We start from the raw sequence: 72,089 nt of genomic DNA on the forward strand, positions 1-72,089 counted from the left end.
AATAAATAAATAAATACAATGTCTGTGCAGTTTTGAGCAGATTATTAGGAAATTTTAAATATTGCATTATATACTGACATAAAGTACAAATTGTTGCTAAAAGACCGTTTCCCAGATCTCTGTAAAGGAGGGGTTCAATGTATTTGGCGAATATGCTTTAGAGAAAAGTTAGATGAGAAGACTAAATAAACTCTCATATTGTATGTGTCTGTTAAAATTAGGGCTCTCAGAAAAAAAACTATTTTGAATTAAGATCAAATTAAGATTTTCAACAGTATTGACACCAAGGATTCTATCTTTGTCTCCTCCAGCTGACACAAACTCATAGATTGAAAGCTGGTGTGGTCGTATGGTACTGTATCCCATCTCCTTCAAGGTTCAAAAATGTGCATTTCTAGATGTATTGAGTTGCTGCCATGTGATTGGCTTATTAGATATTTGGGTAGCACTTTCTATCACAGCACAGTAATAAAGTGGTAATAGTAGATTAACAAGGCAGAAACACAATGTGATAATGTGGTATATTCTAAATTGTTACCATGCAATTACCAAAGTAGTAACCAAGTAATATCATGGTAACAACAGTGGTTACAGTTGAATTTATGTAATTGGATAATGAGGGCTAAAAAACTTGGGGTTATAATGTGGAAATACAGCTTGGTAATAAAGTGGTAATAGTAGGGTAACAAGGCTGAAACAATATTGTAATAATGTGGTAATTTCTAAGTTATTACCACTCAATTAATTGTGGTAGTTTCTGTGTAATAAGCAGGAAAGAGACCAGAAAATGCAAAACTGCCTGTTTCTATTTAATAACATATTAATAACCTAGCAAACTGTAAATGTGTGTGATTATTACCCGGAAACACAGGCATTCCCAATAAAGTGGCCGGTGAATGTAAATTCAGCACTGAACTAGTACCTATATGCATTTATTTCTTATTTTTCCAGTAAAAAATATCATCCAGAAGAACACTTCTGCAATGCTGTTGGCTGGACTGTAGTAAAGGTAGTTTCTTTTTGGTTGTTTGGTTTTTTCTCTTTCTTTTTAAGGAACATTTCCTTTCAATGATAAAGTCATCGATGGATAAAAATAAATGACCAAATCTTTTAATCAAATAAGCATTTTGCATTTACATTCTTATACTATCACAATCGAGATATATATATATATGCATTTGTTTTATAGTATTTAATAATAAGTAATATTTTAATGATTTGCATTAAAAATTGGGAATAGCTGAGTTGAACAACTCAGACATTGGTTTTTGGGTTTGTTCTCAATGTTACCATAAAGTTGATTTCTGTCCTGATATATAATAGTAGTGTTCTTTCATATTTCACAAGAGCAGTGTAATGCAAATCCCTACCGTGCTTGCATTCGAAACAATATATTCGGTACCCTTGAGGGTGGCTACCGACTGCAGCGGTCTCCTAGGAGCTGGTACGCATCTTCCACCACTACTGCTTAATTAGTTGAGTGTGTGCCTGGAGACCAGTTCTGCACTTGACCTTTCTGAAGGTAAGGCAAGCAGCACATGTTCAACAGACCAGAGGAAATGAGGTGAGGGGAAAGGTTTTTACATTGGTTAGTGGTGTGTGCATGTACATATAGCAGTTGTGCGTGTGTGGCTATGTTACTCCTCTTTCTCCCAAGAATGTGTAGAGCTCTTAATGGGAAGAATTTCATTAGTGCGGCACAAAAATTTGTCAGTCGCATCAACCATGGAGAAATTGCAGAGACATTTGAAACGTCCTCAGAAAATCCTAACATGCATCTGCAGTGGAAATAAATCAGTTTTGTACATCCTTTAATTTAGAGGAAAAGCTTGAAGTACTTGAAGATGCACAGTGATAGAACATATTCTAGGAAATACCTTGGGGAATGATGACATATTCAAACGGCGCATCGATGCAGGTAGAGGTTACCGCGTATGCCATTTTAGTATTTAATGAGATTTCATCTAGAGGGGTTTCTGGCTGCCAAGTTTCAAATCATCTAAAAGAAAGTCTGCTCTTCTCATTGTCCATCGAGAAAAGGGACATCCTCATTATCCTCCATGGCTTTGGCTCATTAAAGGGGACAAGGAGATGTATCCATATAAATACCGTCACACTATACCCCAAATGAAAAAAAAAAAAACTTTTTTGGAGAAATTATACATTCCACCAAGAAACAAGGTGGAGATCAGTTTCCATTGCATGTGGAAATGTCAAGAAATTGAATATAAAACAAGGCACACTAGAGAGAACAAGTCTACAAATATTCTAACATATTTTTAATCATTTTATTGTTTTTTATTTATTTATTTTTAGACAGGGTATATGAGCTAGAGAATATAAATAGTTGTTTTTCTTTAGATGTCTTACCTAAAATACAGTGGCACACACGCACAGACGATTGTGAAGTGTGTGAGAAGTTTCAAGGTTGAAATACAAGCTCAATAGGCTTTTATAATGGCAGTTTCAAAAGCACTCTGCAGCTTTAGAGTCCACAAGAGGTGACTGTAAAAGACATATTTGAATTCTGCTTCATTATTTATTTTTATTTAATAAAAAGGAAAATAAATGGACTCCATGGTAATGGATTTCAGTGTGTACTGCCAGACATTTCTGATGAGTAGCAGAGGTGTATTTTACCTGGGAGTCTTTCAAAGTTCATGACATTTACAAGAGCTTCTTTGGTATTTACTTTGAAGGTTAGAAAGGTTAGTCAGACAGCTTGTGAACCTTTGTTTCTTCATAATGAGGAGTTAATACAATATATACATCAATGAACTGTGTGCTTTGATCGCCGCAGCTGCATCTGTGACATTGCAGGTAGAGGTTGTATTAAAAAAAAAGCAACAAGCAACAACAACAAAAATATAAATGTGGAAAAGCTATTTGGCCCAGTGGAATATGTTGCATTTGGTTAAGGAAGCATGAATATTTCCAAAAAAGTTTATTATCTTTTAATAGAAGTCACACGGGGAAAAAAAGTCATATTTAGAACTGATAACACATGAGAGTATTCATTGGGTATCATATGGTGGCAATGATGTGGGAGCTTTTCCTCAGCGTCATGTCATCAAGCTCTAAGCATTCTTGGGGAAAAGTTATAATTAACTGAGCAGAGATAAAGTTGAGCTTGTTGCTAAACTGGTGTGTCTGCTGATGGCTCACTAAGTAGCAGGCAGCTGAAGACAGCATTGGCAGGTTAATCAAAAATTAATGGGGAATATCACAAATGACAGTTTAAATACTGCCGTTGGCCGACGGACATGTACTGGTGGAGCACAGTCGGAATGCAAGTGAATATCTAATTTACTTAATATGGAAGGTCACATTGTCACATTTGCGCATTAGTCTAAGTATGACTAGATAGAACTCCTGAATTTAAAGCCCTGTAGCAGGAGATTAAACAATGAAAGTGAAACACCTATAGAAGAATTTACTGCTTTTCATGCGCTAAATATGCAAGAACTAGTTTGAAAATTAGTACAGCAATTTGGTTCAGCCAGGATGTTTTCCTTGGATATATATACACACACACACATTATATATATATATATATATATATATATATAAATCACATATAAAAATCTATAAAATAAAATAATGTTATTATTTAATTATGGTGCAGTATAATATTATAAAAGAGAACTACATTTTCAAGATGAAGCTATCCCGTGTCATTACTGTGAAACATCACTGAAAATGACATTGTGATTCTAGGCGTTTTCATTTGAAGTTGCTATTAAGTTTAGCTGATGTCATGAACAGTGTGTGTAATTTTTATTTGCAAAGTTCTAGATTCAGATATTTTCTGAATACATGCAGGTGTGTGATAACACAATGCCCCAATTTCAATACCCCAATCCTGCCCCTAGGAGTGGACATCCCACCAAATTTAGCCCATGATCAGAGTGTGCAGTGCTTAGAGAAACTGCAAAAAACCAAGAGCTATCTCAGACTCTCCAGTCAGACTCTTTAAGCTCATCAGTACTTTTGAAGATTGACTTTTTGCTTTCATTAATTTTCTCCTTTTTTTCTGAACATTTTGGAGTCATCAGTGGAAATCATTAATGACAACTCTGATTTGCTTCAGGGTGAAATTTGTGTGGTTAATGTGGCCCCTGCATGGTATGTACCACCGGCAGATAGAGGAAGTGGCTGACCCAGCAATGGTGAGTCAAAGCTGGAAAGAAAGACAGCACAGAGGCACTAATCATGTCAGCACAGGAACAAGCTCTGAGCACAAATTCAGTAGAGGCTGGGGTCTGTCACACCAGGCAAGACCCCAGGTGCAGGCTGTGTAAAGATGCCTCTGAGACAATCCAGCACATAAGAGCAGGGTGCAAGGTGCTAGCAGCAGGGCATACATGGAATGCCATAACTAAGTGGCCGGCATAGTGTACAGAAACATCTGCGCCGGAGACGCCTCCTAGGGTGGTTGATAATGACCGATCTAAGATCCTGTGGGACTTCCAGATACAGACGAACAAAATGGTGGTGGCTAACCAACCAGACGAAGACGGCCGTAGTGATAGATGCAGCGATACTGAATGACAGCAATATCTGGAAGAAGGAACACAAAAAGCTGGAGAAGTACCAAGGGCTCAGAGAAGAGCTTGAGAAGATGTGGAGGGTGAAGGTATCAGTGGTCCCAGTGGTATTCAGAGCGCTCAGTATGGTGACTTCCATGCTAGGCGAGTGGCTCTAGCAGATCCCAGGAACAACATCGGAGATCCCAGTGCAGAAGAGCGCAGTCCTGGGAACAGCTAAAATACTGCCCAGGACCATCAAGCTCCCAGGCCTCTGGTAGAGGACCCGAGCTTGAACGATAGACCGCCTGCAGGAGTGAGAGGGGAATTTTCTTTTTCATCTCGATAGATAAGATGGTTTTGTATAAGTGATCTTGTATGATTAGTGCTTTCTAACTGGGACAAATAGCAAATCTTTATTTGTCTTTATTATGTCTCAATTATAAGATTATTCACACCAAGAATTTAAAAAAGATAAAACCTTGAATGTAGCCTTTTATTTTGATGATCACAACAAAAATTTAAACACAGCAAGAGCTGAATGAGTTCAGCAAATTGTAACCTTTATCAGTATTACAGAATCCATTTTAATAAAGATGATGATTTTTTATTCACATTTTATTTATTTAATTCACACAGTTTCTTAATTTTCCTTGTGAGCTTTTGTCAACAGTAAGGCAATAAAATGCAATGCAGAATAACTGACAGGCTGGTTTTATTATCAGTTTGGCGGTTTGCTGCAACATCATGTTGAGTGCTTTTTGACAGTAAAGACAGTGGTTCATTTCCAGCAGAAATACTGAATAAATAAGCAATGTTGTTAATGAATATTCAAGCAATGTAATCTTTTTATATCTGGTGTGACTAAATGACTAAGCCTTCTAATTCATTAAGAAGGTGTTGGCTACTTCTTAATGAATTAGTTAATGGAGAACTATTTGCATGTTAATGAGTTCCTAATGCCTTGTATGACAAGAAAACTGTGTATTAAGTGTTTTCTTAAAGAAACTTTTGTCCCCAGAATGATCGGGAATGTTGTGAAATCATTTATATATTTAAGCTTTGAAGTCAGAGTTCTATATCATTTCTTTTAGATCTTTTCTTTAATCTACATATCTCAATAAACTTTTCTTTTAAACATTTTGTTAAAGATACATTTCTCCAGTGGTACAGACATTTTAATAAACAACACTCTCTCAATAAGGTACATTCAATCCCACTTGAAGTCTTGTCCTACAGTTTCATAGAATTTGATGTTAAATGGTCTATAAAACTCCTGCAGCTGTTCTATGACCTCCTCCTCAATCTGTACATGAGTCCTGCCCTTGGATTTACCGAGGCATCGTGGCTGGCTGCTGCTCTCTGGTTTCTTCAGGCAGGGGAAACCTTTGGTTCGATTAAAGTAGAAGTGTTTGTCCGTAATAATTCGTTTCAGTCCCAAAAAGTCCTGAACACGTCCCATTTCCCCTGCTGGATCTGTTATCAGTCGCTCACCGCTCACAAAGTGCATTTGCGACAAGCGAAAGTATTGCAGCCAGTTCTCCAGATGCACAATATACATCCCAATCCGAATGGCATTCCAGGAAGTATCAACAAGACCTAAGCTTCTGTTCTTAAAGGCCAGCTCTTCAAACGTGGGAATGTCAGGCTTCTTGGAAAGCGTCTGTGTGTAGTCAGAAATGGCTCTTGTGACTGGGTTACGAACCACAACGATCAGCTTGGTCTCATGGGACATGCTGGAAATGCGTCTGGGAGCCTCTCTGGTAACAAAGTAGCTGGGAGTCTTCTCTAATGTGATCTGGCTGTCTAGTGTACGTGGCATTAGTCCCCTGGGAGGAAAGACAAAAAATAAAATACAAATGAATGAGTCACCAGGAGTTGTTATTTTCATGTCCAGGAATATTTCCACATGCTTTTATGTTTTATGACTGAAAAAACAAAAAAACAAACAAAACACACACACACACACATCTATCTTAGGTGGAAGTTTACTGCCTGTCAGTTGGATCACAGATCTAAAAAAAAAAAATGGGTGCTCAAATATTTTTAGGATTCACAGCAAGCAGTAATACCACAATGAAGAAAATTCAAAATCTTTAGTTAAGCATATTGCTGTTAATAACAAACAAAACCAAAAGCATAAATTATGCATAATGGCAAATTAAAATTTATACTTAGTGAGTCTGTAATTTTTTTATAGTTATAAAATTATTCCTCAAAAAAAAACCAACTATTATTCACTATTGACAAATATGTCTTTTTTGGTCTTGCATTGAAAATATTAATTAATAATATAAGGAAAGAAGAAACAAGAAAAAAAGCATTCGTTAAATGTCAATGTCAAATCTTTCTGACTTTTGTGTAACAGCAAGAGAAAAATACAAAATATTTAAGAGCTAACAAAGAAAGTTGTCCGTCTTTTGTACTGCATTGTTAAAACAAACACCCAAATAAACACGGTGTGGATGTATTTGTTAGGCATTCGATGCTGACAGGACAGCTTGTACAACCAAAACATGCATCATAATTATCATCATCATGCTGCCAAGATAATGGCTTTGCAAACCACAGGCAAATGATTTTATTCGTCCTATTTGTCACAAGAGTTTCCCTTCGCAGCGTAATATGTCATTCTGCTTTGGCACTTTGGTTCAATAAAAGTTGATTAATAACCATCTGGTGTTGGCTGTTGAGACAATGGATCCCCTGTTCATGATTCAGAGATCATCCATACTTCTCTATAGTTATGTCTTTGCTCTACATATTCAAGTGACTGCTGTAGCTTTGGCAAAATAACTCACCAATTTGATAGGAACAGCTCCGAGACAGTTCTTTTAAAATAGCCTTTTATGTTTATTATTACAGATGACAGAGTACCTCAAAACATATACAAGTGTCAACCATTAATATTTTGTGTCTGCAATATGTTTGATGTTTGGCAGTTGGGACAAAAGCTGGGTTGACGACATGTTTAAAAGAATGCTTAAATGTCATTCTCTTAAATGTCTGTACTGTACATGTCAGTGAAGGGTCTCAGTCATCCAGGTCATCGTAGTCTAAGGAGCTCGGAAAGAAAAGCGTCTGGACTTCTTCAAGTTTCTTGAAGACATTTCACCTGTCATCTGGGAAGCTTCTTCATTTCTAAGAGCAATTGGTGGAGAGTTCAAGATGAAAGAGTGTCCACTGTGAACAACCCTCTTTAAACAGAGGGGATGGCTTACAACACCAACTGTCTGCTATCTATTTGGACATAAAGTATCGGAATTTCAGGAGCGGGACTACGCCTCCAAACACGTTCCTTCTGGTTTGGAGGTCCTGGTCCTTCTGGTTCTTATCTATATATGTTCGCCCAGTTCTTCAAGCTGTTCATTCTCGTTTATGTGCCCCACCCTCCTTCCCCTTTTCAATTCTTTAATCACTTGTATTTAGTACATGGAGATCTGCTAGGCCTAGGAACCACCAGCAGTCCTCTTCGAGGCCTTCCCCAAACCGCAGCTCAATTCACGTCCAAGCCATTCAACTTTATCTACTAAAACGCTGTCAAACCTAAAATGAGGGCGTGGGCCCAGCTAGTGAAAATCCAGCTTTGAGATCCCTTCCCAGACGCCTTAACGCTCACTCACACCTTGGGTCATTTGTTCTCAGTAATTCACATGATAGGGTGGGGCAAGGTCTCAGAATGGGCTCACCCGAAACCTTGGCTGATTGAGACCAACACCCGTTTTTACACCTTGGCTGTGATTAGGCAGAGGAACAACAGGGAGTCCAAGACCCTCTTAGGGACACTCCCAATAGGGAAATCTCAAAACAACATACACCCAGATATAGTGTATGCTGTAGTAGACTGCAATGCACTGGGACTCCTAAACCTCCAGGAGCTGCTCGTCCATGGAAACCCACGCTGTGAAGTTTCTGGCATGCATTTTTTATCACAGATGTTAATGCAAGAGGAGGTTTCAAACTCTGCAGTTGCTGGGCCAACAGAGTACTAACTCACTATATGCCTCAGCATTCTGTGACCCTGCTATGTAACTTTACAGGGAGTGCAGAATTATTAGGCAAGTTGTATTTTTGAGGAATAATTTTATTATTGAACAACAACCATGTTCTCAATGAACCCAAAAAACTCATTAATATCAAAGCTGAATGTTTTTGGAAGTAGTTTTTAGTTTTAGCTATTTTAGGGGGATATCTGTGTGTGCAGGTGACTATTACTGTGCATAATTATTAGGCAACTTAACAAAAAACAAATATATACCCATTTCAATTATTTATTTTTACCAGTGAAACCAATATAACATCTCCACATTCACAAATATACATTTCTGACATTCAAAAACAAAACAAAAACAAGTCAGCGACCAATATAGCCACCTTTCTTTGCAAGGACACTCAAAAGCCTGCCATCCATGGATTCTGTCAGTGTTTTGATCTGTTCACCATCAACATTGCGTGCAGCAGCAACCACAGCCTCCCAGACACTGTTCAGAGAGGTGTACTGTTTTCCCTCCTTGTAAATCTCACATTTGATGATGGACCACAGGTTCTCAATGGGGTTCAGATCAGGTGAACAAGGAGGCCATGTCATTAGTTTTTCTTCTTTTATACCCTTTCTTGCCAGCCACGCTGTGCAGTACTTGGACGCGTGTGATGGAGCATTGTCCTGCATGAAAATCATGTTTTTCTTGAAGGATGCAGACTTCTTCCTGTACCACTGCTTGAAGAAGGTGTCTTCCAGAAACTGGCAGTAGGACTGGGAGTTGAGCTTGACTCCATCCTCAACCCAAAAAGGCCCCACAAGCTCATCTTTGATGATACCAGCCCAAACCAGTACTCCACCTCCACCTTGCTGGCGTCTGAGTGGGACTGGAGCTCTCTGCCCTTTACCAATCCAGCCACGGGCCCATCCATCTGGCCCATCAAGACTCACTCTCATTTCATCAGTCCATAAAACCTTAGAAAAATCAGTCTTGAGATATTTCTTGGCCCAGTCTTGACGTTTCAGCTTGTGTGTCTTGTTCAGTGGTGGTCGTCTTTCAGCCTTTCTTACCTTGGCCATGTCTCTGAGTATTGCACACCTTGTGCTTTTGGGCACTCCAGTGATGTTGCAGCTCTGAAATATGGCCAAACTGGTGGCAAGTGGCATCTTGGCAGCTGCACGCTTGACTTTTCTCAGTTCATGGGCAGTTATTTTGCGCCTTGGTTTTTCCACACGCTTCTTGCGACCCTGTTGACTATTTTGAATGAAACCCTTGATTGTTCGATGATCACGCTTCAGAAGCTTTGCAATTTTAAGACTGCTGCATCCCTCTGCAAGATATCTCACTATTTTTGACTTTTCTGAGCCTGTCAAGTCCTTCTTTTGACCCATTTTGCCAAAGGAAAGGAAGTTGCCTAATAATTATGCACACCTGATATAGGGTGTTGATGTCATTAGACCACACCCCTTCTCATTACAGAGATGCACATCACCTAATATGCTTAATTGGTAGTAGGCTTTCGAGCCTATACAGCTTGGAGTAAGACAACATGCATGAAGAGGATGATGTGGACAAAATACTCATTTGCCTAATAATTCTGCACTCCCTGTATGTTGTCTCTTACTTTGTTGCTGAGTTACTGTGCTTCCTTAACACTTCCAGTTTGCAATAATACTACTTACAGCTGATTGTGGAACAGCTAGGATGGAGAAAATTTCATGGACTGATGATGACATCCTGTTCCAGTACCAGGCTTAAATTCAGTGAGCTCTTTAGATTGATCTATTCTTCCACAGGGCAGACTGCATGGTTACTGGCTTGATTTTTGTACTCTTGCTGCAATAGGACTGAAAACAACTGAATTCAAAGATTAGGGATTCTGGCCCAGTACGTTTTTATCCACATAGTTTTTCTAAAGTCAGGGTTGACACAAAGTTCAGACTGAAACAATGCTGAAACATCAGTAAAATGTTTAAAGATTGTAATGTGTCAAACCCCAACTCCATTGTGTAGCACTAATTAAAACAAATGACAGGTAGTGAGAGATGTTCAAAAAACACTGACATTAACTTCAGATGTTGCTGTGTCAGAAATATAGAGACCATTTTTGATGAGCCTTGAATTGCATGAGTACTTAGAACACTCACATAACATACTGATATGCTTCATGACTGGATCATCTGCATCTGTGGAAAAAATACCATCTATGGTATTGTGGTTAGTAATCAGCCACATTTAGTGCCCATATGACCTCAGTAATTAGGTTCTGGACATGGCATAAATAAAGGTTAAATTTTTGATACTGGTCTGCAAGTCCAGCACAGTGCTGGGGGACTTTAAACCATGTTACATAGCTACATTCTCAGCATGTGAATTGGTTTCTGGATATCAGATACATTACTACACAGTTCTGATGATAAATATCAAACTTTCTTTATTATTACCGGAGGAAGGCTTCGATTAAAACCTAACCTTTCTGAAAGCCTTTTCTTTCAAGGTAGGGGTAGCCATAGGTTACCTCTACAGTCTTGGAATTATTGATCCATTTAGTTTTATTTATGAATCCTTAGTTGTTGGCTCGGGTGCCTCGGGGCCACCAGGGAACTATTAATCTTTTATAAGAACAGCACCTTTTCAAGCAAACAGCTTTGCTACACACTGAAAAAATAAATAAATAAAAATAAAAAAAGGAGGTGCAGAATCTAAAGAGATCTTGAGTTGTCTTCTCGAACAAGTGTTTTTGTTATCTGACTTGTCAATTCCTTACATTTTTACCACCCTCAGAGATGAAGATATTGTAGTTGAGAAATAAATTCAATATGCACTGGTTAAAAACTGCAATTTAATACTACACAAAACTGAACATTAGCACATACAGAGAACGGGCGCATAGTGTTTACTGTGCAAGCATATACAAGTCTTTTCTGTAGAGAACATGTTAACACCTTTGCAGCGCAGCAAGAAGAGGCTGGGACTGTGACATTTATGAAAACTATAAGAATGTCAAATTAAGAAGATCTTTCACAGGGATTTCTAACTCCCACTGGTAGTGAGCCTGGCTTTTAAGCTTGTTTATTCCCAGTGAGGCACAGGACTAGACATGGAAATTGTATTGACAAGATCTCCTTATAAGAACATGAACAAAAAAAAACATGAATCTCAAATAAATTTCTATAAATAAATTTCTATTTTTAAGTTAAGGGAGGAAAGGATGTGTTATAAGCCGCTGATCAAGTGTGGCTTGGAGTAATTGTCCTGTCTCCATCCTGATGGTATTCTACAAAGCACAATTAAATCATGTTATGTTGAACTTAAAGTTTTCAGTGTCACAAAGTTGGCTCCCTTTGTCCCTGATGCCAAACACATGAAACCATCTGAAAATGTCACGTTATCTTTTATTCACAGTTTGCTTTGAGTTCTAAAGATTTTCTTCTGAAGGAATACATTTATACACACAATTTTGTAAACTGTCTTAATAACACTACTTGTAATATTAGCAAATGAAACCCAAGTTGCAGTATTTTCTTTTAATAATGTGCTGCACCAGTGTCTTTTACACTGGTGGAATGGCAGCTAAAAGCACACAGAAAATTGATCAGTTATTTTTGTAGGCTATTTATCACATTCAGTCAGTAACATTAATTTCACATTGATCTGGTAACAAACTAGTGATATTTCCCCATTTTCTTTATTAGTCAGGACGGTGTCAGAACTCAATGGTCTAAAAATCTTGCTGTTTTAAAATTATCAGAAAAAAACAAGAAAAACTCTGATATGTTCTAAATGTTTTAGAGACAGGTGTGGGTTATGTGTGTGTGTGTGTGTGTGTGTGCTACAGCCTGTTTGCGTGCCTGCTTACACCTTCAACACATTCATTGTTATGTGTTCACGGTGAAAAAGAAACTGTGGCTGCAGAACCAAAGCATAGCTACCTGCTGCCAAGGAGAGAGTGTAAATTAAGATTTTTTAAAAGTGCTAAATCATTTAAAGTTTTAAACTTAACACTGATCTCTGACTCACTGTCACTAATATGTACGGAGGAGGTCAGGAGAGCAGTGCATGTCTCCAGCCATGTGTAAAACATCAGAGGCTCTGTCATGGTTTGGGGCTAAATTTCATCCAGTGGTGCTGTGACTCTTGTAGAAATTGATAGAATTATAAACACAAAAAAACCATGCAGTACTTCCTGGATATCGTCTGATTGCCAACTGCTTAATTTTTCAGCAAGGTAATAATCCCAAATACACTGTCAGTGGAATAAAAGCATACCTGGATACACACAATGGAACAATAAAAGGCAGCCAACATCCAAAAAAGAGCTTTGAATGTGTTTCAAGAAGCCTGGAGAACTATTCCTGGAGACTACATAAAAAAATTACAAGAAAGCTCGCCTAAGAGAGCTCAGGCTGTGTTGAAGAATAAAATTGGACAGAGCAAATATTGACTGTTAAGCTTGTTAGAATTATATAAACTCTGTTTTCACCTTATATGCTTTATGTCATTCTACTTTGCAGATGTTTCAGTTTTTTCTCATATTTTTTCATATTTTTCAGACTTTAACAGTGTTGGAAATAAGCCATAGAGCTATACTTATCTACTTACAGCTTGTAGACCAGGTTGACTAAATCCACAAAGAGCACAGAGTACTGGAGTAGCAGTATAGGCTAGCTGATCACTGTCTGCACACAAAGAAAAATCTCCTGGAGCTCACAAAACAAATTATCATGTGTCTTATAAGTCATTCGTTTTTCATATCTGCACTGTTACACCCAATCTTAGGTGCTCGATCCCACTTTAACCTCTCGTGATGCTCAAAAGAGTGAAATGGTATGTCACATTTTATGCGAACCTGAAGCAGGAAGACCAGGTAAAGAGAGAAACATGCTAACCACTTTTATACTGTCATTACCTCTAAATGGAGTTTGAGGTTTTTGTCAAGAACGCCCAACTACATTAAACCTGCTTTGTAGTACACCGCTATGCTTTTTGTCTCTAATAGGAGTAATCCACCAACCAGATTAAACCACATGGTCTACTAGCATTTTTCATTTGTGACCTGCTTCTCCTGTTCTGGTCTTTTGTTCAAGACAAAAGGTTTTTACTTGAAAAAAGCACGTAGCTTTTTAAATAAACATGTTCACAGAGAAAACACTGCAGTCAGCCCCATGTTAAAATCCCATTAACATTGAAAATTATTAACATTTGAAAGGTGCTAATGCATGCAGCATACATTTACAATCAAATACATCTAAAACACATCTGAAGGTGGTCTGACTCACGGTGGCAGGAAGGTGTAAGTGTAATCAGTGTAGGTTTAATAGATTCATCAGATATCACATCCAACATTATGAAAGAATTAAAGTAATGGATTATTTCCTTCCAGTATTAGAAAATAATAACCAGTGAGCACAAAATAGCAATGCATGATTTCTTTACGTTACATACACTTGAACAAAATGCATTTTCTGCAAATGCAATCATTAGAAAACTTTGAAATAATGAATACATGTTTACGATTTTAGGCTTTAGTCCAGAAAGATTTATAAACTCTAGATGAGTGGTAATAATTAAATAAATTTATCCCATCAATGTGTGCTGGGAGGTGTTCAGCTGGTTTAGTTAATCTCAGACATGGATGCTTTCTACCTCAGCTTTTGTGTACATGTTTTATGAGCCCAAAACCAGGAAAATGAGACGAAGCCATTTAAAATATATCTTCAGGGAACATCTAGAAATCTATTTCAGGATTGAAAAGGGCTGAGTTCCCAGCCTGTACAGGATATCTCCACCAACTTTTCTCAGGCCTGAGTGGAAAGCATTACACCAGCAGTGAGTGTGATTCCTACTAAAGCTATTCAGGCTTTTACAGTAATTGTCATTAATGGATGAATAAATCTTATATGAGTTAATTATCATTTTCTGAGTGAAGTTCTTGAATGAAGCACAATTTGTTACCAATTATGAAACAAATTATGTTTTTTCTTCATTATCTGTTTACACAGGATTAGCAAGACAAAAAAAAATTATTTTTATATTTATCTTCTGCTTTGCATCCTCTGACTCTCACGTTCTTTTTATGATTCTTTAAATAATTACCTGATGTTTCAGCATATTGTTTAACTAGCTATAACTTCAGCCAGGGAGCAAAAAGTACAATCAAATAATCAAACAATGATGGTCCTCTTTTATATATTAAAATCATAACCATTTAACAGGGACGCTTTTATATTAGTGGGATATTTGGAGAGATGTTAATCATGAACACTGGAGCAAATGTTTATGTCCAAGTTGATTTTTCTGGTTATCACACAATTCGGTCGGGTATGGCTGATTTTTAGCTGAAACAGAAATATTTTATTTTAATAAATCATACACCTTTGCTTACTTAAACACACAGCAGTAGCAGCGTCATTTGTGTGTCTCTTCATTACCGAGATAGCAGGAATCAAGCCCGAAGGAGAATATGCGATACCTGAGGCAGGTGTCTGAACCCACCATCAAAAATTGTGCTTTTCAGCGTTTTTTTTTTTCTTTCCTCACCATACCAAGAAACTATCAGCACTGCAGACGGCATCTGAAATAAAAAGATAAAACTGAGGGTTTCTGCAGCAGCAGGTACGCAAAAGCTGCTCACGAACTCTGGGGATAATAATTATTTGTAACTGCAAAATATATAGATTTTAATTCCCCTAGACTTGCTTAGGGGGCAGTCACTGTTTCTGAAAGTTTGAAGCAAAATGCTTCGAACTAAAATACACTCCCATTTGAACACTTTGCTTTTTGGACCTGCGAACACAAACACATGCACAAAAACCCAGACACACACCTTGATTAACTGACATTTGAGTGAAGTGCCTTGATTGATTACCACCTTCTCACTCAGAATAAGTAGTAAATTCTTTGGGGGTAATTTGCAATCTACTTCACAATTCTTGGTCAAACTTTAAGTCAGGATGCATTACAGTCTTGGCTCTGACATTTTAATCACTCCAAGAAAATGAACTCATGGGTGGAAGATCTGCTCAATACAGTAAATGAGGCCGGCTCCTGGAGAACATGGATGAAAGCTAATTTGTTCTGGATGCTTCAGCACTGCATTTGAATCTGCAATTGCACTTTTTTTTAGTTAATATTTAAATTCAACAGCTGATTTAATGTATTAATGTCACAGTAATACGTTTTTACTTCTTACCAACACACTAATAATTTTAAACACACTGACTTAAATGATAGAAGTGGTGACATTTAGAATTTGTACTGGAGATAGTCTTAGAATAACTGCTCTGACCATTTTGATAATAATTACAATGTCAGTATGAGCGTCATATAAAACATTTTTGAAAACATTATAGATAAGTGCTGTGGTAGAATATTAATGAGAAAAGGAAGAAAAAACACAGAAATGAACATCCTTTTGCATTTCTTATCTACAGCTTTGTTGGGGTCAACTGCAGAAAGCACGACAGTCACTGCCTCTCATTAATGAAGTGTAGTATGCTGAAAGCTAGTCTAAATATTAAAGTGAACCTGAAAAGGCTTGCTGGCTAGTTTGCGCAATGATTTTCTCTGTTGGCAATGTGGAAGCAGGAGGTCTGGGCTCCATGCTGAGTTCCCCCTGGATGCTGCTATATCATTACAAAATTAATAACCTACAAATATGAATATCTTTATTTGAAGTACCAAGGATTCCCTATTAAACCCGGGTACAGCATTTGCCTTTTATTATCTGTTTGCAAATAACACACGCACACACACACACACACACACCTACACACACACACACACACACACACACACACACACACACACATATGTGTATAGGACGGAGAATGAAATAAATAAAATATCTCTTTTATCCTTTCATTTTGCCACCCATCACAAGAACAGCAACTGTCTGTGGTCAACTGCAGTAGGCCGGAGGTGCAGTATATGTAAGCACTGCCCTGTGCAATATGCAGCATTGTTGTTAAAGTTAATTCGTATTATGTTACGGTTATTAACATATCTATTAAAAATTTTATTACCCTCATCCTTATGACTATACTGTGCACTGACAACATAAAGATTTAAATTAGGTTATCCCAGACTGCTTTCTATCAATACAGCATAATTCAACACCAAACGATTACTGCACAAAAATACAAACATAACCTCTCTGAAGTCTTTAATTGGAAGTTTAATTTTTCTACACTACTTGGATTTTGTCCCAGTATTGTAAGTTTTGTATTTTTGTAGTGCTTTCAATTTGGTTTCATTATTATTCATAATTTCTGATTATTTTCGTAATTTCTATATTATTTTATTATATTATTTTGATTAGATTTCCTGTTGGTCCCCTTTCTCATCTAGTATTTTCAATTTCATTATTGTTATTTTAGAAATATGTTTATATTCTAACATATTAATATTATAATAATATTTTATATAATATAATAATATTATTAAATTGTTATTAAAATATTTTATTTCCTAGTTCAGTTTCACTGTGATTCTATGTTCTTTTTTCCCAACTGTGAGCCTTTAGTTCTTGTTGTAGTTGAGTCCCAGTTACTGTTACATGGAGTTTGTTATTTGTGTTTAGTTTCCTCAGTATTCCTTCCTTCCTTCCATTAGTTTTTTCCTGTGTGATTGTCTTGATTGTCTACGCCTGTGTTTAGTTTGCCACAGCTGCCGCCACTTCCCCGATTTCCCTTGCGTGTAAACAGGCCTGCCTTTCCTCAGGCTTTGTCACAATATCTGTTGTTATTTCTGTGTGCCACCTGAGGGGTATATATTAAAGATGATTTCATTCTGTTAGCAGCTTTGACAAAATCTAAGATCCCAGTGAGAGATAATGGGTATCACAACAGTAGTTATCAGCTTTCTCACTTAAACTGAGTTTTCTGTTTCAGGCTCTGAGCACGCTCACACAGAATAGGGGGTTTTCCACATGTTATATGACTCTGGTCTCTATGAGTGCCACCTACTTCAATCAAAGATATTATCACATGATGATAAAATGGTAATAAAATTCTTTAGAGAACATATAAAAAATAACAGTAAAATGCAGCAGTGTTGACAGGAAATTAATGCCGGAGGAAATCATTAATCTTGGGCTTTAAAACACAGTGCAATTTAAAAGAAAGAAAAACAAACAAACATGTTAATACTAGATAACTATTTTAATCCTGACTGTTTTCTCTGTGCTGCTGTTTCTTTCTAAAGTTATGCCTGCACATTCGAGCTCTGAAACTATAAACTAGATACTCTTAAACATTAAAGGTGATTGAGTGTGCTCAGCTCTGACTTTGTCCAATAGCATAATAAAGTTGTGGAAACTGCTTCACTTTTTTTGACAGATCAAAGTACAATGAATGGTACTGACTGAATAGGAGTTCTTGGTGTGTTTTGTGTTCTAGCAGCTGCAATTCCAGCAGGGCAAAAGAGACTTATCACAAGAATTAGAACCGTTACACATTTCCTGCATTGTTAGCTAAATATGTACAAATCCCACTGATAATGTAACACACAGTTTTTGCTGCTGTAACTTTACAGGTAGGCTTCATCCCCTGATGTTGATAGTTCAGCTTAGCAAATTGAACATAAACAATAAATTCCTACAGTAAAGAATCTATATTTTGCTTTAAACATACAGTAAATTAAAGAATTAATGAAAACATGGCACATCTACCCACATGTAGTTTTAAACTGAAACCCTGAACACACAACCTGCTCTCGACCAGTCATTTAGCCAGGAAATAGAGAACACATATGAGACAGAAAAGTCAGACTAGCAAGCTATATTCAAGCATTCAGTCTTCCATCTTAGTACCTTCCTCTGCCAAGTCATGTTTCTTTTTTTGTATTGTTGCACATTTTTGTACTTTCACCAATACTATCACCAATAATACCTATTCAGTTAGTAAAAATTAATTCCACTTTTGTCTCCATTTTATCATCATCATCATCATGTAACGTCTCTGATTGGAGCAGGTAACATTAGGGATCATTTTGTGCAGAGTATGAGTCATGTAAAGAAAAACACCCCTTTGATTTCAAACTGTTAATGAGGCAGCAGGCCTTTATGTGTGACCCTGCATGTGTGCTACACTGTTAATAGGCTACAAAGTGCTGTGTCACTTCCAGCACAGAAAGACTGAGGCAAAGAAAGAACTGATCTTCTCCAGATGTGCTTTGTTGAACAACTTAAACTTCCAAAGAGCAATGCAGGTTCATCAGGGATGCAGACCATCAGAACAAGTAAAGGTCAGCTTTGAATCATCTCCTTGTGAACAATCAATGAACTCAGAATGTATTACTGTCATTTTACTGTGGCTTGGACTTAAAAAAACACTACTGCATATTGCCAGTTCAACATAAGTTCTCTGTTCATTCTCTCAGTGAAAATATAAGTGCATCTGTAACTTGTGCATTTCTCATATATACCATAGACAGTATACCAGATGGGAAATTCAGAAAAATGAAGCTGATGCAGAAGTTTCTTTAGTTCATCTCCTACTTAATTAAGATGGCAATAGTTGTGCTGTACCTGCTCAGTCCATATTGCTCTTCTGCTAATGGAGTTGACTTGGATTGTAAACTTTGTAAAATTGGATTGTTGACTTGATTGATTGGACCTTCTTTCCTGGCTACAAACACACCCCTTTGAAGTGGGTAGAAGGAGCACTACAGCCACAAAAATTGCAACAATCAGTTGGGCATGACAACCTGGGAAATTGTTGCAATTTTGTCTTGGATGCAGTTTCAGTAAAATACAGTTACTTTTGAACCGGTTTGGTTTGGTTGAACTATTCTGTATTCTACAGTTGACCTTACCTATTATGAAAAAGAAAAATCTTGACCCTAATGGTCTCACTAAGTACAGGCCCGATCTCCAAACTCCCTTTTATTTCCAAAATATTGGAAAAGGTAGTTCTAAAACAACTTCAGGCCTTTTTAGATGCAAATGGTATTAATGAAAAGTTTCAGTCTGGGTTTAAACCTCGCCACAACACAGAGACAGCCTTACTTAGAGTTTTTAATGATCTTCTTTTAACTGTTGACTCTGGCTATTCCGTGGTTTTAGTTTTACTTGACTTGACTGCTGCTTTTGACACGGTTAACCACAACATTCTTCTGTCAAGATTGGAAAATGTTGGTCTCAAAGGTACGGTTTTATCTTGGTTTAAATCCTACCTCTCAGAGAGGTCGTTCTCTGTTGCTATGGGGCAACACTCCTCGGCTTCTGCCCCTATTTATTGTGGTGTGCCTCAAGGGTCCGTGCTCGGTCCTGCTCTTTTCTCTTTGTACATGTTGCCGTTGGGATTAATTTTTAGAAAATACAACATCTCCTTTCACTGTTATGCCGATGATATCCAGATTTATTCACCTTTGAAATCCGATGTGTCTGCTTCTTTGCAACCTCTGTTCAACTGTTTGCATGAAGTTAAAATTTGGTTGTCACATAATTTTCTTACATTGAACGAGAATAAGACTGAAATCATAGTCTTTGGTAGTCACACTCCGCCAGACCAGTTAGCTGATGCCCTCGGCCCTCTCGCTAGCCATCTCTCGCTCACTGTAAGAAACCTCGGAGTGTTCCTGGATGGCTCTTTTAAACTTGAGAAACAGGTCTCCACTGTGGTAAAAAACAGCTTTTACCAGTTGCGTCAGATATCCAAAGCAAAGTCGTTCCTTCCTTTAAAGGACCTTGAAAAGCTTATCCACGCATTCATTACATCCAGATTGGACTACTGTAACTCCCTCTACTCGGGCCTCCAACACTCTTCTCTTTACCGGCTTCAGTTAATTCAAAATGCAGCTGCGCGTCTTTTAACAGGTACGAGAATCTATGAACACATAACTCCAATTTTAGCCAAATTACATTGGCTCCCTGTTAAATATCGCATAGATTTTAAAATTCTTTTGTTCACTTTTAAAATTCTGAATAATTTAGCGCCCAGCTATCTTTCTGAACTACTCCACTTATACAATCCCAACAGAGCACTTAGATCGTCCAATCACAGGCTCCTAGCACAACCTAGGTCTCGAATGAAGTCGAGAGGTGACCGGGCCTTTGCATCCGTGGCACCAAGACTCTGGAATAACCTCCCTGTTCATATTCGTACTGCCGAGTCTATCCAGTCTTTTAAATCACGTCTTAAAACTTATCTTTTTACTTTGGCTTTTGATTCTGACTAGTTGGCTGGTCTAGCTTGTTGTGTTGTTACCTATTGTTTGTTGTCCTCTTTTATTGTTTGTTTTTAATTGTCTCATGCTTTTACTGACTGTGAAGCACTATGGTCAACACTGTTGTTTTAATATGTGCTATATAAATAAATTTTGATTTGATTTGATTAAAGATTTTTTTCCTCTTTAAACTCATACCAAACTGTTGTTCCTGACTGCCAGCTCCATTTTCAATCCTTTCAATCCCACTGAATATGGAGATCTTTCTCCAACATATCCACTATCCCTGCTCTGCACATTTCAAAACCATCTCACTCTTGCCTCTCTAACTCTCTCTCCAAAATACTAAACCCAAGCTATCCCTCTGAAACTCATTTGTATTCCAATCTCGTCGCTCCCAGTGAAAACCTTCACATCTTCAACTCTCCCAGCTCCAGCTCTGCCTCTTGTCCTTTTGTCACTGACACCATCTCCAAACCACACATCACTTGTAAACCTTCCCTTTCACTCTCACTGCTATTCTTCTGTAACAAATCACCCTGACACTCGTCTTCATCCAATCCACCTTGCCTATATCCTCCTCTTCACCTCTCTTGTACACTGTTCATTGCTTTGGATGGTTGACTCAAGGTATTTAAACTCATCTGCCTTCACTGCCTCTACTCATTACAAATTCACTGTTACAGCTCACTCCCTCATGTATTGCATTCACACACATATTCTGTCATGCTTCTACTGACTTTCATTCCTCTTCTCTCCAGAGCATGCCTCCACCTCTCCGGGTTCTCTTCTACCTGCTATCTCCTTATTCTCACTACAGATGACAATATCATCTGTGAACATCATAGTTTGAGAACTTCTGTCCGACCTCATCTGTCAACCTGTTCATCAATATTCCAAATAAAAGGTTCAGAGCTTATCCCTGATATAATCCCATCCTCACCTTAAACCCATCTGTCACTCCTACCACACACTTCACCACTGTCTGGCTATTCTCATACAGTACTTCCCATACTTCTGTCATTCTTGACTTCCTCATACAGTACCACAGTTCTTACTTGGCACCCTATCTTACGCTTTCTCTAGATCCCCAAAGAAACGATGCTCCTTCCGATCATCTGTAGTGCTCTTTCTTGACAGGAACTGATCATCAGTTCTCTTCTTAACCTAGCTTCAACTCTTTCTCATAGCTTGACATGGCTCATCAACTTTATCCCTCTGCAGTTACCACAGCTCTGCACATCACCCGTCTTCTTGAAAATTTATAGCAGTACACTTCTTCTCCATTTCTCGGGTATCCTCCCCTAGACCCCATCCCTAGACATCTCCATATATCCACAGGTATGTCATCTGGATCAACCATGTTTCCACTTTTCTTCCTCTTCATAGCTACCCACACTGCCTCCTTAAAATCGAAGACTCAATGTGAGATCTTTGCTACATTGCTGTGCTTTGTAGTTTTGCTCTATTAATGTGAGATATGTGCCATGTTTGTGGGGTATTAATGGCTGCTCATTAATGATTTTTGTATCACAGTTGAGCTTATGCAGCATGAACATTTTGCTTCACTATTTAGATGTACCCATTACAACAATGACTTCAGTGGGTTTTTTTCCTCCTTTTTTTAATTTAAACTAAATGATCATTATTATATTCCATTAACAACTATTGTTTTCAACATTATTTTTTATAATTAGGAAGAAAACACATTTGACTGTGAGAGCTAAGGAACTAACCAGTGTTTTCTGCACACCATCCTTCCTATATCTTTTAATCAATCAAGGTGTTGCAACAGAGTATGACTAATAAATCAGTTTAATGAGTTGGCAAATCTGTTTGGGATTTAGCTTAGAAACCATTAATCACAATGTGAAGTGTTTCTGCAGGGGCAAAGAAATTTAGTGAATGTCTTTACCTCCCATCGGACAACCAGTGTTTGCCATTAGAAGGAGTAATAATGAACCCTGCCCATTAAACAATATGCAAGCTCACAGACTGACCGCAGAGACGCCCAAACTAAAGTATCCATTACATGCCGTGTTTATCCAGTCTCAGGAGTAATTTAACAATGAAACAGTTACCCAATAAATTATAAGAAAAAGTCACTTGGGCTCTCATTGCAAGTGTGTTATCGGAATAAGCAGCATGCAGAGTAATGATAGTCATACGCCTTAGCAATGAACAAAAAGTTGGGTGTAAAAGCAAAAACAAGGCATTTTCTAGAATCAACTTAAACTTGTATGGCAGTAGTGCATGGGGAAAAATGTTTATTACTGAGTCGAATCATTTACCTAATGTTAAAATCTTTTTAGTGTAACCTGTTATATAATTAGTGTCTGAACAATGTACTGTTTTAGTGCCCTATTATACAAGGATTGGTCTAATTTTTTTAATGTCTTTGGATACAATGTTTTTAAACAGAGTCTTCATCTACATTACCGTTTCATTTAAGATACAGCAAGTTAGTTGTGATGAATTTACTTGCATCATTTAATCACTTTTTAGATTGTGAAGTCTGAGCTAGTTCAGATAAGCAGCTCAAGATGCTGTGTGCCATACATACTTTAGATTCTTCACTTTCCTCATGTCATATATTGAATACAAGTATCCAGTTTCGCAGATTGTTTAAATTTCTTCCTCTTGCAACCCCTCCACCACCACATCATCTACCTGTAGGTTACTCTCTTCAGTTTTATATACAACATATTTATGGAGCATGAGCACCAAACTAACAATGTTCTGCTGCTTTTATAAATTAATCAGTTCAAACTTGAGTTGTCCAATTGGAAATAATAAAAAAACAGATTCCAGTGTTTTCAGATGTTTTTGTTTGCATGATTTCTTTGAACTGTACAAACCATTTGTCCTGAAATGTCCTGAAAAGCCAATACCACAGATGCACAGACCTGCTCCATGCCGTCTAAATCCATTAGCACTTTGTATTACACAGGTAGACTGTGCAGAGAAAATGTTCTTATGCTGCGTGATTCTCATAATGTCTGTGACAATGTGCTTCCTAAAAATGGCATCTTCCTTTTTCCTGATATGACAGCACAGATCCAGTCTCCACTGGTGAGGTGGCTCTATTATTAAACTATCACTCACTTCGATTACAGCTGTGATGACATCTGATCATTAATCACCAGCAACAGAAGCCTGCCACCTCAAAAGTCTATTAAGAGTTAACAAAGGGCAGTCAAGGCGATTACAGCAAACCTGCGGCCAGCTTCGGCTACGTGAGGCAAAGAGGTGAATAACAATTCAGTGTCCTGAGAATCAAGCATCTACTTCTCTAATTTAATTGGCTGAAAACAGCAGACTGACTGAGTCAGATGTGTTGCAGCAGGGGTTCATTTTGACACCAGGCATGTCGTCAGCTACATAATAAAATCAAAACATATCTAATGCTGTACAATGCAGTACTGCAGCACTGTAAAAAATGCATGAAATTTTTAGCCTTAAACAAAATCCTATTTAACTGCTGTCATTTCAACTCAAGACCCCTGTTTTCCTTGAAATAACAATTATTCATGGTTTGGCCTGCAGAGGGAAATGACTGACACTTGCTCTCCTTGAGCAATAACACGTTCAATTGAACTGAGTTACGAGCTGTCACATTAACATGTGGCAAGGCAAAGTATCCATGGACACTGAAAGACACTGAGACAGACAGGAAAGCCTCTGAAATCTTAAACTGCATATTCTCACCGGAGGATTACAGCTCATTCCATATATTTTTTAAACTCTTTAAAATGAATTTAAAGCGGTTGGACTGTTGCTGAAGTTGTAGTTGATGAACTGCTATATTCATATTTTTGCATTATTTGTATATCTACAAAAAAACTGCTTTAGTATCTTTGAATTTACATGAAACCCCACATTATGACACTGTGAATGTCTTATTCACTGATAAACAGATTACATTTTGTCCCTTCACACTTCCCCTCAGTTTCTCACCTAGTTGTTCATCTTTACAGCACCATCTTAACTGACATGAATCGAGATGCCATGAATTTACATCAACACCGAAGCCCTTAGCAGTTCTCTCTGAGTTTACAGTATAGCCTCTAGCAATGTGACAGTCAAGGATATTTATAAATGACGAGAAGCACATTCCACACCTTTAGAGCTTTTCGATGTTTACTTAGATGATGGGAAACTACAAAAGGAGAGAGCAAAGACAGAAGAGGAAGCTCAGACAGGATTTGATCCCTGCTCAGCAGGGACACACTGGGTTAGCCAAGAGGAAAAAGTTAACAAGCTCACGATTACTAAAAGTGAGCTAAAGATTGCTGACAGCAAAATATTTCCACAATCATAACGTCAAATGATAGTAATTTTAATCCTACTATTTAGTAGAGGGATGACTAAAACTAAAAATTCAAATATATATGTACTGTTTTCTATGCACGTAACTGCACAGTCAGATCACTGTCATACATGTGCTGCTTGACAAACAATATACTTACAATATCACTACTTGTTTCTTAGAACAAGTAATGGTTTTGCTGAAGTTTATGTTCAAACCATCTGAAAAAAAATAGTGTGTACCAGTAAACAATAAGCTTACCAGATTATTTTCTGTAAAAGGCATCAAATCAGTTGGGCTGAAAAGTTAGTATTCTGTTCTTTATGGTACATAAGAGGGAGTAAATGATGGGTGCACAATATATAGGACCATGACTCTGGTTACAAGGATTTACATCCAGGGTCATGCCTTGAGATTAAGCCTAAGAAAACTGCTTACATTATCAAAATGACAACATGAACTATATGAACAGCATTGTTCACCATTTTTAGTAAATTTTGAGGCTGGTTTGATTGACCTGTGTTGAATCCTCCCTTCCCCTACTGGTTTATCTGTTACTTATGATCTTCCCACAGGTGTATCTGGTCTGATGAACTGCAAACATATAAATGATGAGCAGGAAGTTGTTTTTGTCTCTCTCTGGATTAAATTAGAACGGACACCAAATCCCGCAACCCTTCTCAGGCTGTTTGGAGTCATTAATTTTGGTCATTTCTTTTGTTTCTTAGCAAATGGTAATATTTGCAAGAAATCCTTGACTCTTTCTAGTTATGTTAAATTTCTTTTGTAGTGATACATTCTGGAAGCTTCTGCCACAAGAATAGCCAAGGGAAGTTATTAGAATTCTTCTAGAGGATCATATGAATGAATTTCACAACAGTCTATCTTACAGGAAAGCCAGGGTTTAACTAAAGTTGTAATACATTATCTGGGGACTGAATCTGCAGAAAATGTCATGGTAACAGATATTTCTGTCTGGACCAAAAGCTAACCGGTCTGGGGTTTGATGTATGACTGAAGTATGCGCACAAAAAATATGCTTTTAATTCTTCCGCTTTCCTCATGAACTAGGAATATTGAAAAATGAAGAATGTGTGGACCTTAGATGTCTAAGACCATGGTTCCCCCCCCCCATCATTTTCTTTACCTCTGCCAGCATCCTTTGCTCAAAACTTAGAGAGCTGATATCCTCCATTATTTTTATCCTTCAGTAGTTTTCATCTGTCCCTGATATAGGGAAGCAGCCTGTTTTTAATTGCAGTAACTGTGCAACAAATTATATAGTTATTTGCAAATAGTGAAATATAGGAGTTTCTGCAGGCATTTCCGACTAAAGACAGGAGTGAAAATCACCTTTGGGCATTTGTGTAAAATTTCACAACAGCTGACATTTATAAAAGAGGACCATATGTTTAGTTATTTATATATCTGATGACACAAATAACACACATCTGAATCTTCACATAGTTTTATGCATCTTGCCGCAGGTTGAACTGATTTACTCGTTACTAATCAATAATTAATAAAGTTGTGGTGGAAAATGTGATTTTCCAGTAAAATACATTGATCTATGCTGAGTTTATGCGTGATCAGATTATATCCTGAACTTTTCTATAAGGATAAAAGTACACTCTCTTAGTTCAGGCTGTCTACTCAAAAAAAGTAGTTTGGTAATTAATGATAACCACTGCATGTCTCTGAGCTGCGCTAGAATAAAGACAGCTTATTAATAATGCACAGTTAGACTTGACCATCCCTCAGTCTATAATGCGTAGTTTTCTGTGTTAAATGAGAACCATCTAACTTTCTGTCCTCATCAACCTTTCTGATGATACTGTTCCAGAGTTCCCTGCCTCCCCGAGCCAATTAATGTGGACCAGGAGAATATTCGTAGATGCAGCCTCTTGTACAATTTCAACACTTTTCAGAGAAGCAACTGGAAGTGCTTCTGACTCCTGTGAAATCAATAGGGCTGAGATGCCCTTTTAAGTCTTGATGGTGTATGGCAAGGTTTTTTTGTTTGATCTTTATGATTCTGTTGAGAATGGAGAAAGTGGTGAGAAACGTGTGAGGAAATTGGTGGCAGAGAAATGTCTGTTTCATCAGGTCCTGTATGGTTATGCGAGTACCCTCACACAAAATAAATGAGGCCATGTGTGTGTTCTGTTCAGGAAGCACAGTAATGAACACTGAACCATTTTTCTTCTGAGCCTAAATGGTCTGTCACACGCTTAATGTAACAAGACAGACTGTGCAAAACAACTGGCCACTCTACTGAAACTTAGGGGAGTTAATTTCGTGTCACATGTTCTATGTTTTTGACTGTTTTTCAGTTATAAGCTGCTGAGAATGAATGAAAATGCAAGAAACAAAAGAAGAAAATGTATGATTTTTTTTAAAGCATCTTCAAAAAAGGATGCTGCCAATTTTAAAGGCATTTTTACATATACATGTACTGGCTATTTTATTAGGTACACCTCTTTGCTAATTTGTACAACTGCTTGTTAATGCAAATTTCTAATCATCCAATTAAAAAGCAGCAACTCAACGTCTTTAGACATGTAGACATGGTCAAAATTACCAACTGAAATTCAAACCAAGCATCAGAATTTGGAAGAAAGGTTCAAGTGACTTTAAACGTGGCAGAGTTGTTGATGCCAGATGGGCTGAATATTTCAGAAAATGATCTACTGGGATTTTTCTCACACAACCATCTCTAGGGTTTACAGAGACTGGTCTGAAAAACAGAAAATATCTAGTAAGCAGCAGTTATCTGGGTGAAAATAACTTGTTGATGGCAAAGGTCAAAGCCTGGCCAGATTACTTTGAGCTGAGAGGATGGCGACAATGAATCAAATAGCCACTTGTTAGAACAATGTTATGAAAATGGGGATCACACCAAAAAACAGGAAACTGAGACTAAAATTTGCACTGGCTCACCAAAAGTGGAAAATAAAAGGAAAAATGTTGCCTCGTCTGATAAGTGTCAATTTCTGCCGCAAACTTTGGAAGGTAGGGAAACACTCAACACATGACAGCAGATCTGTACCAATATCAAACAGAGTTTTTTGTTTTTATTTGGCATTAAAAAACATAAAATCGTGGTTTAAACGCCACAGCATACCTGAGTGTTGTTCCTGACCATGTCCATCAGTTTATGATTACAGTGTATTTATCTTCTGATGACTGCTACCAGAAGCATCTTTGTCACAAAGCTCAAATCATCTCAAACCGGTTTCTTTAACATGGCAGTGAGTTCACTGCACTCCAGATCACCAGATCACTACTTGGTTGAGATCTTTTAGGATATGGTAGAACGGATTACTCACATCATAGATGAGCCCAACCGCAACTGTGTGATGCTATCATGTTGATATTATGCAAATATGGACCATTACATTCTGTAGAAGGTACTCATAAATAGTTGAGTGTATGCACAAAAGTATTAGCCCATACAGATACAACCACTTAAAATGGCTGCCTCATCCCTGACAGGACCATGATGGAAACCTACATGGACGATGCAACCATGAGTAGTAATGCCTCTTAGTAGTATTTAGGAAAAACGGAGGCTCATTCATTTACAGGCTTGCTACGCGCGCACTACACTTGCGCAATAATATGTAGTACACGTGTGTATTTATGCCAGAAAGATGTGGCGCTTTGTTCTAAACATTTCGATAGATTAATAAAGTCAGTGAAACGCTGCTGTAGGAGAGAACCATGAAACTCTGACACTGTACTTAAAACTACTGGTAATCCTCGCCATTTACGAGTTCTACATTAGATTTATTTATTTATTTAGCTAGTTAGTTGTAAGTGAAATCTCCATGTTCTGACAGGAAGGAGAGCAATAACAGTTATTAGCGATCAACCCAGTCTTATGCAAACAGCGCTCCCTGCCCCCAGAGAATATTATTATATTATTAACAGCTTGTCTTAACAGTAGTTTTACTTATAAAGAATGGATTGCATTATTTTAAAATGCAGTAAATTGCTCACTGTGAACCGCTTGTTTTTGTTTTTAACTCTCCTTCCAAGTTCTGCACATGTCTGATAAATCACTTTAAGGCCAAAACTAACTTTTACACACAAGTAAGAGAACGCAGACTGTCATTAACATCTCAACAGATTCCTTTATCACACATTACATTCAAACAGCTCTCCACCCCCCCTCCCCCTGAATAAGAACCTTCTGCAGACAAGCAAGCCCTCCCTACGATCTCTACCTGTCAGTAAAACGTCCTTAGTTAATTCCCATTTTTAAAAGTAGGCAGCACAGAGTATGTTACCGTTGTTAATACATCTGCAATCTTTGTGACATCATATTGAATTCATAAGAGTGTAACCAGAAGTAACTTCTACTGCATTCATGAAAAATCCAACATCAGAATATCAGTCCTTTTTGTCTTGGGGTGTCTGTGGAAGGATGCAATCTCCTCCTTGAAACAAACTGAAGGTTTCAACAGAAATATTAGAAACTGAATTTCAAGGAAGAAAACCGTAAATTTACATAGCGGTATAGACTGCGTTTTTTTGGTAGTCCCATGTCCCATTTTCAGGATTGCACCATGAGGTTGCTTCTGTTTGCTCAGTGTTGTCCCACAATTCCAAAGACAGCTCCCACAAAACCCCAAAGTCCCAACAGCTGATAAAATTTACACACCCACACACATCTGTCAAATTAACACTGTCTTCATTTTTGTGGTTGCAAGGTTAAAAGCACAGCTTGGAAAGACACCCCCCTCTAAGGTACAGGACTGAAAATGACTTATAAAGTAGGAACTGTCCAAAGAACAGCTTTGAAATACATTCATAAAGTCTGGAGAGCACGTAAAAAAGAAACTAGGTGAAAGTCGCTCCTCTATATGCAAAATATAGAGAAATTATGCATCGCTCAAGACTTTTGCACAGTTTAAGGTTTTAAGAAACCTAAAGAACAAATCAAAATCATGAGTTTCAACATAACAGGAAAAAATGCTCATAATCACAACAGAGGTCTGAAGAAGTAACAACCCAACAAACAATAACATAAATGAAAAATTAAGTTTACCATTCTCAGAAATGACCTCCACATCTGGCTTGGGATCTACGAGGAAGGTTGTATGCAAGAATAATATTTTTCTCTATTTCATTTTCTAGGAAATAGTTTTAGTGGTTTGCAGTATAAAATGTATGAATAGGCAAGCTGACTGGAAAGTTTTATCCATTTATTTTACATTTTCAAAACATACATTTCTATGTTATTGGGTGGGTTACAACAAAGGCTATGAAAAGAATGTGAAATTCAATTCATTTTTTTTTTTATATATCACCGAATCAAAACAGTGGCTTCATTGCTCATTTGTATAGAAGGTAAAAACCGTACAATAATACTGAGAAAATCATCTATAGCGAACGATTCAAGTCAAAGTTTTTTTTGTTTTTTTAAGAAAGAGAAATCTCTTTGTGACATTTTGCAATGAAGTGAAAAGGACATATAGTGAAATGTAGATCCCTCCCAAGGGAAGGAGGGGTGACTCCCAGCTGCCAGCTGACCTCTGGCTATTTTGAATGGCTGTATCTGTATTTTTTAATCTTTAAATCCAGGTGTTTTTCAGTCCTATTTGCCAAAGATAAACATTCAATAAGTTCTTCAGTCTGCCTTTATAAACATTTGTAAAAATAAATAAATAAATAAATACAACAAAAAATAGAGTGGTGGTTCTAAGGAGATGAGTAAATTTGAGTACTATAATAGGAAGTCATGATTACAAGTCACTTTGTCTTCCCTTTTTAGATAGTCTACAATCAACTGTAAGCAGCGTTATTGCAAAGTGAAAGTGTTTAGGAACAGCAGCAACTCATTGGCAGACCATGTACAGTGTTTGGGTGTAACGCAGTGTTTCCCAACCTTTTGGAGTCACGGCACCTTTTTCACATTAGAAAAATCACACGGCACACCACCAAACAAAAAGCATATTGATAATTTCCCCTGCGCACCTGGTGTGGTGTAACTGGTTCAGTTTGTCCCCAGTATACCTTTTTTGCTTTCTTCTGACCACTACTCATGCTAGGGCCTTCATCTGGGTGGAATTTTCTCCAGGACCCAGGTCAGATTGACTACTTTTTCTTTTCAAATACTTATCTTTTGCTATTGCGTGCTGCATCTCACAGCATGTAATTTCTTCTTCATCTTCTTCTGTTTTACTGGCAGTTTGTAACAAATTTAATTAGAGCAGGTAGTTGTACTGCCCTCTAGTGGAAGAGAATGTAATCGTTCTGCCCGTAACGCACGGCAATTGCTTAGACTACTAATAAGGTGGAACCAGATAATCTTCCACGGCACACCTGATCATTTCTCGCAGCACACAGTGATTGGGAAACACTGGTGTAACGTATACGTGGCTCAGTACTCTTGTCCAAATAGAGAACCTTTGTAACGGAAATCCTTTACTTTAAATCAGCAATGGAGAGTCACATGACTAATGTGGGCAAAATATGCTCATTTACAACTTCTCAAATATTAATGATGGGTTTATTTTCGCATCAAAATTTAATATTTTTTGAATGAATCATTTGATTTCTAAGCAAACAGTGAAAATGGCTGTGAAATGTCCTAAAGCCAAGAATGACATCATAAAATGTCTTTTGCAAAATCACAAACTAATTCATGACTATAAGAATCAAGCTACTTATTAAAGCAACTGATTATTGCAAGATGTTTTACTTCCAGATGACAATTATTAGACTATTTTATATTAGTCTATATTTTATATGAATTAGAGCTGATTTAAAATGGCACAAGTTGCTTTTGTGACGAATCTCAACATTTATTTTTTGTCTTACGACCTAAACGTGAAACTTACAAATGGTTATTTAAATGTAAAATCATTACATTACTATAAAAAAATATCAAATGAGGTATGATATATTCAATAAACTGTCCAGTATATTAATATATATTTAAAGTAAACTGCAATGGCTTATTAATGTTCACTTGGATAGGTTAGAGTGGGCAGCTTGCTCTTGAATAAAGGGGATACCACATACTGTGGCATTTTCAGTTTGTCTCATTGTCTACTCTGAATTTGAGTGCTTTTATTATTACTGTGGATTTATAAACACTACTCTTTAAAATTTTATTTTATGGATATTTAATTACATCTCACCTCAGTTTTTTTTATTGCAAATTAGTTTGCGTGTTTAATACTTGCAATGATTAATTCAACAAGCAGATGTTTTGTATTGTATTTATTGCTTGATGAACAAAAATCAGTTTAAACTTGTGGAGAGTTTATTATGTTTAACGGTCGTGGCTAAAGTCTGAGAAACGATGAGTACAACCTGTTTTCACTTGCAAAAATTTGCTAGATGTTGTGAACGTCTGGTGTCACATTTTGATTAGTTGGGACCAGATTGTTTTATTGTTTATGATAATTACAAATTAATTATAATGTATTGTTTACTATAATTAAAAAAAACAGCTGTTTTTGACACACAGTGATAAACAAATATGCCAGTTGATAAGTTGTGTTACTGGAGAGCGCTCTGTTTTTTTTTTCAAGGAAAATGCATACAGCCTATATAAATGCATTATCTTCTTTGCCTTTGGAGAGAAATGCCACAATTAAATGAAATTTGATGTGCTGCCAAAAACCCAAACATTGCGACACATAATCACCGAGGTCCAGTCTTATACAATGAACATCCCTCAGTAACTCAATAAAATCCAGTTGAATAACGGTTGTTTTAGCCTTAAACAATACCTTGGACACAAAGTTTCAATTAATTAAGTGGTTATCTCGTGTATATGAACTGTCAGTTTGCCACAAGTGTGCAACATTTTAGCTTTGTAATTTTCCACAAGTGCATCATATCAGTGAGAGACCTCGGTTTATTTATGTGTAAATTTGGAGTGACTCAGTGACTCAGGAGCAGAACTTCTAGTATGGTAGTTTGCTAATGATGTGAACAGTTACTGTTGTGTGTCATTAAGCTGTATTACATGCCATATTTAGACAATGGGAGGTTGCTGTAGCAAGCAATGGACTAGCAGAGGTCAGAAGCTTCATCTTTTTGTATTGAAATTCAGATGTTTGGTTCTTCTGTAATTGTATTGTTGTTGTTGCTGTGTCGATGCTTGTTATTGTAAGGTCTGTGTATGAATACACTATGTGCGACTGGCGATATGTCTACACTGTGTTGTGCGCAAGTGTTTTCATAAATTATCCACCAATTTCAGCAATGAAAAGATGCAGTCCTCTGGGCCTTTCTGAAAGTTTACGGGGTGCTTGCTGAAGTGTTTAGCCATCTTATCACCTCATGCTGTTTAACTGTTTCCAAGATCCTTTGTTTGTGAATGCATTGTTTCTAAATCAATTTCATTTGCAAAACACACAACAATAAAGACTCCATGTCCATAAAGAAGCTGGTTAGAAAGTTCGACTCCACTGTTTCAAAATTAAGTTCCTTATTGAGCATGCAAACACAATTATCTCACAATATAAGGTTCATAACAAATGAAAGCAAAACTAAGATCAATCTCAAAAAGTGGTAAAGTCTTTAGTAACGTGAAAATATTATTAAATAATTGAAGGTTTACTATTTTAACATTGCTGGAGGTTTCTGTGTTACCTTTTATGTCTTACTGTGATAATTTTTTTAATATTAGCCTCTGGTTCACTAGATTGGGATGAAAAGGATTTTCAGTTCTCTTTGCATCAGTAGGGATCTGCTTTTGTGATAATTCCATTGTATTAGAAATCTTTAGGTCAAAGTATTGTGTGTGTGAGTGTGTGTGTGAGTGTGTGTGTTGTGTGTGTTGGCGGTTCTCTTATATTTGCATGAGTACAATTTGTTCATACAGTATTCAAGAAAAACACATGTATTATAAATATGGAGTTCCAACATGTTCTATGTGGAATCCACAAATGATGAATATTTTCATCAAAAATCATTTTTGGTAAAGGCTATTTTTTTATTTTGCAACTTTATACACAACTTTAATTTTAGGACGGGGAAAAATCTGGTGTGGAATGATGACCTAATGGTGAATTGGATGTACTGTAAAAAATAAAAAATAAAGATGTTGGTGTAGTAGTAATAGTAGTTGTAATAGTAATAGCATTAAAATTATAAGTTTATTTCAGAGATGTGTAAATTTCAAGTTAAAAGACGTTAACATGATTTATTTTAAGACTTAGCTGCCAATCAATCCGTCTTACAGCTTTTAGCGGTTTTAGCAGCTCAAATTCCAGTTAAACAAAAGAGATTTTATTGTCTAAAACTTTAACATACAGATTCTGTTAATGTGCTTTAATCTTGCAAACTGCATGGCTGAAGACATCTGAGAAAACATGAGCTGAGCCGTGATGGACACATACTCATATACATGATAATTTGCTGCAGTCCGTGGTGTTCATTCCTGCAGTGCAGCCTGAGAACAGACTTCCTCCCTGTTTTGCAAGCAATGGCATGCACAGTGCTGATGCCATAGTAGGTATGTTTTTGGGAAGATGAGACAACAACCATCAAGCTGTTTTGGGGAAACACTTGCAGACTTCACGCTTTCATGGCAATTAGTGTGCTTTTGGTTTTGAGGATACTTTTTACTTTCTGCTTTATAATCAATTTATTTCTTAGAGTTTAAGATTTGGAAATGCTCTGTGGGTTAAAAACAAGTCAGAAAGGTGTCATGTCAGATTTATAAAAGGCCATGCAGATGGGAATCTAGTGAACACAACACACCTGTAGGCAGAGATGAGCCCTGGGCTTGTTGCGCTTGTGGGTCCTTTCACCTGCCAATGCAAGAACATTCTGTGCTCTGGTGCAACCTGTTTGAAAGGAGCTGGTAACCTGGGGGGCTGCCTTTGTCAGCTGTGGTGTTGACTGTGATGCGTGTGTGTGTGTGTATGTGTGTGAACTGCATCAGTCTACATCAGCCTCATGGCGCTGTCTGCTCAGCACCATGGAGCTCTGACAGCTAACATGTGCATGGCTGAAAAAACACAACATTACACCTTGTAAAAAGCAGAGCCAGTTTATGTCCTTAGAAGCTGATGTAGGTGTGTTTGTAATACACAACATATGCGTGTGTTTGTGTGTGTAGTCCCATCAACTAAGCTCCTTCAAATTAATTTTAGCTTATTTAAGAGAGAGTAAATGATAAGTGCTTTAATTACGCAATTTTGCTTTCCAGAAATCCACTTTAATGCACCTAGAAGAGCTCCCGTATCATAAATCGCAAGTCATAAAGAGAAAAAGAAAAATGTGCGGTATTTGGCCATATCGATAACAACAATGTAAACGTGCTTATCTTAGTGAAAGGACAATTAGTTTTCAGTGTTTGCTTCGTTTTTCTCACCTGTACCAATCTAATCCTCTGTCATAGTTTCTGTCGAAAAAGTGCGGCTCTGTTCCAAGTGCGCGCACATCTGGATGTATCCGGATGAACTCCAACACCGCCCTGGTTCCTCCTTTCTTTACACCGACTATTAGCGCGTTGGGCAGCTTCTTGTTCCCATATTTTTGCGCAACACTCATGTTTTTCAACTTCGCGTCAGTCCAGTGACCGTCAGAAGAGGAGGGGGCTTTACTTTGTTCGCGGAGATCGCTTGCTCCTCGCTGGGCAGCAGACTCATCCAGAGTGGACCTGGCTTTCAGCAAAGCGCAGTGGTCCAATTTTCCAAGAAGTTTCTTCCCTCCTGCGTTCTTGCCTGGCGGACATCGTTTCCCCTCGTAGCCCTGATTTGTCATGATTGTGCCGCGACAAAAAATGATATTATAGCATAAATAGGTGCAAGACAGTGACACGGTGAATATGAAGGCGAATCTGGCGCTGAATCTGTTCGCAGATGAAAGGAACCTATGTGCCATGTCTCCATGGGTTCAAAGTCCTGCATGATTTTCCATGGAGCTTGCCTTCTCTGTTGGTCTGCGGTCGGAGTCCGGTAGTAATGTGGGTTCCAAAGTCAGACAGGCTGGCATATGAGGATAGGGGTGGTTTCTTGGAGGCATCAGCTGCGCATAAGTCGTGTTATTTCTTTTCATAGGCTGCCCAGCCGAATATGATCACACCACAGAGAGAAAAAATGGGTCACTCCTTTAAACAACTTGTAAGTAGTTTGAAGAGAGTCATTTGGATCAATTACTGATGGCACTGTCTCGAAACGTATACCGAAGGAATTCGACGCCCATCATTACCCTCCTTCTCCTTTTCTCTTGTGTCAATTGTGTGAGAGAAGAAAAAGTCCAAGGCGTCCTCGGTGTCTCTGAAACTCTTTGCAGCGCGAGCGTTCTGCTTGCCTTCGTGGGGATTTTGATGCGTGGCGCGCCTCTCCCTTTCATAATGAAGTTGTGAAGATATATGCACTTAGACTACCAGGTATAAATATTTAATCAACCCTCTGACGTCATGCACAAGATCATAATTCTATATACGTTTATCTTTTAAAGGAACATCCCAAATATTTCAGGCAGGGGATCATTTCAACTTGGGTTTCATTATAAGTGCCTGCAAAAGGTAAACTGTGCTTGAGCCTATTGAAACTTGAGGCCATTATGACGTGTAGCTTCATAATATCTTCTAAATCTGCCCTAAAAGTTTGACACTGAGCAACTTGCGAAAACATTTTATATAATATGTGGAACATTTAGGCGAGGAAAAATGAGTTAGAGGAAATTAAAAAGTGATGAAGATGGGTGGGAAACACTTGTTGCAGCCATGGTGACTCACAAAGTTAATTTCATGAAAGTATTTTGTGTGCTGCTTAAATCTGGGTTATATTTTTTGTGCTCTTTCTTTTCACCGCCCCATCCTAGGCAGCACACACCACATACTGTGTGGAATAATGCAGCCTGCATAGCCCCCTCCTATTTGCCAGATCTGGATGACAAACAAGCTGTAGCAATTTTCTTGTTACCCAAAAATGAACCAAATAAACCTGAACTGAATCTATTCTGGGCCCGAATTAATGTGTTTGGTGGCTCAGATCTCCTAGAGCCAACCCTTTGACTTTAAAGGTGTTCACAGCTGCTTCTAAACCCTTAAAATAAGTTTCCTGTTGTGCGTTACATATTTAACTTCTACTTTAAGCAAAATGACTAATCAAGGTTGAGTGGAATTCTCTACATGTCGAGCGTTTTCTGTATGCACACCTGAGCATTAGATCACGGTTCCTCAGTGTCACTATAATAAAAAACTAGATGTGGGGTGGAATGCAAAGATATTTGGCTCTTTCAGTGCCATGGTTAAAGTTTGTTTAAATATGTAGGAGTGGATAGATTTCTAAAGCAAAAATATCAATGTAATATATTACTATTCTGTTTCCGTCTCCAGCCCTGTGCAGATGCATCCCTGCCTTTTTCATGAAGTTTGGGATCCATTTGTAGCAGCTGTGTGTTGTATCGGTGTCCTCTGAAGCACAGTCTAAGCAACAGAAAGGGTGTGAAATGGTTGGAAGGGGAGATATTCAGAGCTGAGTTATGTGGCAACATAGAGCTGCTGCTTCAAGGCACAGACTCTACAAAAGAGTGAAGCACAAAAGTGAAAAAGTTAGTTTTATAAAGGATTTTAATGATAAAAGTGTACTCAAACCGTACATAAAACTAAGCAGCTAGGTGCATGGAGGTGAAGGTGAAATTCCTCATAAATAGAATGAGGCAGAAGCTTAATATCTGCATTTTCTAGCTCTTCCGCTGCACACAGAACTAAAAAGTCACATTCAGTATGCATATGTGCATATAGTATATTTTTCTCTTTCTTGATCATTAACTTGCTGCTTTAATTTAAAAGAAATATGTAAATTGGGATCGTGTTGTACAGAAAAATAGCCAGTTTTTATTAATTAATACACAAAATGGTTGAATATACCTCCTGCTCACATTGCTTACAGCTAATACATTTAGTCAGTGTGGGATTGCCATTGTGTTTATATTGTTTGTTGCTACCTTTGACCTATGCAGATGTTTGTGTAGAGGAGAAAAAATGCTGTGTTTATTTATGATTAGCATTGTTAAACTGATGTTTTCGTCTGATTAATGGCGCACACATGTGCGGTGTGTTAATCAACCAGCATGTTCTGATTGGGTGTGTGTGAATATATGGACACTGTCTTTGTACGGTTTACACGTATCAGCCGTAAGTGAGACAGTGTGTTGGAATTATATTTGTTCTTTGGAGCTTTTCTTCCAGTGCACCTGTTGCCCATTCAGAGATTTTTGCAGAGATTCTGAACAACTTGTTTATTAATTAATTCAGAAAACATCCACATACATTTTGGAAATATTGACAGACAGCAGACTCTGTGCTGTTTTATAAACAGACAGCATTCAGGGCTCCTTGGGGTTTTCCACCATGCTGCTTTGCTGTGTTTTTGGAAACAAACAAGTGGCAAGTTTTTACTTCTACTGCAGCTGAACATTTTTAATGAAATAATCTGTCAGCCCCCCTGCGCTGCTTACCAGACAGAATCGGTTCACCTGAAGCTGATGTTGGATGATGTCCAGGGATGTAACCAGCTCCAAAACATTTGCAACTCAGAAGTGCATTTGCTTTTGCCTTTTTTCCACATTTGTCTATCTGATTTCAGCTCAAAGACGGAAAAATAGTTACTGTTGTTCTTGGAAAACAGACAGTAAGATAGAAGTTTAATATTTGTTTTTTTCCTGTAAATTCCTAACTCCTCACACATAACTGAATCTTTGACCGGACCAGTCTTTCATGTTTGTCTTCACCAAACATATGTATCACTTCCATTGAGAGAGTAATAACTAAAGAGCAAAACTGACAGACTGAGTCAAAGACAGTTCAGTTACTGTCACTCAAAAATAAAACATGAAAGAATGGCTCTAGTCTGCAAGGACATTCATACTTGTAGCTGCTTTGAATGTGTACTCAGAATTAAAATTCAAGAGCAAAAGGAGGAAAAACTTTTAAATATATTCATGCTTCAGTTTTGAAACACTATTGACTTTTTACACAATCCAGGTAAAGCTTCAACTTCACTCCACAAATGCAAAGTAATGCACACATTCTTTAGGAAAGCTCCTTCTCACACTTACACAGACATAAGGTATTAAAAGCATCTTTATATAACACTTGAGCTCCTGTTTATCTCAGACAGTGGAGTATAAACTAATATAATAGAGTTTTCCAATAATGCTCATGATACATAACCATACACAGATCCATAACAGGAAATAAAAACAGACTGAAACACATTTATTTACAGGGCTATGTAAAATAACACAATACTTTAGGAATCATGATGGTTATTTTTTTGTTTTTTGTTCACATAACTGCAATCCCATTGAGTAATGAAGCAGAATATTATAAAGCTGTTGCCTGATATGTGCTCGTATCCCACAGATTGCTTCTAAATACAAGTTTCTACACTATCTGATACTTTGTTACACAGATTTCAGAAAATGACATTTGTAGGGCAGCATGCTGACTTTCATGCTGTGCCTAGTTTTGCTCATACTGATCCTGCAGTAGAGCAAAAGTAACACACTATTTCCCTGTTGAATTAATCTGAGTTGACCACTTGCCACTATGGCCCAATTAACCTCAAACAGTATCTCTTTGCTGCTATACTATTTCTGCTAAACTGCCAGCTGGACCCTGGGTGAAACTTCTGTTTCAAACAGAGAATACTATCCCAGGGGATTCAAATAATCTTCTTTTTTTTTAAAAGTTGATATAAACCACTGAGAATAAGCAACTTTGCCAAGATTCTGCAAAGCGGTACGGCAGAGCACCCTGTGGTAATGAAACACCTTCCCTTTCGTCTTTCCATCGTTCTATAATGCCAGGGATATCAGGATATCTCACTTTTTCATTTAGTTTCTTGCTTTTCAGAGATTATAGGATCACAGTATCTGTGTGATATCAGGACTTGACAGCATTAAGTTATTCCACCCACTCTATGTGAAAACCTGACATTACGTGGCAAATTATGTGGCTTCCTCTAGACTGTAGGTTTGTAGATAAACTGAAAAAAGAAAAAAAAAACAGTGGTGTAAGGACAATAGCTGTTGTTCCTTTAGGGGTGGGGGTGACGATGACAATGATGATGGGTTTCAGAACTCCGGTTATACAGCAAAATATGCCATGTTTGTTTCTAGTTAACTCTCACCCAGCAGCCCCCACTCCAGATCAAGAGTCTTCACTTAATATCTTCACAAAAAAAGATAAAAAATAAAAGTTTGTGACTCCATGGTGTAGTGGTTAACACATTCTCCTTATACATAAAAAAAATCTCCTGTTTGTGAGTGGGAGGAGACAGACCCAGATTCAGGAGTCCACAAGCTAGCACACTCCTCGGGCTGGTCCCAATCTCGGAGAAATAGAAGGGTTGCATCAGGAAGGGTATCCAGTGTAAAAAAAAAATTATGCCAAATCAAACATACTGATCCATCCACTGTAGTTACCCCTTGGGGAAATAAGGGAGCAGCCAAAAGTATTAAAAGAAGATATTTTGACAAATAAAGAAGAATTTGCAGAACCCTAGCAGTTACAGCAATGTTTTGTGTCACTTCGACTGCGCAAATGTTTCAAACATTAAAAACAAAGATGCATTTTTCTCTGTCTTCTTTTTTTTTCCTGTCACTGAATCCATAACATGTTATTATATAACTACCGAACAACCCTCATAATGTTCTGGCAGTGATGCAAGTGTGAGCTGCTGTAAATCAGTGGTGTGATAAGATATGCTACTTCTTCCAGTGAAGAAGTGACAGTTTGCTTCTTCCTTCTATTTTAGCTAAGACCTTTCTTTTTCTGCCGCCAGCTACGCCTGCACAATTTAACTAAGGCATTTCTACCCCAATTAGCCTCTTTTACCACCATTATGCTGCCATCAAAATTAATTTAAAAATGCTTAATAAATTTACTGGCACTCTGTGGGGTTTTTTGTGGTCCTTTCAGAGGATTGTATATGTAGTTTAATTATCTGCATGTTGGTGTTTTAAGGTCAGAGAATTACGCTTGAATTACCAACTGGTGGCCATTTACTGGTCTATTGCATGTATTAATAGTTTTATTTTCAGTATTCATTACTTAATTAACAAATGTGCTGGAGCTCTTTCTGTGCTGGGCAAAAAGGGAGAGGTGTGTGTGTGTGTGTGTGTGATTAACATGAAATAAAATTTCCTGACTGACTTGAACCACTAAAGATATGTAATTAAATTGTGTCACTTCTACTAGACTGCTGGGTGTACAAGTGCAGACCGTGTTATCTCGTGCATGAGTCTGAGCACTATGCACATGCACTGCCTAATAAACATATTGTATTAAAATGCGGAGGGTAGAAGAAGCTATGTGTTTTGTTTAATAATTAGGGGGGAAAAGTCTTCTTTTTTTCTCCATTAGCCACCTAAAAGCTTTTGCAATAAAGAAGCCTTGACTATGAAACCTGTTATGTGCTGAACTTCTGGAAGCAAAATCATCACTTTTCAGCTTTTCTCATAATTGAGTTTTGGTAACTTGTTTTTAAACGTGTATTCCTTGTATCTGCAGTTCAAACGGGTTTCTATTGCCACTATAACCATGATTATAACAACTCCTGTTTTTTTTTTCCTAAAAGTTCTTCTTCCTCTGAATTTGCCATGGATTTATCAAGAAAAGACAACAAGAACAAAAGCCAAGCATCGACTAAAGGCCGTTGAACAGCAGGTTACCTCTCTCTTTGTCAACTGCGGTGTCTGTTAATTGCTGCTGACATTTTGCCCACGTTGTTTAAATCCAAACTATTCTGATGCACCGCTTTCTTTTGTTTCTTCCCGAATGGGGGACATAGTTTAGAAATGCCACCTTCTCCGCCGTCTGCTGAGAATCTCAATATTTGACAAAATCTTCTAATTATCACACCGTTTGTTTTGACAGTACTCAGCAGTTTTCCTGGATGCAGCAAACATTTTTGATCCTCTTGCATGCAGAGTGAAGTTAACACCCACAGATTTTACCCCCTAGCAGGTGAAGAAGACTCTTAACTGTCGAGAGGAATCCTGAAATTCAAATTAGTTACAAATTTAGCAACAAAAAAAGAAAAATCAGATTTCTTTTGTCTTTAACACTGCAGAAATCCGATGCACATTTATTTGATAAAGTAAGAGACACTGATTCCAAGCAGTAGATGCTCTTTTTAATTGCACTGGTGAATAGTTTCCAACACTGACTTTTTTAGAAATGGAAATCTTGCCATCTCTTTTTTTCTTAACCATTTGTCAGTTCATAAAGTTGTTTAGGTTATAGAGAAGCTGCTCGGTCATGCTTTTGATCAAGTGTATCTGCATCATTTTCTAACACCAACTAATTAATGTCCACTCCAGTTTGATGTAGCAGCTGTCTGACGGACAGCTGCCTCTAAAGAAGGGCATCGGTGTGGTTAAATATGAAGCAGTCGCTTTGCTGCAAGCACTTCTGAACACAGCTGCTTATTGATTTAGACAGACCACATGGCTGATGGATTTTGTGCACTTTATTTGTGTCTCAATGACAGAGACAAAGGGTAGCTTTGCTGAATGATTGATCACTGTGCAGAGGAGGCTACACTCCTGTTTCTGTTACCTAAATGCGACAAGAGTCAATTGATGGCTGTGGAGAGGATTTCGATGTCCTTTCAGTATCTCTCAGATTTGTATTCTCTGATTGCATCACAGCCTCTTTATTCTGGATGACCAGCATCCTCTGAAAAACACACAAACGGGGAGTACCTAATCCCCTCTGTTATTCTGAGGCTCAGCAATTCTGAATCCAGACAAAATGAGAACTGTCCCTCACTGGGCCGTTGTATCACAGAACAGAATCAAACTGGGGGAACAGTGAGAAAGTCCAATAATGACACGGACCACCACGAGTCTTTCTGTGAAAATGAACTGGCTGCTATTGCTTGGTTAACAGAAGTTTTTGTTGCACGACTTTACTATCCAGTAAAGTCATTGTACCTTGTTTAAAATTAAAACATTGGTTCTGCAAAGTTAAGAATCAATGCTTTAGATGTTATTTGTTAAGACCCTACATTTCGGTTTTAGCTGTTCCACCTGAGGAGAGAATTAACAATGACAAATATTGGTTGGAAAGTCCAGCAGAATTTCATGTGAAGCGGAGATGGGAATGTTTAATTGGCTCATATTATGCTCCAAGCAAAACTGTAGATTGTTTAATTTACACACACGCTGAAATGGCTGCATGCATAGAATATTATATGAAGCATTTCTACATTTCCCACTCAAACAGTCTCTACATGAACATACAGAGCAAAAATTAGGAATATGATCATATGCTACATGCATATTTAACAGCAAAAAACCGACACATACACACACACACACACACGCACACAGATAGATAGATGGATAGATCGATTGATATATAGGCCCGAACCCCCTCAGTGAGATCATTAACAAGACTGGCTGCAGATACCGACTACAGGATGGAGCAATTTTCAGCCGCCTCTGCTACATGGATGACATCAAGCTGTATGCCAAATGTGAACGAGACTTTGAATCACTGATCCACACCACCAGGATCTACAGCAAGGACACTGGAATGTCATTTCTATTGGAGAAGTGTAGTCAGATGGTAACAAAGAGAGGGAAGGTAGTTAGACCAGAGGGGATCGATCTACCAGAAGGGTTCCAACTCTAATCCAGCACCCTGAGATGTGGTACTGACACTCACCAGTCCCTGGCCTCCTTCCTTCTGCTTAGTATACAGTCCAGGATGAGACAACCAACATCCATGAGTACATTAGAAAGATGGCCACAACCGACCGTGTGCTCAGTGAATACCTCAGGCAGCAGAGACCCAAGAAAGAGGAGCAAGAGGAGGAACCATCATGGAAGGACAGGCCCCTGTATGGTACCACCGGCAGATAGAGGAAGTGGCTGACATCCAGAAATCCTACTAGTAGTTGGACAAAGATGGACTGAAAGACAGCACAGAGGCATTAATCATGGCAGCAGAGGAACAAGCTCTGTGGTCTATCACACCAGGCAAGACCCCAGGTGCAGGCTGTATAAAGATGCCCCTGAGACAATCCAGCACATAACAGTAGGGCACAAGATGCTAGCAGGCAGGGTATATATGGAACACCAAAACAAATGGCCAGCATAGTATACAGAAACATCTGTGCCGAGTATTGCCTGGAAGTCCCGAGGTCAAAATGGGAGACGCCCCCTAGGGTGGTTGAGAATGACTGAGCTAAGATCCAGTGGGACTTCCAGATACAGATGGACAAAATAGTGGCTAATATAGACAGTGACCAATGACATCTGTTTGCAACCAGTTCCTGGCAGCCTCCAGCAACCTCTTGCCAGCCGGTTGTGGTGTCTGGGCCTGTATGACTGAAGCCTAAGTTAAAAATGTGGACATTTCATACAGTGAGTATATGTTTTGTTTTTTTAATAATCTCACTGATGAATGAGGAAAAAAAATTGAAAGCCTATTATATCAAAGACAATATTGTAATCAGCTGCACTAGACAAATACTGCCATGGACTAATTGTACAATAAATTATAATTTTCATTGGGTTACTACATAAAAATACCTAATATAATACTTGACATTGGGCAAGTACACTATTAATGATCCATGGTATTTTAAGTGTAAACAAACAACCAAGAGAATTACAAAAAATTAGACAGGATGTAATAAAGTTAAGAATATGGATTTGAGAGTCAACATAAGGTTTCAGATATTAACAGAGCGGGACATGTCAAGATAAAATGAAAGTGGCATAAATTCTGTAAACATTGTTTGCATTAACACTAAAACATTTTAAAAAAAACTTTTCTGTTTTCTTTTTATCAGTACATGTGCATGACTATCAAGAAGTTTTGCATGGCTTTCATCATTAACTGTGGAAAAAACTCTCTGGCTTCGATGTCCCTGCTGACCTTTTTGATTTTCCTGTAATAAGCAGACTGTTACATGACAGTAATAACACTTGGGAATATTCCTCCAGCTCTAAACTTCTCTCTCTGCTGAAAGAGTGAGCAGACTATTTTTTTTAATCATTCACTCATTATTATTTTCATTCCCCATCCTCAGACACGGAAACCCTTTCCATATTGCTGCCCATTCCTCAAGTTTGTGTTTTGCTAAAACCTTTTACATGTTTAATGTTTTCTTTCTCGCTACAGCCCACAAGCTATTTTTCAAACCTTCAATTTGGCCATAAGAAAGAAAATTGCTACTTTTTAACAGCATGAAAGAAACCCATACTTTGTAGAAACTCAAAGGGGGTTGGCTATGTTGCAGAGAAGTTGTTTGATATGTAGGCCTGTGAAGAGCAGAGATGAGATAATTCCTAAATTGGTGATTGACCAGAAACAATTTGAAAACCCTTCCATCTAAAAAAACAGAAGAGGAAAAAAAACATAAAGTTGGTCTTGTGGTCTCTTTTTTTTTTTCTTCCTTCAGCCTTATTTGAGGTTCACTTTCAGCTGATGGTTGCTGTTTTTCTGCAATTGCAGTCCACATTGTTTTTTCCTACCTGGTATCTTGTTAGAATGCACAGATTATTGGGCCCTCAGCTCCTTAATTATCTCCCAGTGGGCCTGAACATGAAATAAACATATATATATACCTTGCAGTTTGCCTGGAATTATCCTGGTAAGATGCCTCAAGAAGTAGTTTTTACTTTTCTGCATAGACATACCAATAACCTCCCATCCAAAATGCAGGTCACATTACGTGTTATGACTGAGGTGACTGAGATGGGCAGAGAACCTATCTGCCTCTATCCATGCATACATTTTTAAAGATACCTGGTACTGACTCCCCCAAAGCATGCTATTCCTTGAACAGAATTTTTTGATTTTCCCAAGAAGTCTTGCAGTTCATCAGACATCTCCGCATATGAAAGGTGTCAGTGCAGGAAAGAGCAGATCTGCTCTTACAGAGCATCCCGCTGTGAAAACAGAAGTGAGAACAGAAGGTGTTTGTAAAAAGTATCTTTTTATGATAGTGTATATGAAAAATGTGTAAATCTAGCACAAAGATCTGGGACTTGGTATAAGAATGTTAAAATTTAGAAACAGTTTATTTGTCTCGGGTAAGACACCTCTTTTTTTTCGTCTCTCCAATAATGTGAAAGTTAAGAGCTTAAAGATATTTCATTTCTTCACAAACAAAACCAGCAACCCTGAAGTAAATGCAATAATTAGAATTTATAATATCGAATCCTATAAGTAAGGCTGTGTCTGAAAATAACGCACTGAATTCTGAGTTCATGTTTACTAAACAGGAAATGTCTAAACAATACTGGAAATTCCAGTCATCTAATATAAAAAGGAACAACTACTGTCATCAGTCCTGCAAACACTGGTGTATAAAACAGGATTGGCAAAGCACTAAACCAAATCTATTATTAAAGTGCGAGGGAGAATTTTTAGAGCACTCTGAAATTCTGCTGTATTCATAATTTATTTTTAAATCCTTCTTGGTCCCCACTACATATTCAGATCTCATTTACTGTCATCCGTGCAGACTCACCTCTTTTATCCTCCAGGAATCTAGTCTCAATTAATGTTCTTATTGGGATTTCAGGGAGGATTTGAAAGGAAAGGTGCTCAGCAGTGACCATGGAAACAGGTAGCAGAAACAATCTGTGTGTTCAGACACAGACGGTGGAATAATGGCATTATTTTTGCCTTTTTTTTTCTTCACCAAGTTCCTGGAAAATCCTTGTAAGTTTATCATAAGTTGGTAGATATAGCCCCACACAATCTGAAGAGGGACTTTTGGAATCGCTACATAAATATTTCATCAACTTTTATATAAATTGGTTGTTGCAAATAGTGATGGAGGTGTTCAATTTTCTGCCTAGTTTGTCTTTTCACAGAGGGCTGACTCTGTATCCATACCATTCCTGCACTGCTCAGGGGAAACTCCACTCACAGACGGTGTCTGTCAAAGGAGATAGTGTAGCCACCACACAGAAGAATGTGGAAAAAATGGTTGGGTGAGGGGGTAGGGGAATTCAATCATTTATCACCTTTTGCTGCACCAGTGTCATAGGGTGGAGACTCAGAAAACAAAGAACAAGGGTGAGTGATGATAAAACTGCAGAAACAGAAGGTGGTTTAGCGATTTGTCATGTTTTGCATGGTAGACAGAACTGAAATGCTACATATTTGACTCTGAGGAAGAACTTACAAGACCACAAGATCACAAGGGTCACATTTTGTTTGCTTCTCTTCAGAATTACTTTTCCAGCTTTAAAGCCATAAGAATATGTGGAAATGTAACAGATAATCAAAACACAAACAACCAATTTTATGAGCCAAACATAAAAGCTCATAAAAATGATTAAAGTTTTTTTTTCCCTTTGTAGCTCTAGTTGGTTGTAGAAATGAGTTTTCTATTCACTTACTTGCCATTTGCTACTTGTTAGCTGACGGAGAGCACATCAGTGAGTGATTTGAATTATTTATCATGGGCAAATGTTAAACAGTAAATTTAATTATGAATAAAAAGGGACCACATTTCACTTTTTATTTTTTTTTGGCACCTTTAGGATCTTAGGACACGAATGCTGTGCTGCAGGACACTCTTGAAGTGATTTGTCATGATAAAAGTTTCCTGTCATACACCAAATTGTTGTGACATGCACAGCCTAAATATTATTTTTCCCCTAAAAGTAATTGTGAGGACACCTTTCAATGGTGAGGCTACCTGCTGAAACATATGATGTGCTACAGCTGCAGCCAATATGCAACAACACAGATTATGTTATGCTATCTATTGATAGACAATATAAATGATGCAGCTTCTGGGTTTAAAAAGTAAAGATGAGGCAGGGGTTCTTTCCTGATGAGTTTATGGGCTTTGTTGCTAGTTTGAGGTTTTACCAAATAGAACATAAAGTCCATTATGTGAAAATATGGTCAGATAGGAGGAAAGGAGGTCTATTACAAATCCCCCCTAAAACCCCCCCAAAACAAAACAAACAAAAAAAAAACAAGTTGGCAATGGAGAAAACACTCAGCATGAGGCTTCATAATGAGACTTCATAAAACAGTGGGTGAAGTCCCCATGGCTACGTCCATCTTTAAATCTGTTGATATGTTGATAATCTACACTACTTTCCTCAATATGTTGAAACCGAGAAGAGTCAAACACTCTTGCAAAATGCTATGCAAACACACAAGTGTAGCATTTTAAAGATATAAACTCAGGTCAGAGGCATAGCACTGACTAGTTTTCATTAACACGCTATAAATTGGCAACTAAAGTTAAGGTTAACCCAGTAAGAGTCTGCAGGGATATCCTCTGAGAGAGATGTATGAGAGCTTTGCATACACTGTACGCTATGCGAAGGTTAACTTGAGGATATTTATCAGCAGAAGGTTAATGTGATTTGTGAGTACTGGAATTACCATATGTGCTCTGGAGGCACTGAAATAATTCGTATAGCCGGCAGTATGGTGATATTTACTTTGAAACGTGCACAATTAATTACTTATACCTGTTCAGGATTCAACAGCTGAGGATGCTAAGAATAATCTTCTATTTTCCACTTAAACTTTCACTTGAGATTTCGGAGACAAAAGTAGACAAACAGAGTAGGGATTATTGCTAAGTGGATTAATCATTTCAACCCATAGTTTATAGTTTAATATGAAGAGATTGTGAATCACACTGTAGATATAAAGGCTTACATATGTTCTTTCAGCCTGGCTTCAAAAGAGTCAGAGACATTACCATCAAGAAGTGATGAGTGCACTGCTGTTCCATAAAGCCCCCATAATCAGTATTTTTATAATGACAAAATGAATTCACAGCATTAAATGGGGTTGCTTTTATTGATGGCCATCATGTGAATATGCACTAATACTCAGTGTTTTGTCTCATTCTTTAGCTTTAATTTCAGTGCTTTGGTACATTCATTGCTGTAAAGTTCTTTTAGGGTGCAGCAGACAAAAAAGTTGTAAAATCCAACTGTACACATCTTACTCATCACCAAATAGCTGACAGACACAAGAAGAAAGAGAAAAATTATTCCCAACTCAAAATGATTTCCTGTTAATTTTAGTGCAGCATGTTTAAATAACTAAGCCTTTGGTTTCAGGTCGAGTATATAAAAGTGTTATGACTTGTCAGTGTTGTGTTCACAGTTTGTTTAAAATCCCAGAACTATATCAATCAAATGTCCAAATTACACCACCGAACTATTAAATTTGCAATATTGTATTAGTTTATTAACTTTATTTTGCCCTACATTATAGTGTTTTAAATTCTGGAACAGATGCTGCTCACCTTGATGCACATTTAACTGTTCATACTTATATATGCAGTTGTTTTCTCTTTAAAAGAGAAAGAGCACTAGCGAAGTGCACGAGTGAAGTTCCATGATCCCCAGGCTGAACACACTTGATGTCCTAATGCATAGACTGAAATATAGTTCCCTAGTCCCTATCTCAGTCAAGCTGAACGCATCCTTTTTGAAGAAGATGGCAACTAAGAGGATCCAGATGATGGAGCTGACACATCCAGAGTGCAGGCTGTGATGTGACTGTACTGAAGCTTGAATTTTTGCCACACTATCAGCGTAAGACTGCTTTTGAAGTGAGTTGAAAGAACTTAAATCCAATGACGACCGGGTGCACTTTCGCAGCGGAGTGTGAGCGTAGGTACACAGCAAACCTAATGAGGATGCTAACGTATCACTTTTCCTCCAAAACAACCTTCAGAAATATTGATTATGTTTTCATCATATGTTTAGTATTTCAATATTATTCAGTTGCAAAGGGTTCTATTAAAGTGCAACTCTCACTGAAACAAAAAACTGAGAAAATACTGAATATAAACTGGTCCAATAATCTAAGAGGTTATTTTTGTTTATCACCCTTGGTTCGGTTTCTTTGTTTGGATCACAGATTTTATTCACACTTCTTCTTTTAGAGGAGATTTTTTTTTTTCTGCAAATTTTCATGCATCATTCATGCATGATTTAGGAAAAGAAGTTATAATTAAAGACACAAAGTATAGTAAGTAGAGGAAAGAAGATCACTTTTCAAGCATCAGAGACAAAGGGGCATACGCCGAAATAGTCAACTATGAGTCAGTGAACACAGATGGAAGAAGGTGGTCGAGTTCAGAGTGAACAACAGAGCAATTACTCTGGCCCGAGGAGACAAAGAAAGCTAATCACACACTTATTATAGTCTTCTAATGAGGAAATGAAAGTTAGCTTGACATTCATCAAAGCACATCATCTTGATATTTTGAGGTTTTTCAGGATATTTGTGCATTATCCTTAAGAGGCTTTTTAATTTTTACATTCAAACAGTATTTTAACTAATAAGAATGCAACAGGCCTTCTGGCTTTTGTTCTTCCTTGACTCTTATCTTACATTCCTGCACCTCTTTCTGTGACCTCCTTTTTTATTCTTTTTATTTATTTTTGAAAGCGCTTCTACTAATATTAACTAGTCTGTCTATGACTTGAAGAAGGCCAGAAAGTCGGTTTCATATTTAAACAGGCTGGTTTCAGTAAACAAAGCTGGACAAAGATTCATGCCAGCAGTTTTTTTTTTAACTCTTTAACTTTTAAAGAATGATATTTTGGATGGATTTATTTTGGATGGATAGACACACACTGACTGATGTACTTCAGAGGTCTTTGTTTTAAACAGAAAAAACTGACATTGCAATTTCATGGTTTTACATTAAATATTGAAAAGGAGTTGTGTGGAAAAAAGGCGCTCCTTGTCTGTTCAGTTTCACTGTTGACAGAACCCTGAAATTAAACCTGTCAGTCCACATGTTTCCCTCCTATTTTGCAATTTCATATTTGCACTAACTGTAACAGATGTCCAAAGGCATCTTATATGACTTAGGCATTCAATGTCCTAAATATCTAAGTTTTCCAAATATCATTTCTCTCAAGTAAATGACATGTTGCTTTGGATTTTTGGATGCTGAGGACGGGAGCAGATGAAGGGCAAAGGTGCAAAGAAGAAGTTTGGAAGGCGGAGTGCAGGAGCACAACCACAGACAGCTGAGAGTCAGTGGTGCTAATGTTGGGTCTGAGTGTGTAACCTCACTCTCAGCGTGCTCTGATTAAAGAATGATTTATAGGCCTGCTGGAGAGCCCTCTCAGCAATCCGTCTCCTCAATGAGATTTTTTTCCCCTTTCAAGGGGTTTGGTAAATCAAGCCATCTTTGAGAGGATCTCGGGTAGACAATGTCAATGTGTTACTGAGAGGGAGCCATTAAATGCTATAATCATGAAAGCATGGAGGGGGTTCACAGGTGCATACAGACACTTGTCGCATACAGTGTTAGATCTGACACCTTCACTGGAATAAATCAACCTATAAAGACAGCCGCACATTTATCATTTCCACAGACAGATTATCAGACTAATTTTAGTGTCTCGGCTTTAGGGTTCATTTGCATGTGAAGATTTAAGATATTTTGTAACGAGAGGGTGGAAATATAATATAATTCATCCTCCTTCATACTCATGCTACACTGAGTTTTTAATGTTGATTGTTCAGATGTAAATATATGACCCGTGAGTCGACAGCTGCGCAACAGGACTAAACCTCACTGAACTCCATTGTGTAATGTGAGTGTCCCCCTGACATTAGTGAACCCTAAATGTCATGTGTATCTATAATAGCTGACAACCATGCAAGCGGCTAAATGCTAGATGTCGATTCCACTCAAAAACAAAAAAAGGAAAATCTTGGTAGCAACAAGAAAGTAGTATCACCTTTTGGTGATTGAGGGATTATTCAGGGACCCTGAATGTTCCCTAAATAACACGAGCAAAATGTCACAGAATTCCAACCAGTAATTTGGGGGTTATTTTAGTATGACTAGTGAGCCAATCACTGAAGCAAAATTTCACCTTCGTCGGAAGGAATAAAAAAATAAATAATGAATTGGAATTTTGAATGAAGGGAAAAAAACGAGGCAGAAATTCTCTTGAAATGCAAAATAGTAATTTGCATTGAAATCAAGTTCAGACCCTTTCAATGCTCTGCTCACAGACATAAGGGACAAGGACACAATAATCATCAAAAATAGAGCATAAGATTGAAATGTCCCTTCTGGTATAAAGACGTTGCACAGTTAAAAAAAAATGATGACAAGAGTCATGATGTGAAGTCAGTGAGTCCTCTGACATTCCCATCAGTCATTAAGATATCATCCGCAGGCTGAATGCTATCTATCAGATGTTGTCATGATGCCATTTGTTCAGTGTGTGCAGTAGGAAACTGGTCTGCATTACAAATGCAACAGTTATTGCAACAATGAATAGCTTTTCATTTCCATATCATCTCCAAAGAATACAGTATGTCTGAACCGGGTCACAATATTAAATTTCACGTAGCTCGCTTATGATTATGTTGCATTAAAGTTTGTATTCAATGACCGTGACTCTTTTATTAACCAAAGCACACAACAGCTCTGTGTGATGCTTCCCAATTATCTCTTCCTGTTTACCCCATTACATTAATTAGAATGCATAGTATTTACATAACCCAGAACAAACAAGCCATTGAGCTAAACCTATTAAGCTTGAGTGAAAATAATTACTCCACCTACTGTTGCTATTGTCATACTGTAGCTACATTCGAAAACTGTTACTGTATTATTTACCAAGATGTAAAATCAATCTATTACATGATGACAGGATGTTGATGATGGGGATCATAGCCTGTGATTTTGCCATTTTGAGTTCTTAGTTACTTTTGCTTTTTATATTAGAGTTTATTAGTCTTCTCAGTTATTTCCCCTGTTTTTATTCTTTCCTCTGTATCAAGTATATTTCCGTGTTTGAGTTTCCCAGTTTAGTTATTGTTACTTACTTCCTGTTTTACTTTGCTAATTAGCTGTCTTTTGCGTTTTGTATTTAGTATTACTTCCTCCCTCGTGATTGTGTTGATTGTGTGCATCTGTGTCTCATTCCTTCAGCACGTGAGTATAGTGGTGCTGTCTTCCCTTTGCGCTTGGATATAACACCTTGAAGTGAACACTACAATCTTTGGACTTCCTTACTGAACTTTTCTCCACCAATAAAGATGCACTTTTTTGTTTGTTCCACCTGCTTCCTGAGTTTGCAAACCATCACAGGGTGTGTGTTCTTTAATTCACCAATACAACAGTGTACTTGTGCATGAAAAGTTGGACTTATTGCATGGGTAATCACAGTGAAACTACATTTTTTCATGTAAGGAATTGTGGCTAAATATGTTAGGATACTATGAAGTGAAGTGCTGTGAGCTCGTGCACCAAAATGATCCTACATCAGGCATCAGAATACCAAAAATATTCCCATATTCAGGTCAAATATATTTACTGGAATTTTATTAATGCAAAACCATTTGTCCTCTGACTTCCCAGTGTGACAATGTTTTTTATCAATAACAATGTAAACAAAAGCAGCACAGGGATAACTGTGTCTCCACTGTGCTTCACTCTATATTTTCAGATTTGGCCTTTAACAATGTAGCCCACGTACAAAACTAACCTGCCTGAATAACAGTGATTAAACTGGCCAAACGGCTTGCTCATCATTATAGCACAAGGAGAGGGCAGTCAGAGAGTGCTTGAAGGTGCTTAACAGTCACAGAACACAATATTTTTCTCTGCTGATTAGCTTGCACAGAGCAGAGGAGCATGGGCGATGATTATCCCTGAAGATGACAGAAGCAACATTTTGAAATGCGATGGAACTGTGCTAGTTCAACAAATGTTGAGGTAAGCATCGTAATTCAGTGTTTTCAGCACAAATCTCCCTTCTGTGTATACCAGCAAAAGCAAATGTACATTTCAGGTGAAAATATGCCATAGTTTACAATTACTCAGAGTAGCCTCAGTAAAGACTAGAGGGCAGCTGACAAAAAGTGGAAAAAAATGTCACTACATTTGCAGTACTTTTTTTTGTTATACATATTACAGCAGTGCCTTTGTGTAATTAATCAGGTAGCCCAACTAGTGTGAATATGGCAAAGCCTGCAAACATAATGCCCTTAATCACTAAGAGATATTTCTGCAAAAAGTGTCTGTAACACCCTGAAACTCAGTTGTCTTTCTGGAAAAAGTGCCAATTATAACATTAAAGCTGTCTACTAGCGACCTTTTTGCATTTGCTCTGTATGCTATTACACTCAATCAAGAAAGGTCAGTGGTGGACGTGGGCCCCATGCAAAACATTTTTTTCTTATTGTGTTGGCTGTTTGTACAACTGGATGTCATCACTGCAGTGGGAAAGCACACGGAAATGTGCCTGACTCTGCATTAGATTCAGTTCTTTAATAACATTTACTTTATTGATTATGTTGGATTTTGAAACTGTGTGTACTGTACTTTTCTTACACTGCATAAAGAAGTAAAATAAATAAATAAATAATACTCTGACTATAAGAAGTGTAAACAATAGGATGTTTTCTTTTTAATATTTTTAAAGACATGATTTTTTAAATAAAAGATGGAAATATTTGTTTAAATAAAAATTGAATAGGTTACTCTAATTTTGTGGTTATGATTAAGTAACAGAGAAACAAATATTTAGACATGTTCAGCTATGACTGAACATTAGTAATAGGACACTGGTCTAAATTTCTCTTGCATTAAAGAAAAAAACCATCTACATTCAAAAATAAAATCTTTCCAACTTTCATGTTGTATTGAATATTCTGGTATTTTTTTATTTGAAAGTAAAAAATGTGATTGCTCTCTCTTTCTTTTCTTTTTTTTTTAACAAATTAAAAGAGCATACAGCACACTGTGGCTGACTAACATTCAAAAGAGTCAAGCTGCTTTGCATAGTTATATCAGAGTTTGAGGAGGGAGCCCCTTGGTGGGCAAACTCTGAATTTCTCCCTTTATCTTCCTAATAAAATAATACAATGAAAAATTAAATAATAATATTTTTCATGGCTATGAACATCAATTTAAATTACTAATTCTTCACCAGTGGTATTGGTAAATATTGGAGCCGTTAGGTATCAGCTAAAATTCCACATCATTCATGATTATCTTGTTCGATGAGGATGACGGGTGAGAAGGTTTAAATCCTGTAAGACTTTAGGGCTTTTTTTTTTTTTTAAAGAAGAAAAATGGCAGGAATTTTTTTTCATATTTGATCTATTGATTAAAGATAAGAGTTTTCAACAGACTGATCATTTTGAAACCCTAATTTAGGTTAGAAATTAATAACATAGCAGGCCAGTGTCATGAATCCAGCTGTGCATGTCTCGTGATTTTTGCTGCACATAATTAGACATATTTTTATTTTCTTCTAAAATATTTAAATGTGCAGTTTGAATCTTTTGCACCTCTGAAACCTTTTAAAATATATTTTTCCTTAAGTTTTTTTAAGAGTACTCTAGAAGCTGTTTCCCAGCTATTTGCATCAAATAGCAAATTCACATATATTCATTCTGAATAAAAGGTTTAGTTTGGTCACACTGTGTAGATCATTGACTTGTCAATAATGTCAATTATGAATCATTCTCCAATGTCTTCCTCTGTTTTACACCCTGCCTCTTACCTTACAAGCACTGGGATAGCCATCAACTCTATGACTATAAGTTGGATAAGTAGTTAAGACAACTCATTTATTTAGACTCAGTTCATCTGAAAGTAGTTAACAGATTGCTAGCTAGCAAAGTAGTGTTAACCCAAGCACAACATGTAAGAATATTGTATTGAATAGTAACTCGAACTTTTTAAAGTGAAGTCTGTTAAAGAATAAACTCAGGTATGTTCTGTTCTGCAAAGTTCATCACACAAGTTCATCAGCTGACCGTCTCTCAGGATTCAGTTCTCAGGTGAGCTTCTCAAAAGTCTCTACACTCAATACACTCAGCGACTGGTTTAGCTCAGCCCGTGAGATTTCATTTAAGTTTCTCTGGAGCTATACAATTTCAGGGAAGTCTCCAGAATTCCCCACAGGTTTAACACCCAAGCATGCTAGTTCTGCTCTAAGGTAAGTTTCTTCAGAAGGGTTTGAGATAGGCAGGTTTTCCAGAAGTGCACACCAGGAAGACATCTGTTATCTGTAGATGGATAGACAGAGCAAGTAATGTTAACTGCAAAAGCTAAGGTAGCCTGAGTATTTCAACAGTCTGATAATGACTGAGGGATAAAGACTAGGGAACTGAAGTAGCAGCAGAAGAGACACAGAGAGAGGGATTCATACCTGAAGGACAGGAGGGACCTTGACAGCTGGACGTTTTGTATTTTCTTGTTTCTAATTGCAAAGAAACTCCACTTTGTGGCAAAACAATGTCACCTAGTGGTGACATTCATTTTTAGTTCTATTCTGCCTATTCTAATAAGAATTGGTATCTTTAATGATCTGCCATATTAGTGTCACTTTTCTCTACCACTGGATATGTCTGTCTTTTATGTGCAGTCTATGATATCTACTGATTATAAGCAAGTAATTATTTATTCCTGATGCTTGGAGTAATTTACATCAGAACCCATTTTTCTCTTTAAAATGTAATAATAATAATGAAATAAAAATTCAAACCAGATGGAATAAATAAACTGCTTTCATTGTTTCCTCTCTCTTATTATATTAAAAAACTTTATTTAATTCATTTGTAATATTATTTAAATTCATGTGCATTCAAAAACATGCAAAAAAAAAAAAACCATGACTTGTGGTTTGCCACAAGGGACAAAACACATCCTTTTATTCTGATTTGAGTTTTATCAAATCACTTACAAATGTTGTAATTTAAATTCTGATTGAAATCAGCAAGAGCGCATTATGATGGATTTTAGATTTTCCTGCTAACGGAGTCTGAAAGTATCTGCGGCCCAGGCATTGTACTTACTTTGCAGTCAGTTTAGTGCAATGACAAAGTTGGCAGGCTGCACTGTAAGTGTTACTGAATGAATATTCTACCACTATTGAAAATCTTTCATCTGTGAACATTTGGACTCGGCTCATCTATTTGTCGCTTGCAGCAGCATTATAATTCTGTCTTTTGAGAATACATTTTGTTAGTGCGAGGAGCTCTGTTTGTGGGGCGCTCCCTTCCTGTGTAGACAGAGACTGTTAAATCTTGATTCATCATTTCCTATGGGTGGAGAACTGTCTGCTGCTGAACACAAGATTTTATTTTAATAAAAAGGGTGCATGAATTGGTCTCAGTGGAAAATCTGTGCTAAATTGCTGTTAAGGCACTATCACAAGTACACATTTACCACTGAATACATTTACAATAAAGTCATATAATAAAGACTGCCATTACAAAGGCGAAGTAAATGACAATATAAGCCAAAACTTAAATGATGAAGCGTGTTTCAATCACAAATGCACCGTTTGTGTAACTGAAAATGAAACAAAAACGTTTGATCACTTCTCAATTTAAGGTTTAATGATGATGAAATATCTGACAAATGTATTACAGCAGGCAGTTAAAAGCACATTAGTACATTTTTCATACATTTTTTCATCAATTTAAATAAAATACGCCAAATAACCAAACATACATTGACACCTACAGTGCACTCGCGTTGGCTCTGCTTAAAATCGGTCATGTGCGTAGTGCAGCTAATTTTCCTTGAATAGCTGAACTACAAGCCAAAAATGTTATTTTTACACACTGATATGACTTTTGCATGTTGAGCAAGTGTTAATAGTACTAATACTGCTTCCTGAGTTTTTTTTTCTTTCTTTAAACACATCTAATTAAATCTTAATTATAATACCTTCTGGCTGTCTATGTTAGTTAGTCACTATCATTAATGTTCATGTTTATAGTATGGATTTGAATGCTGTAAAAAACAAAACAGTGGCTTAAGAAAACCACCACAAACTAAAAACCCCCCACAAAAAATCAATATAAGAGCACACATAGAGCATTTAGAGAAAAAAAAAGGTTCAAAACAGAGAAAAAAACAATTGATAGTTGCAACAAAAGAAACGTGGTTTTGCTTTGATGGATACACGTTAGGGGGAGTTGGTGTATAAGCCGAACATGGATGCTGTCATATCTAAACACAGATATAACAAAGTTGTAATAACATTTGTAATAAATCTTTATTTGAGGAGTTGAGTTAGAAACATGGGTGCAACTGATGGGCTGGAAGTATTAGTCCAATGGTCCTTGATGTCCTTGTACTGATTTCAGTGACCTCTGAAGGGATTCATTCACAGCTAATCAATTCACTGATCAGAGCAAGCTGAGCTCAAAATAGCTCTTGTAACCACATCCCAGGCCCTCACATTATACAGATGTCAGTATAAAAAAAAATGATCAAAGAAACCTCTCGACTGCTTCTTATTTCAGAAACTCTTTTAAAAATTGACTCAGAGTGCATACTACAGATATGTGATTCAAATCCTACAGTACATTAAAGTAAAATGCTTAAGCTCAGTATATAATTAGACAGGAAAACGTGGTCACAGAACTGTTAAAATACAGGCAACAGTGAAGATTAAAGTCAGCTGGGCTTTTAACGACATATTTTCAGATATAGTTACAGATCAAATAAAGCTGGTTTTAGTTTAGGGTCTTGCTCAAAAGTATTTAATTGGAGCATGCACTGTCTTATGAAAGGTTTTAAACACAAGAACGGACATGTTTGTGCTGCTCAAAAGCCTTAGAACCTAGTGAGAAATTATACCAGTAACATACATTAACTATGCTTTGAGCCATTAGAAATTAAATTATTGGATTCAGAGAGGCTTAATGGGGTGTTTGATTGATTTTTAATGAGCTACTATGCAACACACTTTACCATTTTTGTCAAACAAACAGATATGATGGGAAGCATAATAATGATCACCCATTCCTCTGCTGTTGGTGTTGATGTAGTGCCACCCATAGACAGGTCAATATATTACATCTTCATGCCACACAAATACCAGACTGAGAAATTAGCAGCAGAATGGTATTTGCATCAGAATAACATAAAGCACTGACATGATGTAAGTGGTATTAGAAGTATATTTAGACTTAGGCTTAGTATATTTAGGTATTAGGATCAATAAATTTCTTGTATGAATAAAATGTTTTGTAAAACATGGTCATGAATAAATAAATAAATAAATTGTATACATACACACACACACACACACACACACACACACACACACATATATGTATATATGTGTGCTGTTAGGTCCATATTATTTGATACAGGTTTTGTGTTTTTTACCTGTTTAATAGATATAGACATAATGGGAAGACTCTCAGCTTTCTTTTGAGGGTATCCCCTTTTAAACTGGATGAAGGGTTTGGGAGTTTCAGCTTCTTAACATTTGTAAAAAAAAAAAAAAAAGTAATTGGACAGTTGACTGAAAGGCTATTTCATGGGCCGGTGTGGGCAATTCCTTCGTTATATCATAATCAATTAAGCAGATGGAATTTATTTGGGGTGTGGCGCTTGTCTTTTGAAGAACAGACAACTGTGAACAGACAACAAAGGAGGTCTCCATGCAGGTGAAACAAGGTATCCTTATGCTGCGAAAACAGGAAAAAAACATGCGCAAAATTGCAAAAATTTTGGGAGTGTCAAAATCTACAGTTTGGTACATCCTAAGAAAGAACTGGTGAGCTAAGCAATGCAAAAAATCTGGACGTCCATGAAAGACAACAGTGGTGGATGATCACAGAATCATTTCCATGGTGAAGAGAAACCCCTTTACAACAGTCAACCAAGTGAACAACACTCTCCAGGAGGTAGGCGTATTGATATCCAAGTCTACCATGAAAAGAAGACTGCATAATAGTTATTACAGAAGCACCACTGGAAGATCCAAGCCACTCATAGGCCTCAAGAACAGAAACGTTAGACTGGGCTTTGCTAAAAACCATTTAAAAAGACAGCAAAGTTCTGGAAAAACAGAACAGTCTTTGGACAGATGGAACCAAGATCAACCTCTACCAGAATGATGGCAAAAATGAGGGTATTGTGTTAAAAGGCGTGGAACAGCTCATGATCCAAAGCATACCACATCATCTGTAAAGCATGGTAGAGGTGGTGTGATGGTTTGAGCGCATGGCTGCCAGTGGCACTATGACACTAGTGTTTATTGATGATCTGACACAGGACAGAAGCAGCCAAATGAATTCTGAGGTGCTCAGAAACATACTGTCTTACGGAGCCCCGCAGGGGACATGGGAGAAAAAAAAATTACGATGAACTTTTGCGAGATCTCACAAAACTTTTGCGGGATCTCACAAAAGTAACTCGGGATCTCGCAAAAGTTGAATTCCAACAATGGCGGCAGCTACTTAGTTGTAATATTACTCTTTCTGGGTCACAAAATAAACTTTTAAGATATTTTGAGGCGTGAATGTAGCTGTGTAAACGTCAAATTTCTGCTCGGTTTACAAGACATCACATATTTGCAAAAGTGCTCCGACGTTTTCGGAGATCTGACACCCACCATCTCAAAGCTAACGGGAGGTCGAGACCTACTACAGCCGGGAGGAACACCGCTCTCCCGGCACCTCGTGCCTCGACCTCCCGGTCGGCTTCGAGCTGGCGGGCTCCGAAGAATGCGGCTAAAACTTTTGCGAGATCCCGAGTTTGTTTTGCGAGATCTCGCAAAAGTCCGTCTTAATTTTTTTTTTCTCCCATGTCCCCTGCGGGGCTCCGTACTGTCTGCTCAAATCCAACTAAATGCATTAAACTGATTGGGTGGCGTTTCATAATACAAATAGACACTAACCCAAAACATATAGCCAAAGCAACCCAGGAGTTTATTTAAGCAAAGAAGTGGAATATTCTTGACTGGCCAAGTCAGTCACCTGATCTTAACCCAATGGAGCATGCATTTCACTTGTTGAAGACTAAACTTTGGACAGAAACAAACAGAAACTGAAAGTCGCTGCAGTAAAGGCCTGGTAGAGCATTAAAGAGGAAACCCAGCATCTGGTGATGTCCATGAGTTCAAGCCTTCAGGCTGTCATTGGCAGAAAAGAGTTTTCAGCCAAGTATTAGAAATGACTATTTTATTTTCAGTTATTTAATTTGTTTACTTTTGCACCCCTGAAATTAAGGGATTGTATTAAAAATGCTTTAGTTCCTCACATTTCTTTGCAATTCCTTTGTTCAACCCACTGAATTAAGGCTGAAAGTCTGCACTTCAACTGCATCTGAGTTGCTTAATTTAAAATTCACTGTGGTAATGTACAGAACCAAAATTAGAAAAAAATTTACCCCTGTCCAAATATTAATGGACCTAACTGTGTGTGTGTGTGTGTTTGTGTGCGTGTCTGTATCTTTGCTGTTAGGGCTGTACTCATCAGGACAGAGCAGAGATAGTGTGCCTGGAATCTGCTGGAGCCACTCTTGCAGTTTGGAATTTACTCTCCATATCTGCTACAGTTCAGGCCTTCAGTGCCCAGTACTTCACAATTTTCTTATGATCTTCTTTCTTGTGTTACTGTCAACTGAGACTGTCACAACTGAACACTTCTTCTCCTTGTCAACCACAGCTTTGATTAATTGCAGCTGCTTGTCTTTGTTAAACTTGAGGTTTCTTAGTCCTGTTGTTCTCAACCACCTTCTGAGGCATCTCTTATTGGGTATGAGGGATTTCCAATCCATGTTTTGTGACATTCAATTATTAAGAGAATGAAAGGTGGTTGTTTTTCAAAAGGATTTTGTTTTTTGTTAAAGAATCAAAAGTAAAATTCACAATATCAAAACTGTATGACCATAAACAATGAAACAATGAAATATTAAAATTAGATTCATCTATAATGTGATGGTTTAAATAATAGATGCATCTTGAACTTCTCTGTTGAGCATACACAGACGGTTATTGTTATCTACATAGTAAAACAGCAGATAGACAAAATCCCAGTTGCGTTAATCCTTTAAACATATATCTTCCTATTGGGATTAGATGACTGAACCGTGACAGTCTAACTATTAGACCCAGGAACCATTAATTGTTCTTGTGGTGAGGCAAAAAATGGTTCCAGATTACTTTCGTACATGCATATTCCTGCACTAATGGCTCTGACAGAAGCATGTCGTTCTCAGGCAAAGAGTATTTTTTTGTTTACTATATACTGTGTTGAACAACATCCCTAAAAAATGGTCACCATACAGTACAGTTTCCTAAAACCATACATATTTATTGTCAATTGTCTGCACTTCCACCATAGTTGCTGTGGATTGATCTGTTCTTGCAGTAATGGGGGAACATTCACTGTCAGCCTGCAGGCTGTCTGTGGGTTCCACCACATTGGTTTTGCTTGATGGTAGATGTCAGCAAGACCACAGAACAAAATAGTTTTTGAATGAATGCTGGCAAATTGAATTCCTTCTCCATTTGTTGGATGCCAGTGTAAATGGATGCTTATTGACATCCATACTGTGGAGGCCAAGATGACCAGCCCTCAACATCATAGATCGATAATATTAACTAAGACGTCCCTACAGTGAGTCTGTGTGAATAAAGGACAGGAAGAAACAGCCGGCATGGACAAAAATGAAGAGGTAATGCAAAATGTGATTTTTAATGGGTTCATTTCACGGAGGAACACAGTGACCCTAGACATGACTCTGTCACCTTTATTAAGGCTTCTTATTTCACCTATTCATCTTTGTCATCTTGACAACATTGCCCATCGATCAATAGCCATGGAACAAAGTAGTCAACATGAATAATGTGCTAAATTAGGATCTTTAGCAAATATTGATTATGAATTTGGCCCTGCCCTTGAGCTCCCTCACACAACTTAACTGGTTTATATGCAAAGAAAGCTTCATGTCCTTTTATCACAACAGGAGAAACATACAGTATAGGTCAAGCTCTACAGTCTTCCATCTCTTTTTGAGTGTTGCGGATCGTGTGCATGTCTTCACAGTGAGGCATCCTTAAGCACTGCCCTTTAAAAATGGGGAGGCGAGTAAAGCATACAAAGCTGCAGTGATTATCTCCATCCTTTACCCTGGTGGAGAATGCGATGTAGCTTGCCAAAGAGAAAGGCCTGATCAGCCCAGAACATTTTGTGGAAAACTGGCTTTGCTGCAATCATGGCATGAAGCTCTAGCAAAATGTGGCCAGGGACACGCAGTCAGAAATTATGTCTCCCTTCTCCCAGAGTAAACAAGCCAGCACACATTCATTAAAGAGCTCTCGACTGGACCTCAAATGTGTATTGACCAGCTGGGGACAAATGGGAACCATTTCCCTGTATGAATTGAAGTCATTTGTTACAGTTTAGAATTGATTCTTTGTCATGGCAACCACCAGTGTGTGGTCATGAAATAAGAAATTGCATTATCTCCACAGAAATTGATTTAAGATAAAAGAAAATGGTTGTGTTTTGACAGAGTGAATGACCCCATCAAGACTACATAAAAGTACTCATGTACTTGGGTTTGTTGCCAGTTATTGTACCTCTTTTACAACATACTCTATTCACCTTGTTATTCATGAATATTTATAGTCAAGTTCTATATTTCTAATGTAGAAATATATCAAATGTTTCATCAACTTTCACCATAAAATGCCACAAGAGCTTTCCTTGTGTTTTGAATATGATTCTTTCACTCTATTGCTTAGTAACTTGATTTTAACATGGTAATGTCATTCACTAATTGGAGCTTATCCCAGGTGACACTGGGTGAAAGGTGAGGTATCAAGTCACATGTGAATACATAATGATTATATGACTTTTTATACTTATACAATATAGTGAATCCAACACGCACCAGATTGTATCATGACACATATCTCTGTGTACAGATAAAACCAGATAAACACACTTGTATATGAATGATACTGTGATAAGATTCATATTAAAAACCTGGAGCTTTAATTTCATAAATATGCACTGTTTGATGTTTTCATGAAAGCTGTGACAAATACAGTGATTTCCAGCCCACTTGCCATCTTACTAGGGTACAGCAAATACAAAAAAGCATGAATCCATGCTAAATTTTACTAATAAGGGTGAACGTTTTTTTAGTGGTTATGTGTGATGTAAGAACAACCACATTTACTCGGCATTTCTAAAGGCACAAATTATTCAACGCATAGAGAGAGGATGCTGGAGAGGTGGTGTTATTGTAGTTCTGACAAGATGTCATAACTAAATACCTGCAAAGTGCTGATCTAAATATAAACATATAAAGCACGTTGTTAAAGCTAAATTTAATTTGATGTTAACATGACTGAGATTAGCACGTCTAATTTAGGAAACCCTAAAAATATACTGTAACCACCCTAAGGCAGAAGGATCTGTTATGTATAGTACTTGGCAAAAATAAACAAAAATACTGAAATGTATAGTACTGTTTAATTTTTTAGTTTATGTAAAGCTACATATACATGCATTATTCATTGTTTAATTTTTAAATAATTAAAATTCCTTAAGTTAAATATTTGTTCCCATGCATGTCCTGTTCGTATATACTGTCAGCCCTTTTGCTGCTGGCGTGTTGCACACCTGAAACAAAAGGAACATTTTTGGGGCCCCTGTGGACCCAGAACTGAAGCAGTCTCAGCTGGAGCCCTAAGTGTACCGTGTGCAATGCTCTCTTGCTTCAATACAGCAAACAGAGTTATCCAACAAAGCAACACTGACACAGCATCAGTATTACATTTAACTCTGGTTTGAGAAGCCATTACCTTGGCACAGACGAGACAGCTTTATTTAATCTACAAGCTGCCAGCCCTGTCACCTTCCCAGACTGGCACAGCAGGTGCCTTGTTCATTCAATCTGTAGGGGCTGGCATGAGTCGGGGAATTTGATTATATCTGGAAGCATGAAAAACCTGGCAAGGAGCAAAGTTCAAACTAGTGCCTATCTGCGTAATCAGTGTTTTGGTTCGTTGATAGACTCCTTGAATTAAATGCTAATTTGCAGTAAAGGTGTTGTGATTTGGAATATATGGTTCTTTTCATTTATTTTCTTGTTTTTGTTTTTTTGCTTTTTCTTCATATACAACATTTCCTCTCCCCCTATTAAATCCAGCACAGGCTCTGTCAGTTATTTCAGTGTTTGACAGGCCTCAGCAGTCACAGAATGATCTTATCTTTGCAATCCACCAGAAACATCTAACCATTCACGTCAGGGTTTGAAGCACCAGTTTTATTTCATGAGTTAAACAAGTGACAATGTTAAAAAAGCACATGTTAAGTATGCATGAAAGGTCAGAGGTCAGTAAATTCTATGTGGAGGAAGAGGAAAAAAGGCGCATGTGGCAGAAGGTTAGAGGGTTTAATCCCAACAAAAAAAAAGGTGCCAGAAAGTCACACAGTAAGCTGCGCTGAGGATTTATCAGATTTAGATGGGATTGTGGTCACTCTGACCTGCTCCTTCATCCAGAACGTAGAGACATACAAGGACTAAACCCTTGCAGGATTCTATATAGTTTCTGGGGTTATTCCACTTATTTCAAGAGATACTTGTTGACATACAACCATTTAATATATTTATTGACCTTTAATCTTCCTTGAAAAGCTTCAGCTTTGATTGTTTTATCACCGCATCCATATACATGAAACAAGGTTAATGTTTTTATTATTAGATCAACAACGTCAAACAGAGCTCTCGTGATCTATTAAGTGACCCAGAAGGAGATTAGGCAAGAAGCAGAGAATTTAGTGTAAATTGTTGCTGCATGTAGATACAGACACACACACACACAGTTGTGGTTTCATACTGACATATATTCTGGTTCATGTGTCTTCACAGCATTGCCACTGTGGTCCGATTTCTGTGATAGACAGAATATAAATTGAAAATTTATAATGTCTTCTTTAGGTTCTGATTTGTGAAAAGAGACATTTCTTTTGTCTCCTGGACCAAAAAAAAAAAAGAAAAAGAGGGAGATGGTGTCATTTGTCGCACAAGTTTCTGTATTTTTCTCTCTGAAAAACATCTGAAATTACCCCAGCTGAACATTTGCTTCTGGATTTTAGCAGGCAGAAAAGCTTGTCCTCGCTTAGTTGCCCTTCTTGCACCATGGCAGGTCACGCCTCTTTTCATTCTGTTCACACTAACAAATTACACTGGCCTGGCATGGTAAACAGACATAATAAAGGCTGTTTGTTTTCAGCGTCCTCTTCTAGACAAAGTCAAGGCTAAATGTTTGTTGTAGCTATAAGGTATTTCTCTGCAGACTATGCCTGAGGTCTGCTTAGTTTGGGATGTAATTATTCTGTTCTATATTTCATGCTTGTTGGTTCTGCATACAATAGAAACTGATCACTGAGCCACTGCACATTTCCAGAAGCTGTAATTGAATAGAGAAAGAGGAAAGCAGAAAGGACGCTGTGACTGTAGTGTACTGCAGATGGCAGTAGTTGAACAGGCACAAGCAGGTAAACCATCCTCTGTTTTTTGTCTCGGATGTTAGCTCCTCCACAGGTGACAGATGAGAACACAGAGCTTCCCCAACAGTGTGGTAGTACTTTTAATCTAGTTCAGATTTATGATGTCAACAGAGGGAAAATTCTCCCTTGCGTCTTGTCTGGGATGAAATGGAGAGTGTGTGCAGACATTAAATAGAAAAGGAGGGTGTTTTTGCGGGTGATGGGGAGAAAAAGGGTTTTGCCTCATATTCACCAAAGTCAATGCCCCATGTGATTCATCCCACAACCTTTTAGAAGTCTGACTGAGGGAAGGCATGAGGTGAACTGATAACCAAGTACTACATCAGACAGGAATAAATTGAAAGACAAAGTGTAAATTGCTGCAACTCCGAGAGAGATGAAAGGCAGAGCTGAAGAAAGTTCAAATTGGAACTTAAAACAGGGCAGAAAAAAAAGATGATGAACAGCCAATATACATTGACTCTATCTAGTGCCTCATTCCACATGTACACCCCGTGGCTGGGTTTCTCATTACCATAAAAGTCTCGGCCTTCATCTGACAAGAGAAAAAAAAAGGCGCTTTCTGCTGCTGCTTCAAGAGAACACAATGCATTAGGAATATTGCATCATGGCTTGATCCTGGAGACACTGCTATGTGTTTACAATTGACATATCACACACATTCACACAGTACTATAGTGCATATCGACAGTTCAATAAAACATTTAACCATGTGCTTTCAAACTCTGTGCTGCCGCAGTACAAAGCAATGCCAATTATTGCAAAAGAAGAAGCGAGACTCAAACAGCTAAACCGACATCAGCCGCAAATGAGTGGTCAACACAAGTAGAAAGATGTTCTTAAAAGCAGTGGAGAAGCCAGCATGTGAAAGATTTATAAAACAGGTTGTGCAGAGATTTACAGCCCTGTCTAGACTTAAAGTTTGTCTGTCCTGTCAAATGCTATACAGCTAAATCTGTCACAATGAAACATAGACATATCGTACTGCCAAGACCAATTGTTTGTTGCGTCTCAAAGATCTGAGCATGACCTTAATGATCTGTGCAACATTGAGTGTTGGATTACCAAGTTACTTGAGCCAGACACTGAAAAGCATGCTGCATGTTATATTTTGATTGTGTGGGCAGGAGCTGATACCCCCTCTGCCCTCCCCGTATGGAATCCGACGCCAGCAGCAGGGCACTCTGGGGAGGCTTCAGTAGGACAAGGCATTCAGCCAAATAGCAACGGCACACAGCTCTGCAATTTGTCTTCCTCCTCCTCTGGACACACCTCATGAAAACAAATGAACTCTCACCTTTGCTGCTACAGCCAAGAGGCACGCAACATTGTTAGAAGCAACAGTTCATGGTATGACGCTAGGATTGTGATGGGTTCTTGAGGACTGCTTTCTTAAGGGCGGGATCTAGACTTATTACCGTTGTGAGTGGATTCTACAAAAAAAAATGGTCAAGGAAAAATAAATAAATAAATAAAAGCAAAGGATATTTAGTGACCTCGGAGCTCCATTGATGTTTGGCCTTCAAGGTTTGTGGACTAGATAAAAGACAGTAACAGAAAGTAAGTGTTGGAAATTCACTTGAGGGTCAGAGGCCAGATGCTGCATAAGCACTCCTGCTGCAAAAAGATCATAAAGCAGTGGGTGGCCTATTGATTTCAGAGTCTTTATCAGTGTTTCCATGTGGCCAGTGGCTGAAACACTGTAGGATAGATATGTCTATCATCTTTATGTGTACATTTAGAGTGCCCAGGAGAAACAACTGGTGTTAGAGCCTCATTTATTGCTTTCTGTCAACTGTTAAAAAAACAAAACAAAAACAAAAAAAAACCCAAACGGCTTTTTGGATGTGTTTTTCTCATCAGCGGTGTTTTAAAAGATTGATTTTGCTAGTAGTATAATACTATACTGGTCGCAAAGCTTTATGAATATACTGTCATGGAAATAGTGCAAATCAGTTTCCAGTATACTAAAAAAGAAAACAGAGCTACGGGGGCTTTGTTGCATTTAATACAAAGAGGATAATGCAACCAAACAAACAACAGCAAAAGAAAGATGAGCAGTTACACACATTGTAAACAAACCAACTGATCACCTGATTACCTGAAACAAATGAAAGCACTGGAAATGTTGTTAATTATCCTTTCATCAGTTGTCAAACCTTAAAAAAATAAAATAAACGCTTACTATGGACTCCTTTCCTTTGATTTTGGCTTCAAAATGATTCCGTCTAACTGAGGGGCTTTTTTGAAACTTGCCCGACCACTGGTGTTTTTTGTCCTGTTGGACATCTTTTTAAAAATGTTGCATCACTCACTGAATTCAGCAATTAACTTGGTGAGTACAATTCCCATCAGTGTCAGCCAGGTTCTGTCTTTATCCTGCCACTACATGGACTAAATCACTTACTTGACTTGTAGCTGGAAAAGGCCACAAAGAGAGGGAAATTGGAGGGCTAATGGGATAATGCTGAAACAATACTGTGATAGTAGCACAAGGAGAGATACAAAGGTCTAGTATCTGGTCTCAGTTATGTTTGTAATACGATGTGCACACAGACACACACATCTTAATATGTGCTGAATGTATCAAATTCAGCAACGGTTTCTTTCTAACTTCAAGTTTTCAATGCATAAGCATTATTTATTTACATAGAATCATAGTCATGTCCATTGGGATTTCAACAAAATAATTTTGTACGAGTTGTATATAAAAATAATTTATTTATTTTTATGCAAAAATTAACAGGCGACACTGTCACTGCAAATGATTACTTTTCTGGAAAAGACTGTATTAATTAATGGCACATATACATACTAAAGTTACAAACTCCTACAGCTGTGTTATTATAAGAAAGTAACATGTTTTTAGATTGTCTTGCTGTCTTTTGCCAGCTTGTACAGTTCTTGAAGGTTTCTCTCTGTCAGCTCTTTCACTGTACTTATGTAGGCAATGTGTGGTCTACTTCCTCTTTTACTCCTTCGGGTTGTAGTGTACACTGCATAGTGAAGGACAATGATATCCAGAGGCTTTTGAAGCCATTGGCATAGAGTGTGAAGCTGTCTGGAGATGAGTGCATCTGCAAGGGGTGTCAGGCTGACTGTTTTCATTACTACTTCATTCTGTTCTCTTGATACCCAACATGATACTGTAACAGCTGGTAGCAAACGAGTTCAGCTGCCTCTTCATGCATTGATTCAGAGTCCAACCTTCTGGACAGTACAGGAGAACAGAGCTTTTTGAAGATGCATTTTGATGTATAATCATTCCCTTAACTTAACCAAGAACAATATACCTAACCTGTCATTATCTGTATTATTGTCAGATGAAAAGAAATAGATTTTTAATGAATTTGGTAATATAGGTACGAGATTTGACATTTCTTCTGTGGTGTGTGCTAATCTGGACAACATGGAGATGTTGTATATTTTGTAAATGTGGAAACTTCAGTTATCCCCACTCCCACCAAAACAAATAAAGAAAGAAATTTAGATTTGCACATATTTCAAACATGAGATTCAACATGTAATAAGGTAGACATGTCCACAACATTCATCTGCATGATAAGCTAAGACTGATGCAAAAACTCAAATGTGACCATGTGGTCACCTTTAAATTTACTGCACTGATATTTGAAATACCATAAGTCATAAAAATGCTACATAACCTATATAAATGTGCCAGATTTCTATTAGTAAGTCAGTTGACCAAGAAGCATAAGCTTGTCTCAGTGATGTCTGAAATTGAATGAGTTCACCGACCTCGGTTCATATTCAGGTTAATTGTAAATAAATGCAGGTATTAGCCTCTGCAACCTGAAGCTGCTTCTCTTACTCACCGTGACTGACTTCCTTTGTAGGCACTGGGGATTAGGTTGAACCGATAGACGAGTATCTCAACTGTGTCTGTGTACCTCAGTGATGTAATTACTAGAGGGGAACATCACAGCTCAATTTATGGAATACCTCATCCATATTTTCCAGTGTTGGAAGTGGAAGCACATATTGTAAGCGCTACCTCAAAGTTTAGCAAACAGACATGAAAATGAACTAGCTCACATTACTGGCTAATTAAAAACAAACTAGTTTGTGTAGTCTGATTTTAGCGTCTTTTTTAGTAGAACTTTATCTGCCACTTATGTGGCCTCCATAGCTTTACTGTCTTTGATATTTCTTGTTATCATTAATCACTCAAAAATATTTCCCAAGACAAGGTGCTTGCCACACATCAATGTGATGTGTCGACGTTGTTGCCAATGTGGCAGACATTCTAACTGAAATGTTTTTTTTTTTTCTTATTTTCATTTATAAACCCCGAATATTTATAAGGAATGATTTCAAAAGTGCCACTGATATCTAAACTCCAATCGTTTCCTTTCTCTTTAGAAAGCAGTGATGCCAAGGTAGGCTCTTTTCTCTCTGTTCCATAATGCAATGTCACTTTCTAACACATCAGTGTAATTTTATAATTCGCTTTCAATACAAGTATTAAAAACTGCAGCTAAATGCCTGTATAGTGGTAATGTTTAGGTAGGAAACACTATTCTGAAGCTTAAGTCTTAAAAGCGTTAAAGAGAGAACGCTGACACTACTCAAAATATGACTTTAACAATAATGTTTTTTATGATACAGTGAATACAGTGACGGTGAATTCATGCATAAAAATGCACTACAGCAAAGTAATTTTGTGGATTTTCGTCATTACATAGATTATTATGATAGCAGTCTCCTTGATGGTTTTGGAATTCTATATGAGTAATGGATATGCACTTCATCCCATTAAGATAGCAGATAAGGTACTTAAAAGGTTGCTGATTGTAGACTGCTATCTGATTTTAATCCTCTTCTCCTCTTATTGTAAGGTGACTACACAACTGGCTCACTAACAGGAGAGAAGGGCAAAAATAAACAGGGAATTCATTATACTTTACTTTGATATCCGATATTCTTGCGTTCTATATTTCTACTTGAGAAAATATCCAATAATAATGCTTACGGACAGCTTTACCATCTAAATAAAGGCGGAGACTTTACTGTAAGATACTGACACATTTTCAGTTATTTTAAATGCTGCTTCAAAATTAGTCCTCTATTCAAAACAACTATTCTCCAAGCTGCAAACTACTTCCCTGTCTTTAAAATGAATCACAATGAATCACTATTTCAATTACTACAAATTCTAGCATCTTTAGATGTTAGACTTGGAAGATATATTTGGTAGTGGAGGTAATGGAGGAAGTCAACGACAAGGTTAGTTTTCTTGACTCCAAGAAGAAGAAAGAAATACAAGAAAAAAACAATAATAGGCTTTCTGAGTGTATGTATGGTGTTGATTGTAAGAATAAGTATCTTGCAGCGCTTGGATAATTTAAGTCTATAACCCTTCAGTTCAAGCCCTGTGTAGGCTGAAACAATGCTAGAGCTATAACAAGTTTCTGTGATTTGCTAATACATGCAATTTTGGTATTTCAGTTTATCACAAGATTTTAAAAAAGACAAAAAAGAACCCCAAAACAGAACAAAACATTATATAGTTGAGAGAAAAGTTACTTCTGCGTTTGTGTTTATAGTAAACACATTCAAAAAATGTACCTTCACTCTGTCTCGCTCACTCGCCTTGGAGTTAGAATGAATGGGATTGAATACAGAGGAGCGGAAGGTCAGTGGTAGTGAGTGTGCAGGTGTGCATGTGTCAGAAGTTAATAGAGGCAACGGTGGCTCTGTAACAGATTACAGCAGCTCTGTCAAAGGAAAGAAGGGAGGCAAGCCCTGCAGCCCATTCATCACCAGCCCTGTCTTCTCCTCAGCCTCAGTCTCTTTAAGCCATG

The 72,089-nt window shown here is 37.6% G+C and overlaps 1 protein-coding gene across 1 annotated transcript; it reads right to left on the bottom strand.

Annotated features, from left to right (window-relative positions):
- Positions 1–5,015: 5,015 nt before the first annotated feature.
- On the bottom strand, positions 5,016–36,608 carry hs3st2 (heparan sulfate (glucosamine) 3-O-sulfotransferase 2). The gene is made up of 2 exons (XM_003442061.5): positions 35,329–36,608; positions 5,016–6,355 (listed from the first exon to the last, which is right to left on the bottom strand). Exons 1-2 carry the CDS (start codon positions 35,838–35,840, stop codon positions 5,737–5,739), a joined length of 1,131 nt encoding a protein of 376 aa, XP_003442109.1. The 5' UTR covers positions 35,841–36,608; the 3' UTR covers positions 5,016–5,736.
- Positions 36,609–72,089: the final 35,481 nt, after the last annotated feature.

Source organism: Oreochromis niloticus, linkage group LG4 (genome assembly GCF_001858045.2).
Source record: "Oreochromis niloticus isolate F11D_XX linkage group LG4, O_niloticus_UMD_NMBU, whole genome shotgun sequence".
NCBI lineage: Eukaryota > Metazoa > Chordata > Actinopteri > Cichliformes > Cichlidae > Oreochromis > Oreochromis niloticus.

What these genes read in the sequence shown, in the direction of transcription:
- hs3st2 (XM_003442061.5), bottom strand. Translation starts at nt 35,840, where the DNA reads ATGGCACATAGGTTCCTTTCATCTGCGAACAGATTCAGCGCCAGATTC. An exon ending in AGAGGATTAGATTGGTACAG is followed by an intron (nt 6,356 to 35,328) that starts GTGAGAAAAACG and finishes CTTTCCTCCCAG; the next exon opens with GGGACTAATGCCACGTACAC.